This window comes from Gopherus flavomarginatus, chromosome 3, assembly GCF_025201925.1.
Source record: "Gopherus flavomarginatus isolate rGopFla2 chromosome 3, rGopFla2.mat.asm, whole genome shotgun sequence".
Lineage (NCBI taxonomy): Eukaryota > Metazoa > Chordata > Testudines > Testudinidae > Gopherus > Gopherus flavomarginatus.
The window spans coordinates 232,476,706-232,537,735 of NC_066619.1; the positions used below are offsets into that span (position 1 = coordinate 232,476,706).

At 41.1% G+C, this 61,030-nt stretch overlaps 2 protein-coding genes across 3 annotated transcripts; one reads left to right on the plus strand and one right to left on the minus strand.

Annotated features, from left to right (window-relative positions):
* Nucleotides 1–13,386: 13,386 nt before the first annotated feature.
* LOC127048350 (eukaryotic translation initiation factor 3 subunit A-like) lies at nt 13,387–15,062 on the minus strand. Its single transcript, XM_050948106.1, has 2 exons — nt 14,974–15,062; nt 13,387–13,983 (listed from the first exon to the last, which is right to left on the minus strand). The coding sequence occupies exons 1-2, from the start codon at nt 14,987–14,989 to the stop codon at nt 13,469–13,471; spliced, it is 531 nt and encodes a 176-aa protein (XP_050804063.1). The 5' UTR covers nt 14,990–15,062; the 3' UTR covers nt 13,387–13,468.
* Nucleotides 15,063–26,799: 11,737 nt separating this feature from the next.
* On the plus strand, nt 26,800–60,745 carry NMU (neuromedin U). Of its 2 annotated transcripts, XM_050948091.1 has the most exons (10): nt 26,800–27,030; nt 37,382–37,440; nt 41,772–41,822; nt 41,926–41,985; nt 42,843–42,872; nt 42,978–43,028; nt 45,008–45,082; nt 57,327–57,380; nt 59,581–59,620; nt 60,475–60,745. In XM_050948091.1, exons 1-9 carry the CDS (start codon nt 26,859–26,861, stop codon nt 59,614–59,616), a joined length of 588 nt encoding a protein of 195 aa, XP_050804048.1. In that variant the 5' UTR covers nt 26,800–26,858; the 3' UTR covers nt 59,617–59,620; nt 60,475–60,745. The 2 variants fall into 2 exon arrangements, with proteins under 2 accessions (XP_050804048.1, XP_050804049.1); XM_050948092.1 differs by lacking the exon at nt 57,327–57,380.
* Nucleotides 60,746–61,030: the final 285 nt, after the last annotated feature.

Genomic DNA, 61,030 nt, shown 5'->3' on the forward strand with positions numbered 1-61,030 from the left:
TTCATGGGAAAATACCCTCCTGCGGATTTTCAAGCATAAGAGAAACAATTTGACCCCATAATATATTCTATCCCTTATGTAATACATCCAATAATTCTATTTGCTTTTTAATTGCTGCTATGCTTTGTGCAGACATTATCATTATTGTATGATAAACAATGCCATCTAGATCTTTTATTTGGGAGATCAGTTCTGACCCCATTTAAAAAGTAATTTAACCTGTATTTCATCTATTCTACTGCCTAATATGAATATCTCATTCATTCAGCCTTTCTTTTTTTGCAGTCCTCCTTAGTTGTTGTTTGTCACTAAGAAACAAACTCTAGCAACTTTAATATTAACTGAAATTATAAGTAAATCTGTTTTCTTAAACAGATTATTTAACTTTCTGTATGGTCATCTTGTGTGAGACGAAAACAAAGTTAATCAAAAAGACATTGCAAATGGAAAATAACTTAGGCAGGATATTTATACTGGTGAAGGTCAGAGTGATTTTTTCCCCATAAGATGTGATATTATTATGCTGTACCTGACAGAAAAAATGAAATTTTGTTGACATATCTTAAATTTTTAATTGCATTTTGAGAAACAGAGAAAAGAATCTGTCATGATTTCCATGGCTGTCCTGTTCTTGAATCTTTTATCCACATACAAAATATTTCTCTTCCTCTTTACTGGTTATTTATTTCTCAGTTTTATCTGACTGCAGCAACTCAGCGATGTCACCTTTACTGTTCTTCAGCAAGAAAATGGCTGCTCATTGGGTTTACAGCAAATAATCAGTTGGTAACCTCTCACTCTAGTGAAAGAGACAAGATTTATAAAAGTCCAATTATACCACCACTGGTTTTTAGCCACTGATATATGGTTCATAGTACCATTTGGGACTGCTACTCTCAGTTTCTCCCTAACCTTGAACTTGATATCTTTACTCAAGCATGGCTTCCATGGAAAGTCCAATGGTAGCTACCTGAGTAAAGCCTGCAGCTTTGTGCTCCTAATTCTGAGTCTCTGAATACTGCTTCTTCCCACCTAGTATTCAGTTTTCCATATTCTAACCAGCAGTGCAGCTTAAGCCACTCCAAACTTGTCTGTTATGATACCAATGATCTATTGTGATTAGGAGCACAGTAAAACCCTGATCTTTCTCCCACTGACGTTTAAGAAAAACACCTGTTGACTTAAATGGTGCAGGATCTGGTCTAATTGAATGGGAGGTGGCAACCACTAGCTAGTATAGTAGGGGTAGTAGGGCTTGATCCTATAGGGGTGTTGGGGACTCTGAATGGCAATCAGCATTTTGGAAAATTAGGCCCATAGCCTGGCAAACTGGTACAGCTGACTGAAAAGGTTGGGAGCCATGACACTACAATACTGTGGACTGACTGAGAGTGTGCATTCTAATGTAAATTCTTTTGCTGCAGCTCATGTGTGTAGCAAATTTAAGGTAAAAAAGTACACCTCTGAATGATGCATTATTAAGATTGTTTCTCTTTTATAATGTAGCTCCTGTGCAGTATCTGATGTGTAGACAGTTCTCAGTTTCTGTAAGATATTTATGCACTACTGTCATTAACTATGCTTGCTTTCATGAAAAGAAAGTGAAAACATTTGCAATTTATTTAAAAAATACATTAAAACTACCTAGGTAATATCAACATTTATGCTATTTACTGGATAGAAAAGAATATAGCACTAAGACATTGAAAAGTACTATTTCTGCCATGGAGTTTTTTCTTTATTTAAAAAATAAGCTGTTAAGTAAGTATTTTATATTTTTCATTTCTCCCCTACTCTCAGTTGTTTTTTGTAAAACTTCCCTAGAAGTCTGAAAATAAAATTTTCTTTCCCACTGATTTTGTCTTTTTCCATTTGGCAACTATTGATTTTTGCTTCACGGAGTTTTAGCAGGCGTTGACATTAAACAATAGCAGCTTTCCTTTAACAACACTAAAATAATCAATTACATCACACCTCTAGGAATAGTGGCAAACACAGTTTTAACAAATACTGCAATCCCAGCCAAGTGTGTATAACACATTGTTTTTTGTGATCCACAAAAGCATTGGTCATTTAGACACATGAAGAAGATTCAGAACACTTATTATTTATGTGCAATATTGTCATAGTTTCCTGATTAAATATTATTTATTTATTTGTATTGTGGTAGTGCCTTTGTAACCCACACACCTCCTGGGTGTGATGTTCTGTCCCACCTAATGGCACCATGTCATAAACAGATAGTTAAGGATTAATAGAATAGGAGTACTTCATGTCTCTTTTGCCTGTAAAGGGTTAACAAGTTCGGTGAGCCTGGCTGTCGCCTGACCAGAGGACCAATCAGGGGACAGGATACTTTCAAATCTTGAGGGAGGGAAGTTTTTGTGTGTGCTGTTAGTTTTTGGTTGTTGTTCTCTCTGGGTTCTGAGAGTGACCAGACGTGCAACCAGGTTTCTCTCCAATCTCTCTGATACAGGCTCTTATGTACTCAGAATAGTAAGTACTAGGTAGATAAGGCAAGTTAGGCTTATGTTTGTTATCTTTATTTGGGAGGAGTTCAAATTTGTATTTTGCTGAAAGGATTTTAATTTGTACTTGTATACTTAGGCTGGGAGGGTATTCCCAGTGTCTATAGCTGAAAGACCCTGTAACATATTCCATCTTAAATTTACAAAGATAATTTTTACTGTTTTTTCTTTCTTTTATTAAAAGCTTTTTCTTGTTTAAGAACCTGATTGTTTTTTTATTCTGGTGAGACCCCAGGGGACTGGGTCTGGATCCACCAGGGAATTGGTGGGGAGAAAGGAGGGATTACTTTCTCTCTCAGGGAGAGTCTGGGAGGGGGAGAGAGAAGGAGGGAGGAAGGTGAATTTTCCTCTGTTTTAAGATTCAAGGAGTTTGAATCACAGTGATCTTCCAGGGTAACCCAGGGAGGGGAAGTCTGGGAGAGGCAATGGTGAGGGAAAGGGTTTACTTTCCTTGTGTTAAGATCCAGAGGGTCTGGGTCTTGGGGTCCCTGGGCAAGGTTTTGGGGGGACCAGAGGGTACCAGGCACTGGAATTCCTGGTTGGTGGCAGGGCTACAAGTACTAAACTGGTAATTGAGCTTAGAGGAATTCATGCCGGTACCCCATCTTTTGGACGCTAAGGTTCAGAGTGGGGGTTTATACCATGACACACCAAGACCACTTAGAGAGAGTTAAATAAGGCTGCTCTACAGCCTTAACTAACAGCCAGTTGACTTTTAGCGCACTCGGTAGAGGCTCACGCACTAAGCTCCAGAGGCCCCAGGTTCAATCCTGCCCGCTGACATCCGGAGTCTGTCGGTGTTATACATTGAATCCAACAAGGATCAAGATTCCATTGTGCTAGACACTCTAATGGAAAGATGGTCTATACCCCCAAAAACTTACACTCTAAGCAAGATAATAATATATTGTAATGAACCAACATCTGTTGGTGAAAGAGACAAGTTTTCAAGCTTTCACAGCACTCTTCTTCAAGTCTGGGAAAGATACACAGAGGGTACATCTACACTACAACAAAAGTCCCACGGCATGGTGATGGCTGGCCCACGTCAGCTGACTTGGGCTCATGGGGTTCAGGCTTCGGGGCTAAAAACTGTAGTGTAGACATTTGGGCTTGGGCTGGAGCCCAGTGTCTGAAACATCATGAGGGGGCTGGATGTCAAAGTCCAGACTCCAGCCCAAGCCCCACGAGCCTAAATCAATTGACTTGGGCTCTGAGACATGGGGCTGCAGGTTCTTTTATCACAGTAGATATAACCTGCATGTTACAGCTAAATACAAGGTGGGACAGATCAGTGGCTTTCAACCTTTCCAGACAACTGTACCCATTCAGGAGTCTGATTTGTCTTGCGTATCCCCAAGTTTCACCTCACTTACAATCTACTTGCTTACAAAATCAGACATAAAAATACAAAAGTGTCTCAGCACACTATTACTGAAACATTGCTTACTTTCTCATTTTTACCATATAATTATGAAATGAATTAATTGGAATATAAATATTGTACTTACATTTAAGTGTGCAGTGTATTGAGCAGTATAAACAAGTCATTGTCTGTATGAAATTTTAGTTTGTATTGACTTTGTTAGTGCTTTTTATGTAGCCTGTTGTACAGCTTGACAAATATCTAGGTGAGTTGATGTACCCCCTGGAAGACCTCTATTGAAAACTACTTGAACAGATTGATTAGCATAAGTAGTCAACACATATTGTAAGACACCTTTCAAGGTGAAGTGGCAGATTAACACCTCTGCAGTCGTAGGACAAAAAAGGTGGCATAGTAGGTTACAGATTGTTGTAATAAACTATAGATCCAGTATCTTTATTAAGTCCATGATTTTTAGTGTCTAGCAAAGTTATAAAGCTCCCACGCTAGTCTTTTGAAGGCGTTGTACAGGTTCCCTAAGAGGATGAAGAGGTCAGATATGGAGTGACCGTTTTGAGAAAAGTGTTCGCCCAGGGGTGATGTGATGCGTTTTCCTTTTATCATTTTTCTGGATGAGTTCATTCAAGAGTGTAGTGATTTGTCTTGTTTAACCCCCATAGTTGTTACTGGATGTGTTAACTACTTATGCTAAACAATCCGTTCCACCTTGTATTCAGCTGTGATACTCTCAGGATATGTCTACACTACGGGATTATTCCAATTTTACATAAACCGGTTTTATAAAACAGATTGTATAAAGTCGAGTGCATGTGGCCACACTAAGCACATTAATTCAACGGTGTGCATCCATGGTCCGAGGCTAGCGTCGATTTCTGGAGTGTTGCACTGTGGGTAGCTATGCCGTAGCTATCCCATAGTTCCCGCAGTCTCCCCACCCCTTGGAATTCTGGGTTGAGAGCCCAGTGCCTGATGGGGCAAAAATCATTGTCGCGGGTGGTTCTGGGTACAGCCTCACCCCTCCCTTCGTGAAAGCAGCAGACAACCATTTCGCACCTTTTTTCCTGGGTGAACTGTGCAAACGCCATAGCACAGCAAGCATGAACCCTGCTCAGATCAATACCGCTATTGTGGATGTTGTAAACACCTCGCGCATTCTCGTGCAGTCTATGCTGAACCGGGACCTGCAAAGCCAGGCGAGGAGGAGGCGGCGGCTATGGCAGCGCGGCGACGAGAGTGATGAGGACATGGAAACTGAATTATCTCAAACCACGGGCCCCTGCACTTTGGAGATCCTGCTGGTAATGGGGCAGGTTCTAGCCATTGAACGCCAATTTTGGGCCTGGGAAACAAGCACAGACTGGTGGGACTGCATAGTTTTGCAGGTGTGGGACGATTCCCAGTGGCTGCAAAACTTTTGCATGCGTAAGGGCACTTTCATGGAACTTTGTGACTTGCTTTCCCCTACCCTGAAATGCCATAATACCAAGATGAGAGCAGCCCTCACAGTGGAGAAGCGAGTGGCAATAGACCTGTGGAAGCTTGCAACGCCAGACAGCTACCGATCAGTCGGGAATCAATTTGGAGTGGGAAAATCTACTGTGGGGGCTGCTGTGATGCAAGTAGCCAAAGCAATCATTAAGCTGCTGCTATGAAAGGTTGTGACTCTGGGAAATGTGCAGGTCATAGTGGATGGCTTTGCTGCAATGGGATTCCCTAACTGTGGGGGGGGGGGCGATAGATGGAACCCATATCCCTATCTTGGCACCGGAGCACCAGGGCACCCAGTACATAAACCGCAAGGGGTACTCTTCAATGGAGCTGCAAGCACTGTTGGATCACAAGGTGTCATAAACAGATAGCTAAGGGTTAATGTCTCTTTCACCTGAAGCACCTGACCAGAGGACCAATCAGGAAACCGGATTTTTTCAACTCTGGGTGGAGGGAAGTTTGTGTCTGAGTCTTTTGTCTGTCTTCCTGCTTTCTCTGAGCTTTGGAGAAGTAGTTTCTACTTTCTAGTCTTCTGTTTCTAAGTGTAAGGACAAAGAGATCAGATAGTAAGTTCTATGGTTTCTTTTCTTTGGTATTTGCAGGAATATAAGTGCTGGAGTGCTTTGATTTGTATTCTTTTTGAATAAGGCTGTTTATTCAATATTCTTTTAAGCAATTGACCCTGTATTGTATCATCTTAATACAGAGAGACCATTTGTATGTATTTTTCTTTCTTTTTATATAAAGCTTTCTTTTAAGACCTGTTGGAGTTTTTCTTTACTTCAGGAAAATTGAGTCTGTACTCACCAGGGAATTGGTGGGAGGAAGAAATCGGGGAGATCTGTGTGTTGGATTTGCTAGCCTGATTTTGCATTCCCTCTGGGGGAATAGGAAAGTACTATTTGTTTCCAGGATTGGAAACAGAGAGGGGGAGTCCCTCTGTGTAGTTTCACAGAGCTTGTGTCTGTGTATCTCTTCAGGAGCACCTGGAGGGGGGAAGGGAAAAAGGATTATTTCCCTTTGTTGTGAGACTCAAGGGATTTGGGTCTTGGGGTCCCAGGGAAGGTTTTTCAGGGGGACCAGAGTGCCCCAAAACACTCTAATTTTTTGGGTGGTGGCAGCAGGTACCAGGTCCAAGCTGGTAACTAAGCTTGGAGGTTTTCATGCTAACCCCCATATTTTGGACGCTAAGGTCCAAATCTGGGACTAAGGTTATGATATGGTGTGCAGCGGTTAAGGGATAGACAGAATCCAGAAGCCAGTAGGAATATTATATTTTTCTCTTCTCTGCTAAGGGCTTTTTAGCAGAGAGAAACAGTTGGTTTTAAAAGGGAACCAGAGAGAATTTTTTTTTCTGCTCTCTCTGGCAGTTTGTGGCTTGCATGTTAAGCAAGAAGCCATTACCAGACTGTTAAGGGTCTTTTGTCATGCAATAGCCCTCCCATTAGGAGGCAAGTTCCAGCACTATATGCATGCAAATAAAGTGTTTTTTCAGGTTTACTTAACATTGAAGATTAGCTAAAGGCACTGTTGCTAGGCAGACTTCAGGAGGCAAGAGAACCTGCAGTTCAGAAGATAAACACCGGAGGGCACCCCAACACAAGAAAACAGGAATCATGACTTCTAAGGCAAAAATTGAGGCCGAAGAGCAATTCAAAGAAGCTGAACACAGGCGACAGATAGAGATGAAAGAAAAGGAAGAAAGCATCAAACTGGCAGCCTTCCAAAGAGAACAGGCAGCCCAAGAGGCAGCACACAAAAGAAAACTAGAAGAAGAAGAGGTGGCCTACCGAAGGAAACAAGCAGAAGAAGAGTTGGCCCACCGCCGAGAAATGGAAAAACAACAAAAAGAAATGGAAAAACAACAAAAAGAGAAGGAAGAGAAGGAAAAACAGAGAAAACATGAACTGGAGTTGGCAAAAGCTGGGCTGCATGTGCCAGCCAACCCTAACAACCCGGCGCCCATTATTGCTCCACAGCACAGGAAATTTCCCACCTACAAGGCAGGTGATGACACCGAGGCCTTCTTGGAAAATTTTGAAAGAGCCTGTCTTGGGTACAGCATTCCCGAAGACCAGTACATGGTAGAATTGAGGTCACAGCTCAGTGGACCTTTAGCAGAGGTGGCAGCTGAAATGCCTAAGCAGCAAATGAATGACTATAAACTTTTTCAAACCAAGGCCAGATACAGAATGGGGATAACCCCAGATCATGCCCGTCGGCGTTTCAGAACCCAAAAGTGGAAACCAGAGGTGTCATTTCCCAAACATGCCTACTACATTGCAAAAAACTATGAGGCCTGGATAACAGGAAACAACATTCAAACCTTGGAAGAACTGCACCTCCTCATACAAATGGAGCAGTTCTTGGATGGTGTTCCTGAAGACATCACACGGTACATACAAGATGGAAATCCCAAAGATATCGCTGAGGCGGGGGAAATTGGAGCCAAATGGATGGAACTGGCAGAAAGCAAGAAAGCTACTGTCAAGGGGAACGATTACCCCAGGGGGCACACAGACCATAAACCCTACAACCGAGGACAGCCAAAGACCCCACATACCACCCAAGTAAAGCCACAGATACCCTACCCTTCAACCTCACCAGTCTCCAGTAACTCACCTCGGCCCAGTGACCCATCAGATGGAAGATGCTTTAAGTGTAATGAACTGGGACATATCAAGGCCAACTGTCCCAAGAACACCATGCGAGTGCAATTCATTACACCACCATCACCCCAAAGATCCCCAGGCCCGGATGCCTCTCAAATACCCTTGGAGCGAAGGGAAAATTTGAGAGTGGGCGGAAAGAAGGTTACTGCGTGGAGAGACACGGGGGCACAAGTGTCAGCTATCCACCAATCCTTCGTTGACCCCAAATTCATCAACCCAAAGGCCAAAGTTACAATTTACCCCTTCATGTCACAAGCTGTAGACTTGCCTACAGCTCAACTGCCTGTCCAGTACAAAGGCTGGTCAGGAATGTGGACTTTTGCAGTCTATGACAATTATCCTATCCCCATGCTACTGGGGGAAGACTTGGCCAACCAGGTGAGGCGGGCCAAGAGAGTGGGAATGGTTACACGTAGCCAAACCAGGCAAGCTTCCAGACCCATTCCTGTTCCTGAGCCGTCCACAGAGGCCCCGTCTGTGTTACCAGAGACCCAGGCAGAGGTAGTGGACCCAGATTCCATGCCTACCACTGAAGCAGCCACAGCATCTCCAGTCCCAGGCCCGGAACTGGAACAGCAACCAGCACCAGCAAGTGCAACCACATTTTCAAACTCAACGCCAGAGGGCGCCAGCGAGCCAGAACTGGCAGAAGCAACAGACAGCCATACCCAAAAGGCTCAGCCAGAGCCTGAAATACCCTCAGGTGCACCAGCGGAGAGCGATTCACCAGCAACGGAAACAACCCCATCACCTACATCGCTTCCAGAGGGACCAAGCCCAAGTCCACAGTCTGAGGAAGAACTGGTGACCCCAGCCTCAAGGGAACAGTTCCAGGCTGAGCAGGAAGCGGATGACAGCCTTCAGAAAGCTTGGGCGGCGGCACGGAGCACCCCACCGCCTCTCAGCTCTTCTAATCGATCCCGGTTTGTTATAGACCAAGGACTTTTATACAAGGAAATTCTTTCTGGTGGACACCGGGAAGAATGGCAGCCGCAAAAACAGTTGGTGGTTCCAACTAAGTACCAGGGGAAGCTCTTAAGCTTAGCCCATGATCATCCCAGTGGCCATGCTGGGGTGAACAGAACCAAGGACCGGTTGGGGAAGTCCTTCCACTGGGAGGGGATGGGCAAGGACGTTGCCAAGTATGTCCGGTCTTGTGAGGTATGCCAAAGAGTGGGAAAGCCTCAAGACCAGGTCAAGGCCCCTCTCCAGCCACTCCCCATACTTGAGGTCCCATTTCAGCGAGTAGCTGTGCATATTCTGGGCCCTTTCCCAAAAAAGACGCCCAGAGGAAAGCAGTACGTACTGACTTTAGTGGACTTTGCTACCCGATGGCCAGAAGCAGTCGCTCTAGGCAACACCAGGGCTAACACTGTGTGCCTGGCCCTAACAGACATCTTTGCCAGGGTAGGTTGGCCCTCCGACATCCTTACAGATTCAGGGTCTAATTTCCTGGCAGGGACCATGGAAAAACTGTGGGAAACTCATGGGGTGAATCACTTGGTTGCCACCCCGTACCACCATCAAACCAATGGCCTGGTGGAAAGGTTCAATGGAACTTTGGGGGCCATGATACGAAAGTTCATCAACGAATTCTCCAATAATTGGGACCTAGTGTTGCAGCAGTTGCTGTTTGCCTACAGGGCTGTACCACATCCCAGTTTAGGGTTTTCACCATTTGAACTTGTGTATGGTCACGAGGTTAAGGGGCCATTACAGTTGGTGAAGCAGCAATGGGAGGGGTTTACGCCTTCTCCAGGAACTAACATTCTGGACTTTGTAAGCAACCTACAAAGCACCCTCCGACACTCTTTAGCCCTTGCTAGAGAGAACCTAAAGGATGCTCAAGAAGAGCAAAAGGCCTGGTATGACAGACATGCCAGAGAACGTTCCTTCAAGGTAGGAGACCAGGTTATGGTCTTGAAGGCGCAACAGGCCCATAAGATGGAAGCATCATGGGAAGGGCCCTTCACGGTCCAAGAGCGCCTGGGAGCTGTAAACTACCTCATAGCATTTCCCAATTCCTCACTAAAGCCTAAAGTGTACCATGTTAATTCTCTCAAGCCTTTCTATTCCAGAGACTTACAGGTTTGTCAGTTTACAGTCCAGGGAGATGATGCTGAGTGGCCTGACGGTGTCTACTACGACGGGAAAAAAGACGGTGGCGTGGAAGAGGTGAACCTCTCAACCACCCTGGAACGTCTGCAGCGGCGACAAATCAAGGAGCTGTGCACTAGCTTCGCCCCATTGTTCTCAGCCACCCCAGGACGGACTGAACGGGCATACCACTCCATTGATACAGGTAATGCTCACCCAATCAGAACCCCACCCTACCGAGTGTCTCCTCATGCCCAAGCTGCTATAGAACGGGAGATCCAGAACATGCTACAGATGGGTATAATCCGCTCATCTACCAGTGCATGGGCATCTCCAGTGGTTCTGGTACCCAAACCAGATGGGGAAATACGCTTTTGCGTGAACTACCGTAAGCTAAATGCGGTAACTCGTCCGGACAACTATCCAATGCCACGCACTGATGAGCTATTGGAAAAGTTGGGACGTGCCCAGTTCATCTCTACAATAGACTTAACCAAGGGGTACTGGCAAGTACCGCTAGATGAACCTGCCAAGGAGAGGTCAGCATTCGTCACCCATGCGGGGGTGTATGAATTCAATGTCCTTCCTTTCGGCCTTCGAAATGCACCCGCCACCTTCCAGAGGCTGGTAGATGGTCTACTAGCTGGACTGGGAGAATTTGCAGTTGCCTACCTCGATGATGTGGCCATTTTTTCAGACTCCTGGCCCGAACACCTACTACACCTGGAAAAGGTCTTTGAGCGCATCAGGCAGGCCGGACTAACTGTTAAGGCCAAAAAGTGTCAAATAGGCCAAAACAGAGTGACTTACCTGGGGCACCAGGTGGGTCGAGGAACCATAAACCCCCTACAGGCCAAGGTGGATGCTATCCAAAAGTGGCCTGTCCCAAAGTCAAAGAAGCAGGTCCAATCCTTCTTAGGCTTGGCCGGATACTACAGGCGATTTGTACCACACTACAGCCAAATCGCTGCCCCATTGACCGACCTGACCAAAAAGACCCAGCCAAATGCCGTTAAGTGGACTGATGAGTGTCAAAAGGCCTTTACCCAGCTTAAGGCGACGCTCATGTCTGACCCTGTGCTCAGGGCCCCGGACTTTGACAAGCCATTCCTAGTAACCACAGATGCATCTGAGCATGGTATAGGAGCAGTGCTCATGCAGGAAGCAACAGATCACAACTTCCATCCTGTCGTGTTTCTCAGCAAGAAACTGTCTGAGAGGGAAAGTCACTGGTCAGTCAGTGAAAAGGAATGCTATGCCATTGTGTACGCCCTGGAAAAGCTACGCCCATATGTTTGGGGACGGCGGTTCCAACTACAAACTGACCATGCTGCACTAAAGTGGCTTCATACTGCCAAGGGGAACAACAAGAAACTTCTTCGTTGGAGTTTAGCTCTCCAAGATTTTGATTTTGAAATTCAACACATCACAGGAGCTTCTAACAAAGTTGCTGATGCACTCTCCCGAGGGAGTTTCCCAGAATTCAGTAGTTAAAAAGTGTTCTTAAAATGTAGAAGTCTGTTAGTTATATACTTAGTGGTATATGTAAAGGTGCATGTGTTGTATTAATCTGTTTATTTTCAAGTTCTAGAAGGAAATCGCCGCCAGTGAGCTTCCCCACTGTCTGCAATTTGGGGGGCGTGTCATAAACAGATAGCTAAGGGTTAATGTCTCTTTCACCTGAAGCACCTGACCAGAGGACCAATCAGGAAACCGGATTTTTTCAACTCTGGGTGGAGGGAAGTTTGTGTCTGAGTCTTTTGTCTGTCTTCCTGCTTTCTCTGAGCTTTGGAGAAGTAGTTTCTACTTTCTAGTCTTCTGTTTCTAAGTGTAAGGACAAAGAGATCAGATAGTAAGTTCTATGGTTTCTTTTCTTTGGTATTTGCAGGAATATAAGTGCTGGAGTGCTTTGATTTGTATTCTTTTTGAATAAGGCTGTTTATTCAATATTCTTTTAAGCAATTGACCCTGTATTGTATCATCTTAATACAGAGAGACCATTTGTATGTATTTTTCTTTCTTTTTATATAAAGCTTTCTTTTAAGACCTGTTGGAGTTTTTCTTTACTTCAGGAAAATTGAGTCTGTACTCACCAGGGAATTGGTGGGAGGAAGAAATCGGGGAGATCTGTGTGTTGGATTTGCTAGCCTGATTTTGCATTCCCTCTGGGGGAATAGGAAAGTACTATTTGTTTCCAGGATTGGAAACAGAGAGGGGGAGTCCCTCTGTGTAGTTTCACAGAGCTTGTGTCTGTGTATCTCTTCAGGAGCACCTGGAGGGGGGAAGGGAAAAAGGATTATTTCCCTTTGTTGTGAGACTCAAGGGATTTGGGTCTTGGGGTCCCAGGGAAGGTTTTTCAGGGGGACCAGAGTGCCCCAAAACACTCTAATTTTTTGGGTGGTGGCAGCAGGTACCAGGTCCAAGCTGGTAACTAAGCTTGGAGGTTTTCATGCTAACCCCCATATTTTGGACGCTAAGGTCCAAATCTGGGACTAAGGTTATGATACAAGGGACATTTCACCAACATCCACGTGGGATGGCCAGGAAGGGTTCATGATGCTCGCGTCTTCAGAAGCACTGCTCTGTTTAAACTGCTGCAGCAAGGGAATTACTTCCCAGACCAGAAAATAACAGTTGGGGATGTTGAAATGCCTGTCGTTATCCTGGGGGACCCAGCCTACCCCTTGATGCCATGGCTCATGAAGCCATACACAGGCAGCCTGGACAGTGGTCAGGAGCTGTTCAACTACAGGCTGAGCAAGTGCAGGATGGTGGAAGAATGTGCATTTGGCCGTTTAAAGGCGCGCTGGTGCACATTACTGACTCGCTCAGACCTCAGCCAAACCAATGTCCCCTTTGTTATTGCTGCTTGCTGTGTGTTCCACAATCTCTGTGAGAGTAAGGGGGAGACCTTTATGGCGGGGTGGGAGGCTGAGGCAAATCACCTGGCTGCTGATTACGCGCAGCCAGACACCAGGGCGATTAGAAGAGCACACCAGGAAGCGGTGCGCATCAGAGAAGCTTTAAAAACGAGTTTCATCATGGGCCAGGGTACGGTGTGACTGCTGTGTTTGTTTCCCCTTCATGAACGCCCCCCTTTTATTGACTTCTTCCTTGTAAGCAACTCCCCCTCCCCCTTCGATTACAGCTTGCTTAAGGAAATAAAGTCACTATCGTTTAAAAATCATGTATTCATTATTAAAAGTAATTATAAAAAGAGGCAGAGAACTGACAAGGTATCCCGGGTGTGGTTTGGGAGGAGCATAGGAGGGAAGGAAAAGGCCTTTAAATACATTTCAATGTAATGACAGCCTTTTGATTGGACTGGCCACGGGGGTGGAGTGGGCGGGTGCACGAAGCCTTCCCCCACGCGTTCTTACACGTCTGGGTGAGGAAGATATGGAACATGGTGAGTGGTGAGGGTGGTTACACAGGGGCTGCAGCGGCACTCTGTGACCCTGCTGCTCTTCCTGAAGATCCACCAGACGTCGGAGGATATCAGTTTGATCACGCAGCAGCTCCAGCGTTGCATCCCGCCACCACTGATCTTCCTGCCTACACCTCTGATCTTCCTGCCGCCACCTCTCATCTCGAGCGTCTCTCCTATCCTCACGTTGGTCCCTCCTGTCCTCACGTTCACTAGCATCTTTCCTGTACTTTGCTACCATGTCCTTCCAGTCATTCAGATGAGCTCTTTCATTGCGGGTTACTTCCATGATTTCCGAGAACATTTCGTCTCGCGTCTTCTTTTTCCTCCGCCTTATCTGAGAGAGCCTCTGGGATAGAGTAGGGAGGCTTGAAAAATGTGCAGCTGCATGAGGGAGGGAAAAAAGGGAGAGAAGTATTTAAAAAGATACATTTTTCAGAACAATGGTTAAACTCTTTCACAGTGAACAACACTATTCACCTTACATAGCACATGTGATTTCACTACAAGGTCGCATTTTGCATCTTAATATTGAGTGCCTGTGGCTCTGGTGTTACAGATCTCACAGACGCAGGTCTGGGCATCAGAATTCAGCTTGCATGCGGCCATGGTAAGCCATTGTCTTTCGGCTTCTCCAGCCTTCATATACACAGTGCCCTCTGATGCTTCTTTCCTGTTAACATGCAGCAGCAGAAGCCAACCCCCCCATCCAATTCTCTAGGATGATTGCTTTACCCCTCCCCCCACCGCATGGCTGGTATCATGGAAGATCACTGCTAATCACCCCCCTTCCCGCCCCCCACCACGTGACTGGTAGCTGGGAGGATTCTTGCTAGCCAAACGCAAGAAAGCTTAGCGCTATCCTTCCTCCCCTCCTTCCGCTTGGCTACGTGCAAGGAAGGATTTCTTTTAAGCAACAGCCCAGTAGGAAAATGGCCATCTCTGTCCCCTTTATTAAATTCCTGAATTTCAACCAGGTTACCATGAAAGATATCACTCTGCTGAGGATAACAGATCGAGATAAAGAACAGATGTTTCTTGAATGCCAGCAATCACCAGGACCATACGCAGCTATGCTTTGTCATGCAATGATACCCGATTACTTGCTACATGCATGGCGTGGTAAAGTGTCCTACCATGGTGGACGGAACAAGGCTGCCTTGCCCAGAAACCTTCTGCAAAGGCTTTTGGAGTACCGCCAGGAGCGCTTCATGGAGATGTCCCTGGAGGATTTCTGCTCCATCCCCAGACATGTTAACAAACTTTTCCAGTAACTTTACTGGCCGCGAATGCATCCCAAGCCCTCATGGCAAATCAATCATTAAAAAATGCTTGCTTTTAAGCCATGTTTTATATTTACAAAGGTACACTCACCAGAGGTCGCTTCCATAGCTTCACTGTCTGGGCTAGTGGCTTGGGAGGGCTGGGAGGGTAATTCTGTCTGAGTCACAAAAAGCTCCTGGCTGTTGGGGCTAATGGAGTGCTGTGTGCCCGCTGCAAGGTCGTCCTTCTCTTCCTCCTTCTCCTCCTCATCTTCCCCCTCCGCAGAATCCTCAGCCATGATTGAGATTACAACCCCCACCTCGGAATCCACGGACAGGGGCGGGGTAGTGGTGGCGCAGCCCCCTAAAATTGCATGCAGCTCAGCGCAGAAGCAGCATGTTTTCGGCCCTGACTCGGACCTTCCGTTTGCTGCTTTGGTTTTCTGGTAGGCTTGTCTGAGCTCCTTAACTTTCACTCTGTACTGCACTGAGTCCCTGGTGTGGCCTTTGGCCATCATAGCCTTGGAAATTTTTTCAAATATTTTTTCATTTCGTCTTTTGGAACGGAGTTCTGTTAGCACTGAATCCTCTCCCCATATAGCGATCAGATCCAGTACCTCCCGTGCGGTCCATGCTGGAGCTCTTTTTCGATTCTCAGGAGACTGCATTGCTACCTGTGCTGATGAGCTCTGTGTGGTCACCTGTGCTGATCACAGCTCCACGCTGGCCAAACAGGAAATGAAATTCAAAAGTTCGCGGGGCTTTTCTTGTATACCTGGCCAGTGCATCCGAGTTCAGACTGCTGTCCAGAGCGGTTACAGTGGTGCACTGTGGGATACCCCCCCGGAGGCCAATACCGTCGATTTGCGGCCACACTAACTCTAATCCGATATGGTAATATCGATTTTAGCGCTACTCCTCTCATCGGGGAAGAGTACAGAAACCGATGTGAAGAGCCCTTTATATCGATAGAAAGGGCCTCGTAGTGTGGACGGATGCGGCGTTAAATCGGTTTAACGCTGCTAAAATCGGTTTAAACGCGTAGTGTAGACTAGGCCTCAGTACCTTTCCCAGATAGAAGAGCTCTGAGTCTTTCACCAACAGAAGTTAGTCCAATAAAATATATTACCTGACTCACTTTGTCTCTCTAATATCCTGGGACCAACATGGCTACAACACTGCAAACTACAATCTAAGCAATAAGAGCTTGTCTACATTTAAAGTGCTGCAGCGGTGCAACTGCATCACTGTAGCACTTCAGTGAAGACACTACTTATGCCAACGGACGGAGTTCTTTCATCAGCATAGATAATCCACTTCCCTGAGAGGTGGTAGCTATGTTAACAGAATTTTCCCATCGATCTAGCACTGTCTACTTAATCCTCCCATTGACTTAACGTGGGGTTTGGTTGGTTTAACTGTGTCACTTGGGGTGTAGATTTTTCACACCCCTGAGCGACATAGTTGTACCAACCTAATTTCATAGTGTAGATCTGGCCTAATTCAAATACTTTTGCACACAAGTGGTTATTAAGAAGCAAATCCAGCACAGCCTATGTTTATTTACAAATCTGCAGTAGCAATTTTGTAACACCAACTGTTAGCTCATTCAAAATTCACAGACTCCAAAAATCGGTTGTCTTCAACTCCAGTGACATCTTAATTGTTTCTGTCCAAATACTCCTTGTTTGTCCTATCCTTGTCATGTGCTCCAGTTGTAGTTTTGGGAACTGCAGGTGAGTCATTCCCCCTGCTGGGTGTGGAGCCTCTCTATGGATTCAATCCTGCAAGGTTCTGAGTTCTATAAAAAACATTTAAACCTGCGAGTAGTTCCATTGAAGTTAGTAGGAGTACTCATGTTTAAAGTTAAGCATATGTAACCTTTCTGCCCCTCTGAGTTGGCAGCAACAAGGGCCGGGTTCAGTATCCAGGGGTTCCGTTTCAGTAACACAATGCATAACCGGCTCGAGCCCCCACCCAGTGACCTAGGACACTCACATACCACACCCCCCTGAGCGCCTCTAGGAGGCAATACTTCCCCTCTCGTAAGCACGGAGTCTGAGTATAGCAAAATCTTTTTAATAAAGGAAGGAATCAATGTGGCATCCCATTGGAGAAACACCACAAACAGGGTTATAACACAAACCATAAACAAAAACCCACCTCCAAGTACATTTGGCACTGTCCTTTTTCCCCTTAGGGTTTTAAGTCCAATCACCCCAAAGTCCAACAACCCAAAAGTCTCTGGTCAATGCCACCCCAGAGTTCGAGAGTTTATCTGTAGAGGTCCCTCCCCCCAGCCTGGGTATAAAGGGGCACCTTACGTGGTCCGGGGCCAACTGCCCTGCCTCTCCATGGGTTCTGCTTTCGCCTTCTCCACGAACTGCTCCGCTTTTACCAGCCGCTCCACTCTGCTCCTCCAGCCGTCCTCAGAAACTGCTCCGCTCCACCAGCTGCTCTGCTCCATGAGCTGCTCCAGTTCTCCCTGCAAACTGCTCAGCTCCGCTCGCTCTGTGGGCCACTCCACCCGTCCCACAGCTACTCCGCTCTGCCAGCCGCTCCGCTGCCACCAGCTGTCCTGTGATCCGCTCCAGCCATCCCCACAACTGCTCCGCTCCACCAGCTGCTCTGTTCCACAGTATATCTTCAGGCTCCCCAACTAGTTAGCACAGTACTCAGTGCTCTCAGCTCAGTAATTTCAGCTCTTTAGTGATTTCAACTCTTAGTGATCTCAGCTCTTAGTAGGGGAGCCCCAGTGCTAGTGCACCATTAGCCCAAAGTGAGTTCAGCTCAGTAACCTGTATTTAGATTCTTGAGGAAATAAAAAAATCAACTCTGACATTCCACAGTGGAGAGAGGAGGGGGTGGAATTGGTGCTTCTGGCTCCACAAGGAGCCTGCACCACCAGGCATAGATACCTGTCCCCAGCCTCTCTCAATTCACTGGGTTTTGGAACCCATGTCCCTTGTCTAGCAAGTACCACCCAACTGAGGGTGAGTCATTTGTCACTAAGCAGTCCCACAGCTCGGCAGTCTGGGACAGGGTAGGCGTGCCTATGCAAATACACTCTCTGAAATTCTTTCCACCAGATGTCAGGGTAGAGCTTATCCTGACTCTGCTTACACATGTGTTTAAGTGCTTTGCTGAATGGAGGCCAGAGTGCTCAGCATCTTTCAGGATTGAACAGTATCTGAATAGAGGTTAAAAACCAAGGGACAGGATTGCATTTTACCTTACTACCTTCCAATTTCAGTAAGATCTCTGCTTTTAGACAGTGCACCAAATTCAGCTACAGTTGTAGCTTTCAATGAAGCCAATGGGAGTGGCAGACTTTTGCCTTTTGCCAAAAATGTTCTAGAGTTCTGAAAATAGAATTTCTTGTGTGCCAGGTTTGTTCCTGGTGAAAAAGATTTGTGCATGTATTGTGAGTAAAATAGACAAGAATTCTCAGTATCATTTATTTCTTTTCCAAAGGGAAACAGTAGTTCTAAAGCAGCAAAGAATTCTGTGGCACCTTATAGACTAACAAACGTATTGGAGCATGAGCTTTCGTGGGTGGATACCCACTTCGCTGGATGCATGTAGTTCTAAAGTTCTCTTTAGTTCCAGCTCTGAAGTTCCAAACTCATGATCATCTGGAAGACAGGACAGTTCTTTATAGACTGAATGGTCACACTTCTGAATTTCATTTCTTTTCCTGCTTAACATCTTCTTAGTTATAAAGTCTGAAAACTACAGATCAATGTGAAATTGTTATTATTTTATTAATTATGCATTAGTCACTGACAGAGTGCTTAACCACTTGTTTCTCCAGGGTAAAGCTAGTCACTAATCTTTTTAAAGGCTTACTGCTGCTAATGTGCCTTGGGTTGTGTTAGACCACAGTGTGTTTCTTTCTTCTTCAGGCTGTGTCTGTGAGAGATTTCAGTATTTTGAAATGCTAGCCATTTTTCATACATCTCATCAGACCACACCTGATTCATAAATGACAATGACTGTAGATGTTCATTATCTTTCTCTGGCTGAATAAATTTACAACTTTTTGTTTTTATCATCAGAACTTAATAAAACAAATAAATCATTCTGTTCCATGTCCTGTTTGGTATGTGGAATTAATGAGGAATGTTGGGGGGAAATTGAAGCATTGCATGGTATAAATGGGGTGAGAAAAGTTTATGGTCCATGACCAATTCTACTTTTAAACTGAATGCCAGGCTATGAAAATTATATATTTTTATTGAGTATATTTCTCATGAAGTCTGCCTGCTCTAAAGATGGTGATTGCTTTTGATGGACAGGATGGTTCAAGAGATTATTAATGGGATGCAAAGCTTTTCACTTATAACTGATTGATTTTAAATCCATCCCAGGAAATAAGTGACTGAAACTGCTTAGTGGCCTCTATAAGGTCATTTTAGTGGTTTTCAGTTTAGTCCTATTGCACAGGTATCTTCTTCATAAAATCTGCCACTAGGAAATGGCACTCTTTTTGTAGTCTCAGCAAAGAGGTCAGTGAGTAATTTCCTAAGGCTCAAAATGAGATCAAACTAGCTAGAGACATAAAGGTTAACAAGAAAACATTCTACAAATACATTGGAAGCAAGAGGAAGACCAAGGACCAGGTGGGCCCATTACTCAATGGCCGGGAGGCGGGGGAGGAATAATAACAGAAAATGTGGAAATGGCAGAGGGTGCTTAATGACTTCTTTGTTTTGGTTTTCACCAAGAAGGCTGGTGGTGATTGAACATCTAACATAGTGAATGCCAGTGAAAATGAGGTAGGATCAGAAGAGGGTAAAATAGGGAAAGAACAAGGTAAAAATTACTTAGACAAATTAGATGTCTTCAAGTCACCAGGACCTGATGAAATGTATCCTAGAATACTCAAGGAGCTGACTGAGGAGATATCTGAGCCATTAGCAATTATCTTTCAAAAATCATAGGAGATGGAGATTCAAGGAGCTTCATCAATGATTTAGATACTGGCATAGAGAGTACACTTATAAAGGTTGCAGATGATACCAAGATGGGAGGATTAGATTAAAATTCAAAATTATCTGGACAAACTGGAGAAATGGTCTGAAGTAAATAGGATGAAATTCAGTAAGGACAAATGCGAAGTACTCCATTTAGGAAGGAACAATCAGTTGCACACATACAAGATAGGAAATGACTGCCAAGGAAGAAGCACTGTGGAAAGGGATCTGGGGGTCATAGTGGACCACAAGCTAAATATGAGTCAACAGTGTAACGCTGTTGCAAAAAAAGCAAACATCATTCTGGGGTGTAGTAGCAGGAGTGTTGTAAGCAAGACATGAGAAGTAATTCTTCTGCTCTACTCCATACTGATTAGGACTCAACTGCAGTATTGTGTCCAGTTCTGGGCACCACATTTCAGGAAGGGTGTGGACAAATTGGAGAGAGTCCAGAGAAGAGCGACAAAAATGATTAAAGACCTAGAAAACATAATCTATGAGGGAAGATAGAAAAAACTGGGTTTGTTTAGTCTGGAAAAGAGAGAGGACATGATAATTTTTCAAGTACATAAAAGGTTATTACAAAGAAGAGGGAGAAAAATTGTTTTTCTTAACCTCTGAGGATAGTACAAGAAGCAATGGGCTTAAATTGCAGTAAGGGTGTTTAGGTTGGACATTAGGAAAAACTTCCTAACTGTCAAGGTGGTTAAGCAGTGGAATAAATTGCCGAGGGAGGTTGTGGAATCGCCGTCATTGGAGATTTTTAATAACAGATTAGACAAACACCTGTCAAGGATGGTCTAGGTAATATTTAGTCCTGCCATGAGTGCAGGGGACTGGACTAGATGACTTCTCAAGGTCCCTTCCAGTTCTATGATTCTATGACCTCCTTCAATCTAAAGGGTCCCCTCAAGACTTGATTGAGGGATACAGGTGGACAGATTAGAGAAATATGCACTGCCAGTGCCCATGCTGTACATGTTCTGTGTATAGAGGATTTCAGACTCAGATGTGCACAATGGGTCAAATACAGCTTTTTAGTGCTTATAAATCCACTGACTATAGAAGAGTTGTACCCATTTATAAACTGGCTGAATTTGGCCCATCACATATATTGTTACACAGCTTTCTTTCACCTACCTGTGGGTTTAACCATATCTTTCTTATGGAAGTACTTGGAAACATCCCTGAATGTCTGGTGCACCCCATGCCTGTGTTCCCAGAAATAGACCTCATTGGGTCAGACAATAACTGTCAGAAGGTTAATTTCCAGCCAGGATTCCAAGTCATCTCAGGGAGGCACTCCTAGTTAGGAGCTAATTAGAAGCTGCAGGGTCTATCCAAGCTCCACACATTTAAGGATACTACTCTCAGAAGGGAGAGTTGAGGAGTTCTGTTGATCAGATCAAGGGTAGGATGTTTTAGGACAGGTGTTCTCAAACTGGGGGTCAGAACCTCTCAGGGGGTCACAAGGTTATTACATTGGGGGTTGCGAGCTGTCAGCCTCCATCCCAAATCTCGCTTTGCCTCCAGCATTTATAATGGTGTTAAATATGTAAAAAAGTGGTTTCAATTTATAAGAGGTGGGGGGTCAAACTCAGAGGCTTGCTGTGTGAAAGGGGTCACCAGTACAAAAGTATGAGAACCACTGTTTTAGGAAACTTAGGAAGTATTGCACCCTGCATTGTCTGTACTTTGTTTTTGAATGTATTGCTTGTAAGGAGATGTAACTAAAGGCTTTTGTCAAACTGGTGTCAGTTTGGGTTGCAACGAAAGGTCAATCAGAGATGCTGATTGTTCACATCCAGCCTTCTGGTGAACTTCATGGTTCTGCCTCTGGCCCCTTCATACTCATACTATGAGTATGCTGTCAGTAAGATATTAAGAAAGTACAACAGACCCAAGTGATTCTGAGTAGGGATTGACTGACCATCATGGCCTTGCCTACCCTAAACTTATTTCCCAAAAATTGTATAGGAATTCTAGTGTAAACAGGATGTCAGTGTTTTAAGCATCATGGAGTGTAGACCTGCTCTTGGAAGGATTAGGCATGGAGCTAATGTAACTGGAGGCTGGTCTCCACCATTGCCCCCTGCTATTGTTACTATTGCTGTAGCTGGACTGGTGGTAGCAATGATGGGAATTTTGGGGTAAAGTAAACCCAAGTGTAGATACCACTTTTTTGTGTTTATGTTCCAATATGGGCGTAATAATTCCCTACTATATGAGTACAAATGAAGTGACAGAACCACTAGCATGGACTGAATTCTTATAGGCTCTCTATATGTACACTAAAGCTGGACAGATTCAGAGATGGAGCTCTTGACCTTGACTCTTCTGGTGACAGAAACAATGGTGCCTTTACGTCCTCAGCTGTTTGATTTCCTCTCCATTAGCCATAATTAGTGTTTACTCAATCAACAGTAGGAAGAATGCAAACATTCCAGTGAAACTAATTTCAGTCATCAGAGCACAGAAAGAAATGAACTCCAAAACATCCTAAACTGGAAATATCCTTTTAATAAGGATATGCCTTATTCCTGCAAGCTGGATAACATTAATTATATCAAGCAATTAACCCAAACAAGAACAGATACAGCATGCCATATTTTCTCCTCCTCCTATTAAGGATGTTGTACTACTTGCAATTATGCAAATTACTGTTACAGTTTTTCAGGACAAAGTTAATCATTATCAGCTATGAAAGCTTTATGAAAACAAAGGGGGAATTTCTAAATACTTGGGGCTTTTTATATGGCAAGTTACTGCTTTTCAAGTCAACATGTGAATTTACAGCACACAAACTTGATATGCAGTAATATCCCTTGTGAACTCTGCTACAGCACACTGAAAAACCCAGAGTGGAGCTTGGCTTACTATGCTTATTCTGTAAGACTCCCATTGACTTCTGTAGAAATTTCGTCTCAGTGCAAACTTCAGATTTGGCCTAATGGTAACATGCCTTTTCATTATTAATTGTATTTGCTTTCTGGTGACATGACCAGAATGATTATCCTTTCCCCACAAACTTGTTCACATTACACCTTTAGCTCTATATAACGCTGTCCTCAGGAGCCAAAATATCTTACCGTGCTATAGGTGAAACCGCATTATATCGAACTTGCTTTGATCCACCGGAGTGCACAGCCCCCAGGCCCCCCGCCGAGCACTGCTTTACCACATTATATCTGAATTTGTGTTATATCGGCTCGCGTTATATCGGGATAGAGGTGTACTTTGCCATCAGGAAAGAACAATAATGCATTGATGCTCTTTACATTTAGTAAGAATATATAGGCTAAAATTTGTCAATGGTGCTTCTTCTGAGTAATCTACTTTTGACATTTTCTGTCTCCAGAAATATTGGAAGAATTCAGCTCATTCAGAAAATGGGGAGGAGGGGAGAGGACCATTGTTTGGACAGCAGCATTACTTCAGGGTACAAACCAGATTTCACATTTAATTATTATTGATCTTTCTCATGCATAGAATTCAACTGTTAACCAAACTTGGGTCTGGGATTGAAGATTTGGGAGGCAACACACATAATCAAGTGTTAGGCACAGGAAGATTCATAAAGGTTTTATTGCAGATCCATAGGAAATGGAGAGATGAGTGGGTGAATCATCCTACTGCAGAATTTTATGTCCTCATTGTACAAATCTCATTTAATATGCTCTTAAACTTTTGGATTATAATGTTAAAATAGATATCAGATGAAACTCAGTTACCAAATAATATCTTTTTACAAACAAAAGATTGAGTTTAATTCAAGCTTTAGGTCAAGAAAAAGCTTTCTTAAAACATTTTGTAGCATTGTTTAATATGTCTGCAAGGGTCATAGCTATGTCAACATCAGATTTGTTTATATTTTAATATATTGCTGTATGGTGCATTCAATATTATTTAACATGTGTATTAATTAACAACATACATAGTAAATTAAATCCTTCCTTTGACCAAATCACAGGACACTGATTCATTACTTTGGACCAAAACTAAAGATTAAGGACATATTTTGCAGAGATGATGCCTATTAATTTGGGCTAATCTCTTTGAAATGGCATGTCTGACTTCTTAACAGAAACCAGGACAGAAACACAGTCATGATCTATATTGATTTAAAACAAACACTTATTATTAAGCAGAGATAAATACAGTAATATGATATTTAAAATACAGATTCACTTAATTTAATGCTCTGATGACTGGTATTCTATTGATACTGGGCCCAATTCTGTTTCCAATGAAGTGAGCAAGAGCTTTGTCATTGGCTCCAGTGGGAACAGGAAAATGACTGCTAGGATAGAGAATTTTGTATTGTTTTAGTACAATGGTTGGTAGACTGATCAAAGAATACAGGTTTTACGGCTTGTGAGGCTGTTCCAGGTGGTAGAGTACAATTAGTGACATACCTGATCTGCCACAAGTAGGGCACAGTGACTGGTAGTAAGGGCGAAGATTGGACACTGGATGTAATTGTTGTTGCAGATATAACCAGCTCTTTGTTTCACAGTATAACCAACTCTTCTTATCAAGCAGCCTTACTCCATCATCTACTGTTCCTCATCTGTCAAATAATCAGCAATTAGAATTTCTCAATAAAACATAACAGTATGATCTATTTGAGGGTACCTGGATCATGTATATTATCCATAATTCTGTCATTGCTTAAGCATTATGCAATGTTACAATAGAAACAAACAAGATTTCACAAATAAAGTATTGAGGACTGATAGAAAATTCCAGAAATTTAGGGCAAGATTGTGGATTTGAAGACACTGCCCTGAGTAGGGAACAGTGTGAAGCTGTGCCATCCCAGGAGGTGCGACTCACTGGAACACAATCTTTCCACAGCTGCTCTTTGCATGCAGGTGGTGAGGTGAGTAATTTGTTTCATCCTTTAGATTGTGGCCCCAGATGCATCAGCCTTGCTGTGTGCTGTAGTCTTGCCATCTCTTCTCCCCTTCCCAGCATCATGTTCCCTTAAAGCAGTGTTTCCCAAACATGGGACGCCGCTTGTTTAGGGAAAGCCCCTGGTGGGCTGGGCCAGTTTGTTTACCCACTGTGTCCGCAGCTTTGGCCGACTGCGGCTCCCACTGGCCACGGTTCTCTGCTCCAGGCCAATGGGGGCTGTGGGAAGCGGCGTGGGCTGAGGGACGTACTGGCCGCTTCCTGCAGCTCTGGCCTGCCAGGGGCTTTCCCTACACAAGTGGCATCCCAAGTTTGGGAGACATTGCCTTAGGTTAAAACTCCCATTTACTTTGATGGGAACAGAGTTAGGTTAACAGTGAGTGCTTTTGAAACTCTCACCCTGAAGTTCTATTGGAAGTCTGTAGTATGGATGAGCATCACAGATAATAAATAAGAGTATATACAGATAAGAGATGAAGTTTCAGGGAAAACTTTGCAGACCAGAATCAATGTGATTTTAATCCACAAACACTGCAATTTGCATGTGTTATATTTAATAATCTATCATTTTAATTGTATTTATTTTTCTAGCAACACTAGAAGTGATTGCTTTCATTTAAGTTGTTAAAATGGTTTCCATTTTGAAAATCTATTTTTAGTTGCTTAAAACTAGAGTTGGTCAGAGAAACTGTGACAGAACCATATTCCACTGAAGTCAAAATGCTTCACAAAATCAGTCCGATTTCACTGAAATTTTTATTTGTAAGGAAAAAATGTTGTATGATAACATATAAAGTATATTTTTAAAAAGTCAACATTTAAATGAAACATTCTAATCAATTTGAAATATTTTGTATCCTGGACTTTTTCTTCACAGAGAATTTCAAAATTGTGTTTTCCCTCCAGTTTGGAATGAAGCCACACTTTAAAATCGTGAACTTTTTCATGGAACAGAACTTCCGTCCTCCTAATTGCTCTAATTAATACGTTTCTGCGCCATAAACTTTAGAAATGAAATTGACCACGGGACTGCTCTGGTCTCAAAGATGCTTCTTGAGATAAACCTCTTTAGTCGTTTTAGAAGAACACAAGTGTGGAAAAAAAACATGTTTGAGCAGGTGCCTTTCCCACAAATTTTGGAAGGTCACAAGACAATACTTAAAGTTAGGCACATGCTTAAGCAGCTTCCTGAACTGGGGGGCTAAAGATCGTAACTCCGCCGTGCTGCTTTCCCCTTAGGGGAGAATGGCAGGCAAGTGTCAGCGTAGATGCTGCAGGGGTCAGTGCTTTAGAAATAACATAAATGCATGGCTCTGACAGAATTTTGCCTTATTTTCCATACCTCTCCCGCACTTGTTTTACGGCTTGGTTGCCCAAAAACCGGAATCCGCATAACTACAATGATTTTCATTCACACCGTTAGTTACTTGGGTGCAAGTAACTCTTATTTTGGGCTATTCTTAAAAAATTGTCATTTGAACCAAAATATTCCAACTGCAACACCCTCCAATGCAAAATACAATATTTTAACCAAATACAAACAACTCTGGACAACACAGGCAGAGCTCGCACAGTGGAGCACGCGAAGGGCGTTGTGTGCCACTCTGCACAAATACATCTTGGGGTTGTTTTTCATGGAAAAATTCCGTTAAAGAGAGGGCCCAAATGTGAGTGTGTGTGTTGGGGGGGGGGGGTATGCCTTGATCCCGCTATGCCTGTAGCCCCTCAGGCAGCTTTGGCTTTTCTTCTCCACTTCCCAGCCGCGGGCCGAGCTACAAGGGGCCCCGCGCTCCCGCCCTGCGGTGGGTGGGGAGGGGCTCTTCGCCCGGGCTGAGTCACGAGCTGCCCGGCCAAGCTGTGGGACTCCGCGGGCCTGGGACCCGCGCGGATGCGGGGGAGCGAGGATGACGCGCTCGCCATGAGGACGCAGTCCACGTGTCCGGGAGATTTAAAAGTTTGGGAAGGGACCGCGGGCTCTGCAGCGTGGCGACTCCGGAGCGGGAGGGAAGCGAGAGGCGCAGCCGCGGCGGCAGCGGCAGCGGGCGCGGTAGGGAAGAGCTCCGCGGCGCAGACTCGGGGCCAGCCGGGCCCCCCTTCGGCAGACACCATGCTCAGGAGAGGCTCTTGCCAGCAGCAGCCCCTGGTTCAGCACCACGCTGCCTCCTCCCGCGGCAGCCAGCCCAGCCTCGGGAACCAGCGGGGGCGCCACAGCAACGTGCCCCAAGCGTCCCTGTTATTGCTCTTCCTGCTCCTAGCCTCCTGGACGTGCGCCTGCCAAGGTGAGACGCAGCCCCGTCCCCAGACCCAGTCCCTGCTCCTCTGGGGGTGCCTCTAGCTGCTGCTGGGTCCTGCCGCTTCCTAGCCCCATCCCCGCCCCGCTCTGCTGCCCTTGGCGGGGTGCTGGTTTACAGGGTGTTCCCGCGAGTCCCTCTCTTTCTCGGGGTGCTTAGGCTGAGCGAGAACAGGTGGGTGAGGTAATATCTTTTATTGCACCAACTTTTGTTGGTGAGAGACACAAGCTTTCCAGCCCCCCGGGGCTACAACTGCCCTGCAAACAAGGCTTGGGCTAGTGTAAGCGCTCGGGGAGATGGCTCTCCAGCCCTCCGCCCCCCGTACCTGGGACAGTTTTTTCAGGGATGCGGCTACCTGAAAAGGTTCCTGGTGTCCAGGAGAAAAACTTCAGGAATGGGAATCTCCTAATCTGGTGTCGCCACCAAACCTGTGTGCTTCATCTGTGTTTGTAGCTCACAGGAGAGGTGCTGGGACGGAAGGGGGACTTGGGACAGAACCTTGCACTGAACCTCGGAGAGGAACAAGACGTTTGAACTAATCATCCCATTCTGAACATGCGGATGGAGAGTGCAGTGGTACTGCCCTGCAGTAATACTGACTGCAGAAAACCTTCTCTTGAATTTAAGAGCAAGGAAATTGGGAGTCCAGGCAGCTACCTTAAGCACTTACTGGAGCACATACAGAAGTACCGCCAGAAATGTACACACTTATGGGGAAGTCCCTGGGAAATATTTTGGTAGGGATAAAGGCAATAGGATCCTATAAAATTCTAAACCGTGATAGAAGTTAGTAGATAATGATGTCCTTTCTGTGGATTAATTGAATCATGCCTCAAAATTTTATATACTTCCATTTTAAATTGTATAGGATGGTTTAAAACAACTCTAGACATGAGAACAGATTGTTAGATTCTATGGGACATTACAGACATTTCATTTGCCTTTGAAAATAATGTGGAAATCACAGAGAAGAGCTCTGTAGTGGCACAAAGTCCTGTAAGTATTGCTAGCCACTGTTTTGTTTGAGTCTCTATCATTACTTTCAGAATGGTACTTCAAACCATCTTGCATACCAAGATACATCCTGCAGTACCTCAGCACATCAGGGCTGGTTATAGACACCACTGTGGGCAATCTTAAGTTAATTTATTATTCATATTACTGCTTATATAGTTTTTATTCATGTTACACAAGAAAAGTGCAATAAACCTGATTATATCATATTGAAAAGTTACAAAAACAAGTACGGCACATGATGATTATTAATTAATTGTCACACACATAAGTCTGCAATTTTATATATTTTGATTGCAAAGGCATGAAGTTCAAATTTAGAAAGAACTATGGAAAAGTTAATCTGTGAAAGCTAATATTATTTTAAACCAAAAACTTGGCATAAAACTTGGCATAAAAGAAAATGACAAGACGTGAAATATGTATTTCTTTATTGCTGCTCTGAGTCAAAAAGGGCTCAGTGTTCTCAAACAATTTATTTTACAGGGAAAAAAAATAATCAACTATTTTGCAGCCTGATTTCATGTCATAAGACATTAAACCTGAAAATTAAGCATTTATAAAGGTGTTGTAATATAATATAATGTAATTTGTATTTTTATAGTATTGTTCTATTCTGCATATTTTCAGATGCTTTACAAAGTAGTTAGTTTTGTGTTCATCAAGGAGGAATGTCACATAATAAGTCATCACACAATGAGTATTTTTGTTTTGTTTGTGTTGCTTTTCATTTGTGAGTCTATGATATTTAAAAGCACCAGGAAGGAGGGAGGTTTAAATATTGCATCATACTAAGTACTTTGGTGTGGCCATTTTTTTTTTAAAAGTTGCCTCTTAGAAATTGCCCAGCTACACAGATATTGAGTATAACTCTGAATTTCTTGAGTGCCCAAACTCTTTCTGCAGTTTTTGATGCTACTGTTTCCTTTCAAATGATATTTACTTGCCCTCTAAAGGATTATGGGCCCATCTTGGTGTGTGCCCACTGATTTCAGCTCAACAGGGAGTTGCATGCATTCAAAACCTCACAGGATCAGGCCCATGTTGTTTACAGAGAGAGGTAAAGTGTTACTAATAACCTTTGCTTAAAGAAGACTGTGTGGGAGATTTAAAACTATAGTACCTACTGCGTATACTTTTAATTTAGGAGAACATACTTGTTAAAATAAATATGTTCATACTGATTACTACACATCATCAGATACCTGTATTGGAATATTGAATAAAGATCACACTCGGCTCCTATTAAAATCAGTGGAAACGGCATTAATGGGAGTTGGTTCATGTTCTAAATCTAAAAAAGATACAGTCATGCGTTCTTTGTGCAGCCAAAATTCCCCTTGACCTTAAATGAATATAAATCATATTACCAAAGTATAAAATGCAGTGGCCATTAGACATTGATTAGGCATAAACTTGTTAAAGTTGTGTAGAGAGATGTTTAAATTTATGTGACTCGTGTGTGAAGTAAAATGAAATTCGACAATAGTCTTAAATAGTCATGTAGAGAATGTGGAGTCATTTTAAATATATCAATATAAAAATAAGCAAGGCTTTAAGTACCGTTCCTTGTCAATATTGTTAGTGTTTCATCTTTTTTGTCTCCATATTGCTCTGTTAGAAGTGATACTTCTAACATGTGATCTATGTTATAACAGTATCTATGTGATACTTATACAAAGACATTCTCAAAAACCTCATCAGTCAAATTGTAGAATACCACTGATATCTTTTGTGCACCCTAAATCTACGTGCTAAGTTTTCTAATTCCTTTAATTATTCAATACAATATAAAATTGTGTTGTATTTTGTCATGGATTAAGAACTGGTTAAAAGACAGGGAAAAAGGATAGGAATAAATGGTAAATTTTCAGAATAGAGAGCGGTAACTAGTGGTATGCCCCAAGGATTTGTCCTAGGACCAATCCTATTCAACTTATTTATAAATGATCTGGAGAAAGGGGTAAACGGTGAGGTGGCAAAGTCTGCAGATGATACTAAACTACTCATGATAGTTAAGACCAAAGCAGACTGTGAAGAACTTCAAAAAGATCTCACAAAATTAAGTGATTGGGCAACAAAATGGCAAATGAAATTTAATGTGGATAAATGTAAAGTAATGCACACTGGAAAAAATAACCCCAGCTATACATGCAATATGATGAGGGCTAATTTAGCTACAACTAATCCGAAAAGAGATCTTAGAGAGTTCTCTGAAGACATACACGCAGTGTGCAGCGGCAGTCAAAAAAGCAAACAGAATGTTAGGAATCATTTAAAAAGGGATAGAGAATAACACGGAGAATATCTTATTGCCCTTATATAAATCCATGGTATGCCCACATCTTGAATACTGCGTACAGATGTGGTTTCCTCATCTCAAAAAAGATATACTGGCACTAGAAAAGGTTCAGAGAAGGGCAACTAAAATGATTATGGGTTTGGAACAGGTCCCATATGAGGAGAGATTAAAGAGGCTAGGATTTTCAGCTTGGAAAAGAGGAGCCTAAGGGAGGTTATGATAGAGGTATATAAAATTGTGAATGGTGTGGACAAAGTGAATAAGGAAAAGTTATTTACTTGTTCCCATAATATAAGAACTAGGGGCCACCAAATATAAGAACTAGGGGCCACCAAATGAAATTAATTGGCAGCAGGTTTAAAACAAATAAAAGGATGTTATTCTTCACACAGTGCACAGTCAAGCTGTGGAACTCCTTGCCTGAGGAGGTTGTGAAGGCTAGGACTATAAGAGGGTTTAAAAGAGAACTAGATAAATTCACTGAGGTTAAGTCCATTAATGGCATTAAAGTCTATTAATTAGCCAGGATGGGTAAGGAATGGTGTCCCTAGCCTGTTTGTCAGAGAGTGGAGATGGATGGCAGGAGAAAGATCACTTGATCATTACCTGTTAGGTTCACTCTCTGGGGCACCTGGCATTGGCCACTGTCGGCAGACAAGATATTGGGCTGGATGGACCTTTGATCTGACCCAGTATGGCCATTCTTATGTTTGTATCTACAGTAGTTATATTCACTAGACACTCAAGAAGGCAACATTTCATTTTCTCTTAACGAAAGATTCTATAGCATTTTAATTCTGGAGTTTTAGTAACTTTAAATCATAAAGTTAATCTTGATAGACTTGATCTGATATTACTAAGCTAGTGAAATAGTAGAAAGAGCTAATCCTTTTTACACTATATAAAGTTTATTTATGTTAACTTGGAGTATTTAACACACTGAAATGTGAATCCTTTTAGTTAATAAACTGAGATGATTTTGAATAACATATATTAAATATATTTATTATTATTTTGGAAACTGCAGGCCCACCCTGTACAGTGCCAAGTAGCCTAAAAACCCACTGATTTTAGATTGGAGTGGAATAGAGTTAGGTTTTTTGAGTGTTTCTGTACTCCTCAATGGAGAGGCTTAGAACTTTGTATGTTTTGGACTTTATACTAGTAAGCCACAAATTATTTACTTAAAAAACAAACAAACAACCCACAGACTTAATTCCTGAATCCAGGATTGTTAATTGTAGGGGCCAATGTTGTAATCCTATCAGTGTTGTTCATGTGAACAGTCCCAGGATATGTCTATATTGCAGCTAACCTAGGCTCATGAGGGGCTGTTTATCTGCAGTGTTCAGGTTTGGGCTACCCAGAATTACGAGATCCAGGGTTAGGATAATTGTAGACAAGTATCAAATAAAAGTCTCAAGAGACTGGTAAATACACTATATACAGAGCAGAGGAAAATTATTTAGAGCTGGTCGTTTTTAACTACTTGTTTTACATTTATGGATGTAAAATCTGACTTTATGCAGGTATCAGTGATGCCTACTATTGCTAAGGCTTTGTTGTATTTTCAGTTAAAGCAAGATTTAAATCCTTAGGTGTTGTTTTTTTTTCTGTGAAAATTAATCATCTCCAGGCTTACAGTATCTGCTCAGCAGATCCTAATTACATTTACTATACAATTATTATGTTAAATTAGGTATTCTGAACCTTTACAAATCTCTCCTTTTTAAAATTTAGCATAGTTCTAATCTTTATAATCTGAAGATGCTTACAACACTCAGATTTCAAACTTCATAGTCATCACTCATCATTAGATCTCCCAAATAGACTTATTTTAAAAATCAGTCATCTGAAAACCAAAAGTGTTAGCTATATTGTTTGACATTACTCTGTAAAGAGCTGTAGCTAATGGAGAAAGCATTCCTTACAGGATAAGGGTTTTCCCACAGTTCAGCCAGTTAAATAATTCACTGTTTCACTGGCTAAGCTAGTCTTCTCGATTTCCTGTACTTTGGGCCGTCTGCAGGATGATGTTGCTCTTCTGCCAACTTCCTAATGGCTGCAGAAGATATTTCCCTGTCCCGCTGTCTGTGCACCACCAGGTTCTCTCCTGGACTTTCTGCACGCTTTGGGAAACCCTCTTGCCAGCTGCTCCTTCTTCCAGTGCCCTCTAATCCCAAGCACTCCCACCGCTTCAGTATCCTCCACTTTATCTACATATTTATGGTTGTAAACTAAGGCCCCAGTTCAGGAAAGCATTTAAGCATGTGCTTAACTCAGTATTTCAAATCCCAAGCTTTTAAAAATTGTGCATCAGGACTCCCAGAATCAGTAGATTAGTTTAAAAATAATGTGATTTTTTAAAAAACAACAACATAGAATTGGGGTTTTCTGGTTTTTAAGTCTTTAGTGTGCATGTGGGTCATTTTTTTCAAGCTTTTCTCAGCAAGTATGAGGGCTAGAAATTTAATTTTAGCTTTCATTTAACAAAAAAATTAAAGTTCCAACTAATCACATGCTTCCAGAAGCTGAGCCCTTATGAAAAACTCCAAATATCAGGAGACCCACAATAAAATCATGAGAGCTGGCAATGCTGTTAATTTTAACTATGAGTTTAAAGTACGTTATTATTATTTATTTGTTTGTATTACCATAGTGCCCAGGAGCCCAGTCATGGACCAGGAGCCCAGTTCTAGGCACTGTACAAACAGAGAACAAAAAGGGCTTACAGTCTAAGTATAGAATAAGAGACAACAGATGGATGCAGACCAGCAGGGGAATACAAGGAAACAATGAGACCATATTGCTCAGCATGACAGGCAGTTGTCTCAGCGTATCAGTGGCCTGTTCTCAAGTTTTCATAGGCATCATGGCAAAGGAGAGTTTTAAAAAGGATTATAAAGGAGAATAATGTTTGTTGTGTAGATGTTTATGTGGAGCACCTTCCAAGCATGAGGGGCAGCATCAGAGAAAGTTCAAAGCTACATGTTTGAAAATGTAACAAGTGGTTGATGGAGGCTGGTATCATGGGCCAATTTCAGTTTAGGAATCAATATCTCAGTAGTGAATGAGATATGATGGGTAGAGTGGGGATAGGCCATGAAGGGCCTTTAAAGTGAAGATGAGTAGCTTATGTTTGTGATAATGAAGGGGAGCTAGTGGAGGAATGCAAAGAAAGGGGTGAGATGGTCAAAGTGACACAGACTAGGAAAATGATCTTTGCAGCAGCTTTCTCAACAGATATGAGTAGGACAAGACTGACAAGGCCAGACAGAAGTAATTGAAACTAGAGACTGAGAACCTGGATGAGAGTTTTAGCTATGTGGATGGTTAGGAAAGAGATGTTATGCAGAAAGTTTTGTAAACTTTCTGCATGTTCTCTTGTTACGCCTTTAATCACTCCTTCAGCATGTCCTACAGAGGATCCTCCTCATCTTTCCTCAAACTTTCTGTGGGAGTTCCACAGGGCTCAGTTCTTGCCACCTTTTGCAAGAATGGTTTCAGGGTCTAGGATGGAATTGGAGGAGAGGAACTTGAGAGCAGTTGTATACAATTCCATCAATGAGCTTGGATATGAATGGATGATGGAGTGGTAGTTGAAATGGGGTCAAGGGTGAGTTTTTTTTAGGATGGGGGACATTAAAGCATGTATATATTTTTGTGGGGAGCAAGCCAGAGGAGAGAGATAAGTTAAGCAGAAGAGTGAGGGAGAATATGAGAGAAGGCACAAGGAAGATCAGGAGATGGGGTAGGATGGAAGCACTGGGACAAACAGATGGGTTACTGGAAGACAGCAGATGAGAAACTTCTACACTTGTGACATGGGGAAAGAAGACGAGCTGTAGGAGTGGAAGGGGAAATCGTGTTATTTTGTCAAATTACTCTTGAGAGAAATCAGTGAGATCTTGTGAAGAGAGAAAAGTGGAGTCAGGAAGAGGAGAGGGTTTGAGGAGTGAGTCAAAAATGGCAAAAAGGTAGGTGAGATTGTGGGTGTGAGATTGAATTAAGCTGGAGAAGTAAAGTTTAGCAAGGAAAATGGCAGAACTGAAAGATGAGAGAATGAATTTATAGTGGATGAAGTTAGCTTAGTCATTGTTTTTCCTCATAAGTGGCCTTCCTGAATAGGGATGCCTTCCTGAATCAGGGTTTAAGTGCTTAATTTTTCTACATGTAAATTCTATACATGGATATTTCGTCCATATATGACAACATTTTATACAATTTATATCAATGAAGTCCATCTGGGTTACAAGATGAACATTGGATGAGGCAGTGTAGGGGGCAGTGATGGTGGCTGTAGGACAGATAGTGCCTATCTAGGGCTTAAAGCATGGGATAGAGACTGAGGAAGGCATGGCCTACACCTGAAAATTTAGGTCGGCTTAGCTATGTCATTCAGGGGAGTGAAAAAATGCACACTCTGAGAGATCTAATTAAGTCAACCTAAGCCCTGGTTGTAGAAACTGCTAGGTTAATGGAAGGATACTTCTGTTGACATAGCTACTGCCTCTTGAGGGGATGGATTTACTACAGCAATTGGGAAAAATCTTTCTGTCGCCATAGTAAGTATCTATGCTACAGTGGAGTAACTGCAGCTGAGTCACTGTAGCACAGCAGTTCTCAAACTTTTGTGCTGGTGACCTCTTTCACATAGCAAGCCTCTGAGTATGACCCCCCCCCTTATCAATTAAAAACACGTTTTTATATATTTAACACCATTATAAATGCTGGAGGCAAAGCAGGGTTTGAGATGGAGGCTGATGGCTCGTGACCCCACATGTAATAACCTTGCAACCCTCTTAGGGTTTCCGACCCCCAGTTTGAGAACCCTTGCTGTAGCGCTTATAGTGTAGATATATCCTAAAGTCTTGGGAATAGAGCTGGCCAGGGGGAGGAGGAGGAAACTGCAGAGCTGGTGAAGCAACTGTATTTGCTCTGTTCAAAAGTTTATACTGCTGGCAGAGAAAATTCTAACCAATACTCAAACTTTCCTGCCTGGTGCTCAAAGCTTTTCATTCTATCAGAGAATGAAAAGCTTTGAGAGCTAGATAGAAGCAGCTGGAGCATCAATGAAAGTTTTCTCTTCCCGATCGGAAACGATTTAAATGGAGAAGATAAGATTATTATCTGCTCCCCAGCTTTACTTCCCAAATAGGTCCTTTCTCCAGCCCCAGTCTGAATACATTAATTAAAAACATAAAAGAAAACCAGGGAATTTTAACACAAAAAAATTCATTAATTTGTAGCTAAGGTTGCTACAGTGTATTTCCTGCCACTAACATAAACACTGAGAGGCAAGGAAGGTGTAAATAGGGCTGGCGGGACATGGCTTCCTATCCCGCCAAAATGTTTGAGATTTCAAAAATTTTCCTGTTCCATATTGGGATGAAACTGAGACCTTCTGAAATTTTTATGAGAAGTGCATGTGTGAGAGAAGAATAACCAATAGCCTAATGATTAGAACACACACCTGGGATGTGGGGTACGCACATTAAGATCTCTGCTCTGCTTAATTTGGAGGGAGTCAGTCATGCTGAATTAATATTTAACTAGTTGTACAAAATGGAACAGCTTCAACAGGAGAGACAAAAAGACCCACCCCAGACTAGCCAGGTAATGGAGGCACTTGCCTGGGAAGTCAAGGTTCAATTAAGTTCTGTCCAATTTGGTGCAGGGAGTTGAACTTACGTATCTCATGTCCCAGGTCAGTGCCACAGCCGCTCGGCTGTTGCTCATTCACCCCTCCTCTTCCAGTTAAGATCCGAAATTCCATCCTGGACCTGAGACACTTTCCCAACAAAAGTTTCAGCTGAACTGACCCTTTCCCATGAGATGTTTTTCTTTTGACAAATTTTCTTTTTCCAATGAAAAACCATTTTGACAGAAATTTCCAACTAGCTCTAGTCATAAATTAAGGCAACATTCACACCCAACTCAGCACTAAATTCCAGGCATTTGCCCATTACCATCACAATACTTCTTCATCCCAACACACGAATATGCTCCCTGAGAAACTCATTTTCAATTCAACAATATTATTACCCTCAATGCACACAGCAACAAACTGTAAATTGTAAGGCAAAATACAAACTTGGCTCCAGCTTTCTAGTGTCACATAAATTAATAATTAACAGACATTTATTATCTTACAACAATCTTAGCATTTCCACATAGCATATACCCAAAAGAGAAAGAATGCAAAGCTGATACGAACATTTTTTTATCTTGTCAAAAATGCCACCTTCAAAAAGTCAAAAAATCAAATGCTATCCATACCACTAAACAAAATACACTTTAAAATGTTTCATGTGTGAACCTATACAATATTACATATGTTTAGTGCAATATACAATAAATTAACAAGTCAGAGCTATAGTTGCTATTTTCAGTTCTTTGAATGCACTGAGAGTGAGATGAGCTCTTGGAGAGCTGTGGGACTTGAGAGATTTGGAGGAATTGGAATGGTTTTTTAGACTGGGATTTTAGTTGTCTGGGACTGCTAGACAATGTTTCCAGCCGGCTACTTACAGCTTACCACAGCATGAATGTTGATGGAAATAGAATGATTTGCACAACTTTTACATACAGAGGGTCAAAATCTGCTGTCAGTTACATCAGCAGTGTAAATTACATGAAATCTGAGCTAAAATAGCTAAAATGTATTGGGCCACCTTCCACCTTTGTGTAACTCCATTTTCTTCAAGGAAACCATTCTGCAACTGTATTGTAAATGGCAAAAGGAACTCTTTGCTCCAATGAAGAAAATAACTTCATCAGACAGAAACAATTGGAGCAAATATAATAATGTTTGAGGCCACAGGCTCCTGTATACTATAACTCCCTGTATCTTTCACTTTTGTACATTCTAATAGTGTATTCTGGGCATCAAATCCTTAGCAATATAACTATGTGACATACTATATGAGACTATGCATATGAGATACTATATATATGAGAAAAATCATTATAAATAGATTAATTATAGCCTTTGTTCTATGGTATCACTCTCTGTGTTTTCAGGTGTACCAGTGCCATCTCAAGAACTACAGGCAGAACAGGATTTGCAGCTGTGGAATGAAGTAAGCAGCAATATCTTCCAGTGTTGGATCAACCATATGTTTTCATAATATTCTGCTGCAGTTTGACAGTTGTGGATGATTTTTGCTTATTTATTGTATAAAGGCAGGTATAAAAGATCAGAACACCACTGATGCACTATCATAGAGCCCCTCCTCACGCAGGGCCATGTACTCCATATGATCCCTGCTATATGACTGGAGTTTGACAGCTGCCATAGTTTCCTGATATCCTCAGTCAGAGACTTATTTTTTTGGCATTCCACATCCTTTGCACAGGTTTTCCCCCAGAGAAGGAAACACTGAACTACACGAACTAGTCAAGTCATCTCTGATCATAAGCAGAGTAGATTCAGACTGGAGTGCACTGAAAAGTGTTCTTCCTGCTGCTCACACATGTGCCCATCTTGCACTGTAAATATTTCTGACATACTGATGGAGCTCTTCCTCTGTCCCTTTCTACCTCTCCTACATAGACTGTACCCTTCTATATTGATTTTGGGGATGGGATGCAACCACCTTTTTCAGATTGCTGAATACTAAATATTTTGTCTTAACCCAAATACGAAAATGATCATTAGGCTGGGAGTTAGGAGATCATTAGAGTAAGGCAGAAATTGTGTTGGCTCATGCAGAGCTAGACTTGGTAGTGGGAGGCAAGCTTTCATGTAACTGGCAATGACTAGGCATATTTATGGGCCACAGAGAAAATACGTATAATCATAATGTAGAATAAATACAATGTAGTGATTGTTACAGCAAAAGATATTACTCCAAAGATACTGTATGTGGTACTAAAACACTTACTGAATCACATTCTGTCATTTTGATTCACTTGATATTGGATTATGTACTGCTTCAATTATATATTTTAACATTGTGGGTGCTGACTGATGTTATAGCATTTTGTATTCTCAGTTCTGGGTTTTTGATTTGTGTACAAGTATTTTGATTTATGTACAAGTATGTTATATGTGTGTTAGGTGGCCAGAGCACATTGTTCTGTGCCTTGTGATACAGACAAAGCATTGACATATAACATTTAGAAGGGCTTTACCTCAGGATATGCATACACTCACATCTGCCATATCCTTGGGGTGCTATATGCTATTAGAAAACAGGAGACTGATCATAGGAAGAGGATGCATTTTTATATATATATATATATATATATATATATATATATATATATATATATATATATATATATATATATATATATATGCATGAAGTAAACTTACTATTAAAAGTTCAAGATGTTTCTTCTAAAAGGATGTGCATATAGAACTAATAAAACAGCAGCCTTATACTTTCTTGTAAGCTTAAACCTAAAGATTAATGCAAGATTTTTCTTAGAAAGTTAACAAATCTGGGCTCTGGTGGACCAAGGAGGTAGGGACGGAGGAAGTTCCAGAGTCAAAGACCCCTCCCAGGGAATGCCTTGCTGCCAGCCTCTGCTCCCTTTTAAACTCAGGAATATTAATGCAAAAACCATTTGTGCTATTGATCCTATGAGTTGATGGACTATCTCTCAGGAAAATGAGTCCCAAACCACTTAGGGATTTAGATGAAAAATCAGAAACGTAGAAGACATTTGTTTTATACATCCCTTGAATTAGACATGTAACAAGGCTTGCTTCTGCTCTCACTGAAGACAAAGGCAAAATTATCATTGATCTCAGTGGATGCAGGATCAATCCATAATATGATGAATTCTGTATAGAATGATATAACAAAATCAAACAGTTACAAAGTGTGTGTTTTACAGCAAAATTAATGTGAGATTGGATTATATATGGCAAGACTGCAAACTAATAAAAGAGATACAGCCATCTCCAGGTAGTAGGATCCTCCAAATCACAGTAGTTTTTTAGGTTATGAGAATGAGCAGTCCCATTTGATTCCTTTTGATTCTTACTAGCAGATCACTCAAGAGACAGCATCCCTAGAATAACCGAATACTTGTCAGGTCTTACTCTTAGACTATGTCTTAACTGCAATAATGGGGTGTGAGTGCAGCTCGTAGAGACGTATCCCAAATCAGCCTTACTCTAGCTAGCTTTAGTACCCAAGCAGTGAAGCTGGGGCAGCACATACTTCAGCATGGTCTATATACACCCACCCTGGACCCTAGGTAATTATTTGCATGGTTAGCCTATGATGAAGCATGTGCTGCCGCAGCTTTGCTCCTCTGGGACCCAAGCTAGCTAGATTAAAGTTAGCTCAGTATGTCTACATGAGCCAGAATCTCACACCCTAGTTGCTGAGGAATTTAATGCACTTGTATGCTGTCCTTACATTATTATAGTATCTAAGCACTTCACAATTTTTAATCATCATAACACCCCTGTGATGTAGAAAAGAGAAGGCAGGTATTGAGGAGATACATCTGTAAAGACAAAAATTATGGGTTTTTTTTAATGCGAGTTCTTGATTTTTAGCATTCTCTGAGTCTAGATATTGTAGATTCTTCTCAACTCAACCATTTAAAAGTAGATTTTGGATGATAGATTCTCAGTCTTGCTCTCCATTGAGACCAAGATGGCCTACAGCTTATCTTACTTAGTGTTCATGAATTACAGTAACCCTCTAACAGAGACCTCCAGCAGCAGGAAGGGATTGTCCTGGGTGGGAATCAGGCTTAAAACCTGGGATCCCAAAATATGATTTTTGAATTGGTCAATTTAATCACTTTTGCTTTACACCTATACATTTTCAACACTAAACCCACAATAGCAAAGTTTAATAATCTGGTATTCCCAGAGACACAGAGATTCAGCAAAAGGGGGAGTGGCAGGAGACATTTTAACATAAAAGGCTATTTGGAGAGGGAGCCTGGTGAGCTACTCGCCTCCTCTCAATGTCTCCTAATGTGTTTTTCATATGATTAATTTCTGAGCAGAAAAGCTTCTCCTAAAGCACCTGAACCAACATTATTTGTATCTTCTTTTGTAATTTGTGCTTGCCAAGGTGTAGCGTTTGGAGTTCTTTATCTCTGATATTTATTATAGAACTTATTATATTGTCCAGTCTTTTTTGAAAACCACTTCCCTGGAACATAATGCATGATTGAGAGTGTGATTGCAAAAAGGTATTTGTCATCTGAACTAAAAATATAGGATATTTTATGGAAAATGTGTCACATGCAATGTACAGTAGCATATGACACAAATTTTAAACTGTCATGAAAAGTTAAACCTCTTTTTAAAAAAAATTTCCGTATAGTATTATATCCTAGTCCTGCATTCTGGGCTTTGGTAACTCTTCCTTTTTCGTTATAAAATATGGTATAATTATAGTTATCTGAATTCCTTTTATCTGAAAATCCTAGTTATCTGAAGCCACATTGTGTCCCCCATGTAGCCCTATATTCAATCACTCGCTAATAAGGTCTCACTTAGTGCTAATCAACAGCTTTATATTTGTATAGTGGCTCTGAACAGTTACCTGCAGTTACTGAGATGTAATTCTATTTCACCAGCAACAGCATATTGACAGGATCATGTCAAAAAGAAAAAGGTCTGTGCTGGATCTAAAGCAAAAGTATTAAGCAAACAGCAGCATTACTCCCTTCATTCCCTGCATGTCTATATCAGCAAAACTGCAGCTTAAAATAGTACTTCCATAATTTATCCAAGCACCTGGTTATCTGAAGGTTTTGGATGTGCCCCAGGCCATTTGAATAAATGAGAGTATACTGTACTCTTGAACTTTCTTCACTGAAAATATTAATTACTTGAATTCATATGCCTTTATGAGTCCCCTATTTCTCTTTCCTCCCTCTCTCCTGGAGTGCTTGAGAACTGATCAATAAGTGTCTATTCCTGTCACTGGTGTTGTATGTTATGTAGTGGTCCACAGTCAATCAGTCACACCTCCAGCAGTGCCCTTTTGTCTGAGTTTAACGTCCCTGGAATATCTCTCTCATTGGCACTGTGAGTTTTATATATAGCATCCCCTTTAAACCAACCATATGAGGTGTTAAGTCTCTTCAGTGACAACTGAGATCAGTGGAGTCATTGAGAGTTGAGGGTGTTTAGGGTACGTCCAGGCTACCTGCTACCCAGTAGCGATTGATCTATCAGGGATCGATGTATATACAAACCACCTATTTTGATAATCCTGTCATACCTTTTGCTACACTGAACACTATTTGAAAATGTATGCATTTTGTCTGTTCACTGTTCAGTCAACTCCAAAACGCTCCAAAATGTCTGTTAGTCTATAAGGTGCCACAGGATTCTTTGCTGCTTTTACAGATCCAGACTAACACGGCTACCCCTCTGATACTGTTCAGTCTGGCTTTCTAAGATGTAACATCTCAATTTTTACAGATAGATGATGCATGTTCTGCTTACCTGTCCATCATAGAGCCTCACCCTGAGGTGAGTCTAGTTAGAGCAATATTATTTTAATTATTTATAATTGTTTTTCAAGTGCCATTAAATAAGTAATCCGGTGTCTGAATTCACGTTTCCTTTTCAACAGACATCCAGTGCACTGGAAGAACTTTGCTTTATGGTCATGGGATTTCTACAGAAACCTCAGGTAGTACAAATTCAAAATTATTTTACATTTTTGAAGATGATTTTCAGTATACTAACTGCCTGAAACTTTAGAATAAATTGAGGATCCAGGCAAATAGTAATTATCTCCAGCTTTCTGAGCTAGGCCGTCCTTGGATAACCATGGATACTAGCTTGCAACAGCCTCCAGCTCCATGTTGTGTAGGTATGGTGCTGCTCAGGTCCTGGAGGAATAGTATAGATCCATATCTCCCTCCCTCTGCAGTGCCTAATGGACCTCATCCAAAGCCCACTGAACTCATCTGAAAGACTGATTCTGATTAGCTTCAGACCAAGCCCTATATTTGGGAAATGGGAAACACTCTCTCTCTCCCTCTGGAATATACAGTCTATGGCGCTTTCGTAGCTGATGTGTTAGAGTAACACACAGCCTCCAGTGTAGGAATGAACTAGTTTCCTTCAGTTACCTGGGAGGGGAGTCTCCTGTCTCTCTGTATTGGTAGTTTACTTTTACTGGAGAATGGGGCCTCACACTTTGCTGAATCATTAAAACATGAACTCCTTTAAGTCTATTAGTGTCAAAGCAATAAAGTTCTCCTATTCTGAATATTGGAAAGAAGAAAGTGGCCCAGTAGTAGCATGTTAATAATTGTAAAGTAATGTATTTAATGACTGAAGGTCAAGTTTTCTGGGGGAAAGCAATCAGCACATAATACAGTTTTTGAAAGCAGCAGTTAATTTGATAACCCAAGAAATATAATGTGGTTATCAAAAGAGTAAAATGTTCCAAGAAAGTACCAAGATGTTTATAATGTTACTAAAACTGACCTTGGCTTGTTTTAGAAATTAAAGCATCTATACCAATTATTGTTCCCACAGAGTTTAGAGGAAAAAGACAACACCAAAAGGGTAAGGTTGTCATACATATTTTTGGTCACACTTATATTGTCAAGAAAACCATAACCCATTAACATGTCTTGTAGTAAAATCCCACTTTTAATTTTTTCTGAACAGTTCTTATTTCATTATTCTAAGACTCATGACTCAGACAATTCAGACATCATGGTAAGTTTCAGCACCCCTCTTTGTGAATAAATGTGTGCTTGTACTTAAAAACAAGACAGTATTCTTCTTAGAAGTAGTCTTGATAGTCTCTCCAGCTGCAGATCAAGTTAGTAAGTTGTGGAGTTTGACACAGTATCCTTAATACTGTACATTTAAACAAAATAATGGAATGTCCAAGGAACGCTGCCTGTGTCTGAACATTGTAACTTCACAATCTAGGAAGGGTGCCACAAGAAACAAGTTTATCCTAGAAAAAATAAAACCATGTTCATTTCTGCATATCTAATATAATTACATGTTGAAATTAAGATCTCATGTTCCTGATCCTCAGTGTTGACTGGTGTTGTTCCAATGTCAATGGAGCTATGCTGATTTATCGTAGTTGAGAGGCTGGCCTTAAATGTTGAGAACTATTAAATATATCTAATACAGCATTTTAGGCAAAATATAAGAGGCTAATTAAGATTTTGGATTTCACCGTAAACAAAAAATAGAATAAATCAAATATCCTAATGTTCTGATATTTTAAAAAACTCACTCAACAAATAAACTACATTTTGATCAGCTCTTGCTTTTAAAGTGCAGACATAACAGATATTTGTTTTCTATGTGCAGTCATGCTCTTTCATTGTGTATCACTGCGTTTTGAGAGTGCAACATTCAGACTTTTCCCTTTTTGGTTATCATTCTGTCATGTTTATGTTCACTGTTGTCTTGCGCTATATGTTTCCATTGGGAATATACTGCATCATTGCTAGAACACAGTAAAAGTTATTTTCTAAACCTCCAGTTAAAGCTATAGTCAATATGTTTCCTGGTTGATCATCAAGCATAGACCCAAGGCAGCTGAATTTGATGATAGCACTTTGCTAGCTGCTTTAGGACTTCAGCCGCTCATGTTTATGTTTGACGTTTTTTCTACTGCATGAAATGCTATTTTTTTTAAGCACCTGCTCTGTTTCTGTACCCTACAAATGACAGAAAATGACAGCGTCGTTTTTCCTATTAAATATGCTGTAACTTGTGTTACAATAGTAATTCAACCTTTGTTGCACTTTGTATAAAAGTAATCATATCAGATATTCACTGTTTTTCATGTTGTGAACCATGTTCTCTTGTTTAAACAAGGGGATCAATTTGGGCTTAAAAATTAGTTGAATGAATACAGGTAATTATAGTTTGATTTATTTCTCGGAACATTTTACTCCTTATGTAATAAATAATCCATGCTGAGGCCTTGATCCCTAAAGCCTTGATCCTTTGATTCATTGCATAGCGGCACATTGCTGCACCTGCATGGAGCCCCACTGAACTCAACAGCAATCAGTGCAAGCACATCAGTGTGCCTGAGCATGTGAATTGCAGACTCTGGGCCTTAATTTGTTTTTCCTGAAGCTAATAGGGTGACCTGCATGAGACTGGCTGATTTTACTTCAAATATATATCTATCCTGGCAGGAACACTACTAGAAATTACTTTTTAATTGAACATCACTTTTATTCCTGTGATTCAAACTATTGTAAAGCAAAATTAACTTTGAGTGCCAGGAAATTTGAAGCTGTATTACAATAGCAGATAATCTTAGAAACAGTAGTAATCAGAAACAGAGAATGAAAGCTTCCCAAAAAGGTTCTGTGCACAGTTCACTATATTCAAATCAGAGCTAGCTGTGCACTCACACAAGCTGATCGAAGTCAGAATTAGCACTTGCCCCTGACAAAACAATATGCAAACAATAACCTATAATGAACACAGTAGAGGAGATTCACTTTACCACTCTAGATGTATTCATAGAGTGAATAAACATGCTGTATCTTTCAGGTATAAATTCAGAGTACCCAAAAAGTTATCAGTTAACATCTTCAGTCCTTTGTTTTGCATGTTTTGTCCATAAACCAGTAGTATAATAAGAGACATTCTTTGCATCACAAGACCAGGATTTCATTGTTACTCATGTGTCTGTGTTCATGTCCTCTCAGTCGTCTGTCCTGCATCCTTTGCTGCAACTTGTTCCCCAACTTCATGAGAGAAGACTGAAGAGATACAAAGCAGACGTATGTAACTTTAAACTATGTATGCTTGCTGTGACCGTTGGTGCCTGGGTGGGGGGCACACTGAAATGCTCAGTCAAGGCAAACTGCAAAGAATAGGGCAGACGATCCCCAAAACTGGTGGTTATTCTATTAGATTCATTAAGGCAGCAACAAAACAGCTTCTACAATACCTCTCTGGTTACCCCAAAGCCAGAAATACAGTTCCCTTAAAGCAGTCCAGCCTTGCACTCCCACCCACGCAGCCAAGTCAAATATGATGAGGATTACTGAAAATCTTGTCTATCATATATAAAGTTCTACCAGTCCCAAGAAATCAGACACATTACCCACTAGGTCAATGAATATTTCAGATCTTATCCATATAATCGCTTACAGCCAATTCTTATTAACTAAACTAAGATTTAAAAGAAAAGAGTATTGTGATTAAAAGATTATACATACAGATATGAATAAAGTTCTTAGGTCAGTTTCATAGTAAAGATGGTGAGCTGCTGAGTTGCAAAAGGTTCTTTCCAGAATCAGTTCATCGGGTTATAGTCCAAGTAAGCAGTCCATATATAGAGTATGTTCAGAATTCTTCCATGAGAATTAGCAGGGTAATCTAGACTGGAGTGGAGACCTCAGTCTTGTGACTCAAGCTTATCCTGACCAAGCTTAAGCAGATCTGAGATACAGGATTGAGGCCTCAGTTCTTTTATAGATCTCTGACAGCAGGCATTCCTTGGGTGAAGCATTGTGGCTTTGAAGTAAAACCTCCTATTTCTTATAAGTAATTGGTTACATTCATAAGCAGTTCACTACAAACTTCAAATTGAAATATAGACAATTTTATTATTACACCCAAGTTTCATCTAAATGTTAATATTCCCTTTTAATCTCTGAATCAATAGAATATAGTAACAAAGAGGAACCATCTGTTACAACCTTAACTTCTAACAAGATATAGGTAACCACAGACAAATAAGATCACTATCTTCTACTAATTTTCTAACAATACAAGTCTGCATTTCAAAGCTCTAGTCTATCTAACATGACTTTGTTAGCTATTTATAAGGAATGGCCCTAATTACCATTTATTATAATATGTCTTTAAAGGCAGCATTTGGGTCATTTAGCCTGCTTTCTTGCTCAGTGTCACACTTGCACTCCTATATTGTGTGGTTTCTTTACGTCTTTCTGAAAATATCCTATTTAAGTGTTTCTGATCATAGCATTTTTTTCAAGGTGCATCATCACATCAGAATGCTATTTAAGTGAGGTTTTGTATGTCCTATTTACTGGAAAATACTCATGCACCTTTGATGCCTTTTTAACATTTTAAAAAGAGAACTAAAATAACATACATTTAATAATTAATGCCTGAAAAAAGAACAACAGATGCCATATCCTGTATAACGAATCTAGATTTTATACAGTTTTTAAAATCTCAGCCAAGTGTTGTGCTATCATATAGCTTAATTTTGTCTAAGGGCCCTCTTTTTTTCTTTTAGAAGACTGAACAGTGCCTACTTATTAAAATGTATTTATGACTTAAATTCTTGTAACATCAAGAATTTTCCTAGTAATTACAGACAGAAATATGGCTTAATTTAAGGCACAGGTCAGAAAATTCCCTCTTTTAAATTTTTGCCCAGAGCCTCAAAAGTCTTATTTTTCCAAGTTGTAGAAACATGGCCTTTGAGAATATATGTACAGATCCAGACTAACACGGCTACCCCTCTGATATTTGAGAATATAGATTCTTCTCTTGCTTTGTGCCTCTATTTTTAATAAGCTTGTTAAAAAAATTTAGCTAGTGTAAACTGATCCAAGATAAATAGATCAGAGAAAAATATTACTTAGTCTGTAGAGTGTGAGTCTCCTCTTGCTTACATTAGTGTAAATTGGGAATAATACCTTTGAACTCAAAGGTGTATACACTAGAGTAAAACAGATAAGCAGGGCCACCCGGGGGGGGGCGCAAGTGGGGCAATTTGCCCCAGGCCTCAAACCCTGCAGGTGCCTCGCGAGCCACTCCGGGTTTTCAGCGACACTTCAGTGGCAGGCCTTCACTCACTCCGGGTCTTCAGCGGTGGGTCCTTCAGTGCAGCGCAAGACTCGGAGCGAGTGAAGGACCCGCTGCTGAAGTGCTGCTGAAGCCTCGGAGCGTCGCCTAGTGAGTACAAGTGCCGCAAGCGGCGGGAAAAAACAAAAACAGCCTCCCCCCCGACCGGTGGCAGTTAGGCTGATCTACCGCTGCCAAAGACCCAGCCCTGCCCCAGGCCCCCTGAATCCTCTGGGCAGCCCTGGGTATAAGTGAGAGGAGAATCAAGCTATGGACATTTTCCCCAAAACACTCTTAATTCCATGTCTTAGTTTTAGACTCGAAGTACAATTAATCCATTAGATGTTTTGCAGACTAAAAAGTTTTATAGGACTCTAATAGAAATAACAGAATCATTAAAAAAAATCTTCCTGATATTAATATTGCTATGGCATACTCACTGTCAGAGCATGCACACATTTTCACCCTGCCCCATCTCAAGGCGCTATATTGAAGGGTTTCTTTCATTCAGTCTAGGGTTTATCTGTCCTGGTTCCACAATTTTCTGTTGCTTCCAAGGTTTAGCCTCCAGCCAGGTCACCTGCCCATCTATTCCCCTTCCAGGTTTAACAGAAACATCCAAATATAAGAAAACTCAGTCTAGTGGCCTCAAAGCTCAGTCCTTGGCCTCTGCCTGGGACTCATAGTTCTTAGCCTCTTTCACTCCTAATGCCTGTACTTCCCCTCTTAGTCTAGAGAAGAGGTAGGGGAACCCAGGCCCACCCTCTCCTCTGGGATCCAGCCCATGGATCTTGTTTTACAGCTATACACTTTCCTTTGCTGCTCCTACCTGTGCCCTTTACCAGGTCTTTACAAGGTCCCCATCTTGGGCTTGTGGCTCCTTATGCCTTCTTCTTAGCCAGATACAGAGGTGCTTTCTCTGCCAGCAGCTGGGATGTACTGTATTTCAAACAGTTTCTCTGTCTCTTACTTTAAAGCAATTGGTATCTCCCTCCTTCAGGATCTGGAGTTGTGTTTCAGGCAGTTTCTTTGACTCTTGCCTTGTGGCTGTCAAGATCTCCCTCCTCTAGACGAGAGTTCCTACAACTCTTTTTCCAAGCTGGGGTTTATGCCAGCAGTAAAGCCTAGTCAGCTTCTCCTTCAGCTGGATCCTTTTCCCTAATTAGCCCTCCACTTTGGAGGGTTCATCAGCTCAGCCTTCTCCTGCCAGTCCTTGTCTTGCTATGAGGTAGGATGCAGTATATATATGCTGGTCCCTTTCCTAGAGCTCATCCCAATTGGCTGGGAGAGCGAAGCACTTTGCCCTACCCACTCTGCAAGGCTCTTGGGACCTTAAAGAGACAGTAATAGGATTCTTTCTAAACACTACTTATTCCAGGCACCATTTCCTCTACCCCAAAACCTCCTTGGTCTTTGCCTATCAGACATCTCAACATCTTAAAGGGGTGGTGGCTCTTAAAGGGGCCACTATCCTTAAGGGGGCAGCTCAGCCAGTCACAAATGTGTAGATGGGTTCTATCATAAAAGTTACTGGGAATTCTCAAATCCTAATGAAGCCAACTGAGCACATCTGCAGTCAGCACCTTGCTGAATCAGGCCCTTTAATTCTTGCAGTCTCTGAACTCTGTATATATCCTCTGGGAATGTTGTAAAATTGTTTCTGTTGGGCACATTGTCATATTATTTTTGTTACCAATTTATATCCCAAACCTGCAAACACATACTCATGTACTTAGCTTTAGAGATTTTGACAGGTTCCAGTGTGGTAGCCGTGTTAGCCATGTTATCAGGAAAAACAACAAGAAGTCCTTGTGGCACCTTAGAGACTAACAAATTTATTTGGGCATAAGTTTTCATGGGCTAAAACCCACTTCATCAGATGCATGGAGTGAAAAATACAGTAAGCAATAGCTATATCACAGCACATGAAAAGATGGGAGTTGCCTTACCAAGTTAGGGGGTCTGTCACGGTTTCTTTCCCCACTCTGAACTTATGGGTACAAATGTGGGGACCTGCAAGGACACTTCTAAGCCTAATTACTAGCTTAGATCTGGTATACACTGCCACCACCCAGAATTCCAATGTCTGGGGCACTCTCTGTTCCCCCAAAACTTGGTCCCCTCCCTGGGTTGCCTTGAGGGACTTCACCAATTCCCTGGTGAGTCCAGATCCAATCCCCTTGGATCGTAAAACAAGGAAAAATCAAAGAAAGAAAAGGTAAAAATTATCTCTGTAAAATCAGGATGGAAAATGCTTTACAGGGTAATCAGATTCCTATAGACCAGAGGGCCCCCCCTCAGCCTTAGGTTCAAAGTTACAGCAAACAGAGGTAAAATCCTTCCAGCAAAAAGAAACATTTACAAGTTGAGAAAACAAACATAAGATTAACACGCCTTGCCTGACTAATTACTTACAAGTTTGAAACATGAGAGACTGATTCAGAAAGATTTGGAGAGCCTGGATTGATGTCCCGTCCCTCTCAGTCCTGAGAGCGAACAACAACAAAACAAAGAGCACAAACAAAGACTTCCCTCCACCAAGATTTGAAAGTATCTTGTCCCCCTATTGGTCCTCTGGTCAGGTGTCAGCCAGGTTTACTGAGCTTCTTAACCCTTTACAGGTAAAAGAGACATTAACCCTTAACTATCTGTTTATGACAGGGTCAGTGCTAATGAGGCCAATTCAATTAAGGTAGAAGTGGTCTATTCTCAACAGTTGATAAGAAGGTGTGAGTATCAGCAGAGGGAAAATTACGTTTTGTAGTGACCCATCCACTCCCAGTCTTTATTCAGGCTTAATTTCATGGTGTCTAGTTTGCAAATTAATTCCAGTTCTGCAGTTTCTTGTTGAAGTCTGTTTCTGAAGTTTTTTTTGTTGAAGAAGATTGAAGTGCTCTCCTACTGGTTTTTGAGTGTTACAATTCTTGATGTGTGATTTGTGTCCATTTATTCTTTTGCATAGAGACTGTCCAGTGTGGCCAATGTACATGGCAGAGGGGCTTTGCTGGCACATGATGCCATATATCACATCGGTAGATGTGCAGGTGAACGAGCCCCTGATGGTGTGGCTGATGTGGTTAGGTCCATCATAGGAAGAGCATATATTAACACAAGTTCCCCATCTTCACGACTGTCTTGGATGGAGTTTTTTCTTTATGGCCTTATGAAGCAAGCTGGCCTTTTCCCAGGATGTCTCTCTGATGCACAGACAGCATTTGTGGCATTTTCAGAGTTTTTGAGACCCAGAAGGCCATGCATAACTTAGGGTATGTCTATACATGGGAGTGTGCTTCCCATGGGAGGGGGCTAGCTGCCTGAGTACATATCCATCCAAGGCACTAGGGAGGAGGGCTAGCCCCTCCTGCCATTCACACCTCTATGGCTACACTCTGTATTTAGACATACACACTTTAGAAAACACCATTGTAATTAAAAATGCAGTTCAGACAGAAAATAAAATCTCAAACATTTTTGTCAGCATATTTCCTTTTTCTGTGGACTAATTGGAACACTGTACTGTAACTATGCATAGTTATCATTTTCCCTTGAAGTTTAATACAAATTCGAAAATTGGAGGCCTTATCAAAGTTGTAGACTCCACTGGGAACAGTAAATTGCATTCTGGAGGGCACATTCCTCCTCAGAGTTTTTAGGTCTTTGGAGAGACAATATATTTCATCTGGGGGAGCTTCAAAAATGCCTGTGATAAACTTGTTCCTGGCTAGCTTTCCAACTTACTAATGTTCTCAGCATCTGAGGTAGATTCTGCATGAGAGGCTTGAAAATGAGGAGGAAGTGACTGGGAAAGAATAAGCTTAAAAACAGATTTTTGTTCTTCCTTTTCTTAAAGAAGCATCTCAAAATATCTTAATGCATCAAAACGCTCATAGCAGTATTTAAGCATGAGTGCCTTATATCTGGGGTGAAATATGCTATTCATTTATATTCATTCTTTATACAGAATTATCTATGAACATTTCTGTTTCTCTTCTTTATAAAGCTGTCGCTTTGTGGATCATACATTTCAGTTTTTGCGTAGTTTTGCTACTCACAGATATGTCACAACAAAGAATTCAGACAACAGGGAAGCACACTCTACCACCGATTATGAAAAGACTGCTCTCTTAATAAAATGTTTGTATTTATATCCTTGCCCATTTGATATTTTGGCTCTAAGAACATCAGCTCCATTTGCTTTTTTCCCAAGAGATCTAGAGAGGATACACTGAAGATGTACAAAAACTACTTCAATAGTCAGTTGCCTTCTAGCGAGAAAAAGATAAATAACAATTTGTATGATATCATTCTAATGCAGTGAACTTTTAAAGTATATGGAAGACTCTCATCAGAGTGAACAATTTTTAAGAAGCAGGGAAGAGAAAACTATTAATATGTAATAAATCACCTAATCTAAGAGAATTCTGATTATTTTAAATGTCTTTTCATCAGTTGTTTGGAAACGTGAACTACAAATGAAAATTTTTGGAAATGTGTCACAACAGAAAACAAACATCAGATTGATGGAGGAAGCAGAAAAATGGAGTAAAGAGATGTATTATGTCTGACTCAGGGGGCATGATGGAATTCAAATGGAATCTGGACTAACAACTAGAACCAAAACAAGAATTAATATTAGGCAATAAAGTTAGATTTTAAAAATGTAACAAGAAATAACTTAGTTTGTACTTCCTAGAAAACTGCAGAAGATTTCATGTTTTGTAAAATTCCATAACTTTTTCAACATGCTATAAAAGTATCTTAAAATGCTAACTCTGCTATACAAAACCCCATACCTTTCCTAATAGATCTTCATGAACTGGAAAAAGATATGCATTTCTCTTCTTAGCAGGACTATAATATTAACATTTTAAAGCAGTGAACTATGTTGTATATATCACTTTCAAGAGTGCTGTACTTGATCTTCCACAGTAACTATTTCCTGGGAATTACAGATACAGGTCTGTAAATCTCAGGTTGCGTCTACTCTGAGTTTCCTGTAGCAGGGGATTTTAACATTTTAAAGCTCTGTCTATAGTAATTGTCTAAATACCATGTTCAGAGAAAGGATGGTGTGTCAATCTTGGGGCTTGATTCTCCTCTTACTTAAGCCAATGTTAAGTAGTGTAAGTGTGATCATTAACAGGCCATTGCTCCTCCAATTCAGATGTCCTTTTCTAACTTGGTGTTCATTGTGTTACTCCTCCTTAGAAAGGGGGACATTGCCATGCATTTTTCTGAAACATTATTCATAAGGCAAAAAAATGCAAAGTGATACCATATTTAATGACTTTTGATTTAATTATTTATTGGTAATGTGATAGGGCCAGGATTACCAGTGGCATTCCCTAGTGGGCATTTGTCCGTTTTCTTTTGGCGACTGATCAAGTCAGCAAGGGCAAATGAGACAAACGCAGACTTTTTGGGGTGGGGGGAGTCAGGACGGCTGGGACAGGGCTTTAAAAAGGGACTGTCCCCGCCAAAATGGGACTTATGGTCACCCTACTAATGGCAGGGAAGTACCCTCAGTCTATCTCTTAGTCCCTGTAGATAGCTTAACCTTGCCATGAGGATTTCAGTATCTCTATCTTCTCTTTAGTCCTGGGAGAGGAAATAAGGTTTATGTCCCTTTATGGCAAGGACGTTTGGTAGGGCCAGGCCCTCCCACTCCACTAGGCTCTGACCCAGAGCCCTATGAGAGGCAAACAATGTCAGAAACCAGGAAATGCCTGGGCCACTTCCTACTATCCCCAGCCTCCCAGTCCATTTTAAAATATCAAAGGAAAAAAACAGGGTAACTGCACCTTCAGCGCAGCGGGTCTCAAGTGGTAGTCTCTTCCTCCCAAGCGGTAGTCTCTTCCTCCCAAGCAGAGACTTCTGTGGCAGCATGGATCAGGAGCTTTCAGGGCAGATCTGTCCTATTCCCCCATCTCAGTTGTTTGGCTTCATTTTTAAGCTCCTTTCTCCAGCTGGAGTGTTCAGGAGGACAGAGTCACCTGGGCCCAGAACTGCTCCTTACGCCTTCAATTCTATGAGTCTGAGACTCTTTCCTTATGTATGATCTGCTTTGCAGTAATTATTTTAACTTCTCAGTGTTCATTGGAAAAGGTCCTGCAACCAATGGGCATTTTAGGATATGGAGCAATTTCAATTCTGCCAATTTCAGTTCAGAAACCAGAACAAGAGTGGAATTGGAAACCTCGTGTAGCAAAGGGCTTGTACTTACAGTAGAGTCCATTTTCTTAAATGGAAATGCTGCAGAAAGGAGGTGTTGGAGAGATTTTATCCAACTCATTTTCCTGTCTGGAACACTACATAAGCTCTCAGTTCACTGGGAGCTTCTGATCAGATCTCCGCTTATTACAACCTATGTTGCCACCATTTCTAAGAAAAAATCAGAGGACTATCGACACTAGATATTTCTAGGAAAGAAGACTAAGAATGTGGTCATAGCGGAATCAAAAATCAGAAGGTGCCACCATCAAAATAAGCTTCAGAAAAGGATGTCTAATACTTGGGTTATATTAAATATCAGCACAGCTTTTTTGTTGAGGAAAGATGGGGTAGGGGGTGAACTGTAGCATTTAATGTTATATTAATTATATTATATATTTATATTTATTTTACATTATACTGGTCTTTTGAGACCTTTGCAAGAGTACTATTTTAAAGTGCAATAAGGAACTTTTAGTGCACACCAGCATGGTCTACATGGACTAATTAATGCACAACACGTTACTGCACTTTTAAAATTGCAACCACACAGTGCGTATTGCTGCTCTATACGGACAAGCCCCTAAAGTGTGATTTTTTTTTAAAACAAATTTAGCTAAACTGGTGTGAAACCCTGTTTGCGCACATGTAGTTTGGTTTAAGGGGGCATTATTTTACTTTAGCTTAAGTCAATTTGAAACAGGTTTAAGCTACACTGAAATAAGCCACCCATAAACTGAAAAAGTGTCCACACAAGAATTTGTACCAGTTACATGAAATTGGGTTAAAATCTATTGAAGTTTAATTAGTGCAATTTCAGTTTGTAAACAAGACCTCTGTGTATGAATCTGTACTTGTAGGTACAATTATTTTGGATTTCTCTAATAGGCATAGTATGACATTTGTTATATAAACTATAGCCCTGAGGTGTAGTAGAATGGTATGCTATTAAGGAAGATGATCTAGCAACAGCATTGTCTAATGGAAGCTTTATGAAAAGCTCAGGAAAATCATGACATTATGCATACCATCTTGGGGAAGCATAGCTGAGGTATACTGCTGAGTCCTCTTTTGGCCTTGTCCCTCAATATTTACTTTGGCACAACTGTTCTGTTCAGGGACACTCATTAATATGCAAGAACAAAAGATTTCCCATGGAGGATACTACGTTTTAAGAAGTTATCCTCTCTTAGACTGGCAGGGAGCACAGACATTTGAAAGGACCTTTTCTGCAGAATACACCGGAAGAACACTGGATAACCCAGTCAACTTCTAAATAAGGACCCTATATCAAAGAGATGTATTCTACAGCAGGATCCAGGTGTTAAGTGACAATGAAGTGTTGCTTGGAATTATTGTATTTATGATCAGGAGTCAGAGTTGTTGGAGAACATCATGTAGGATGGGCCTGTTTGCTGCATTCCTCTGTTGTGCACTGATGCCTTGGGATACCTATTTTGAGTGGATGTATCTGATTAACTACAACCAGTTGATGAGAAAAACAGCCATGCTGCTGAATGTCCATGCATCTGCAACCCAGTGAACATTGATTTTAAATGGGAGCTGTCAAGCAGAAACTCCTGAAAAATCCTATAGAGAACCACTCTGTATACTCAAGCTGAGAGCTGATGCACTCATGCAGGCTGCACTAAGTGGTAAAGTACACATCACTTTAACAACTATTTGATCTTTTTTGTTAATTATTTTATCGTTGTTTTTTATCTATTCTCTGCAAGTTATGATTTTAATTATTGCTGTTTGATAGTATGTACATACTTTTTATTACTCTGTATCACCTCCTCCTGAAAACTTAGTACTCTTGCTGGACCTATTAATAGTGCAAGCTTATTTACACTGTTAAGTTCTGTGACAACACTTTCATTCATTGGCTCTCTACTGTATTTACCCCATTGCATCTTTCTTCTCCTTCCCCATTTGCTAGCAACTTATAGACTGCTTCTCCCTTTAAAGAATGTACCTCTCAAACAAGCTGGAGGGAAATAGAGGTGACTTGATACTGGTATCTATTGTATTTCTATGTATTTAATTATTTTACAACTTTCCATCTTTCAGTATTTCTTTGCTTTTTCTTTCCTCTAAATCTAGTGTAACATGCATTCCGATAGCACACATTACATAATATATATATATATATATATATATATATAAGCAAACCAGAGAAACCACTTTAAACACTATTCTTTTAGTCTTTTCAAATAAAAACTAGTATAGTTGATATAAATATATATAATTGTAGAAAGAAGCATATGATGTAAAGAAAATCATACAGGCAATCCCTACAAGTCAAAGCATGACTGGTCCATGGTGATAACGGTGTACCCTGTGACAAGTAAAACAGGGTCCTATCATGCTTTACAAGACTTGAAAATTATGTACAATTTTCTTTCTTGGAGAAGTTCCTGGGATTTGGGGAGTCCTGTGGTTGGAGATGCATGAGGCCATCCTGATCAAAGGGATCCTCTAAGTGCTGTTATAGACTTCTACTGACATTAGGAGCTATCAAAACATGGTTTTCTATTGGAGAATTCTGACTGATTGTAATCTGTGATACCCTGATGAAGAGACAGTTGTTAATGAGGAGATACCAGTGGTGGTTGAGAGAGTTCATGATAAATGGATGAATCTAGATATAAGGGTGTTGTGATAAGCATAAAGTTTGAACCATTTTGTCTCAAACTTTGATTGGATTAATGTTAACAACAAACATCTTCGTGAAATATTGGCTTTCAAAATGGACTCTACAAATATTGAGCTTAGTTCTCCTGTCACGGCCAGGTAGTAGTTAGCCAGATCTAGTGGTGAGCATAGGATTCCACAGTCACAAGACAAAAGTCAAGAGTCAGCTAGGTCAGGAGATCAGAAGCAGGAGTCAAACTGGAGATACAACTGGGAGTCAGAGTCAGGTTGGGTCAGGATGCCAAGGAGTCAGAGGCAGGAGACAACTGGAGGTCAGGAACCACAGGTCAGATGCCAGGAGTCAAGCCAAGTTGGAATGCCAGGAAGTCAAGCCAGGGGAGCTGGAGCCCCATTGTTCAGACAACTTTTTGTTCCTGCTGCTGACTTAAAAAGAGCCAGTGGGCCAATCAGCTGTTCTAAGGCTCCGCCAATAGGACCTCAGGCAGAGCCTCAAACTGGGGCTGGGCTTTGTGGTCCTAGGTAAGCAGATGTCAGTAGGCTACCAGGTGGAGGGTTGGAGCAGGGTCACTCTCATAAATCAGACCTGATTTTCAGACCCATGGGTCATGAAACCTACAAATTCTCTATACATGGAACTTTCAGTGAAGCCAAAGGGAATTCCATGTCTGGAGGGTTTTCAGGACTGGGCTTAATATGACAAAATGGAATTTGTTTGTTCATCAATCTTCCTTACTATATAGTTGATTAGATCATTGGTTCTCAACTTGTGGGTCATGAACAGGTTCAGAGGTCAAAACTCCCCTTCTCTTTGCAGCTAGATGTGGGAAGGAGGGGAGTCCTTAAGCCCATGAATTCTGAGAATTCTCAAGCTGTCCCCAAGCACAGTCACAAATATGAGTGCTGCAACTTGGAAAGTCAAAGCCGAATTCTGCTCAGCTATGTTGTTGTATTTCTAAAACAATTCTGACTCAACTGAGTCAAAACTGGAAACAGAATTTGGCCCTCAAGGTTAAAAGGTTATTCCTTGTCAAAATTATTTCTGAAAATGCGTTCTCTTGTATTATTTAAGAAGGAGAGAATTATACATAAAGTATGCCTATTAGGGGATCAGAGGACACAGTGGTACTGTATAATGGTTGTATTATGTATACAGGCAGCCTCATGTGTATTAAAGAGAAACTGCTAGAAACCTTCTCTTTCCATCTCAATGTTGAAATGAAATTAATACAAATAGCGTAGAATTTTATTTTTTCCTTGGTGAGTTCTGGGTATTGTTGTATTTGGACAATTTTATTCAAGTTTGTGTGTTTTTGAAATGCATTGTTGTTTCAGGAGGAACTTCAAGGAACTGGAGGGATTCAAAGCAGGGGCTACTTTTTGTTCAGGGTATGGTGGTTATTTCTTTTTCAAACTGATTGTTAGGTTGCAAAAGGTACAGTATTCAACATCTGTGAGAGCCAGGGGAGCTTGTTTCCTTTGCAGCACTCATTATAGTAAAGGATCTGCCTGCATTCCCATTATAAACACCTAGCATATTTAGAGGTGCTTAGCACTTGCTACTTCTATTGAGCTCTATAGGTAAACTCTACAGGGCAGGGAATGTGTTTGTACAGTGACTAGCAAAACAGGGCTTGGCTAGAGCCTTTGGGTGCTACTACAAAAGAAATATTAAATAAAAATCAATAGGTGTTGTCAGAGCTAGGCACTTTTCAGGATTAGATAGTAATTGGATTGTAAATATTTACCCTTGACAGAAGTGTGTGTCAGTGTCTTGACATGAGAACATTTTCTCCTACACACCAATTGAAAAATGTTTTTAATCTACTAAAATGGATATTCTGAGATTGTGTCTAAAACTGATTTTCTAAAACTTTTCTATCAAAAATACAGTAAGAAGTTTTGGAATGCTATCTTAATGTGTGCTGAATGGATATGTTCCCATGCTGTTTCTTAATAAACTGTCAATTATCATGTGTATAATCCTTGAATTAATAAGGATTGAGAGCTCATGCATACAGACATAAGTCATCCTTGTCTACCTGGTAAATAAAAGCTTTATTCAAAATAGTATTTCTACATATTACATATAATTGATGCAGTGCCAGGAGAGAGAGATACACCAGTAGTTTGTATTGCAACAAGATACACAATAGTCCTGATTTTCCACTTTGCTTGTATTTTGTCTTGTCATTTGCACTTCAGCAAAGTGGGTGTAAAAAATACCTCATCAAAATACACTTAGTCCATTCTAAAATTAAGCTGTTAAACATTTTTTTGGTTTCTTAACAAAATGGATTAAGTTATGGATGACAAGTCTTCCTTAATATTGAGTTTCCTGGCTTTTGTTGGGTAAAATCTTCATTTTTTTTTTCGTATTTAAATATGAAGCTGGCTGGCAAATGGTACACATTTTGTATATTACATTTCTCTAGTATGAAACCTGGAGTTAGAGAGTTATGATTAACTGAAAGGGCCAAGTAAAATTCAAGGGTAACATAAACAGTGGTGTACTTTACATGTCAGATAAAAGGTGGTCATTCTGAGTCTGAACCAGCTCCTGTTACAGTCAATGGCCGTTGTTCCATTGACTTTAATGGAAGCTGAATCAGCCCCTCATTGAGTATGCAAAATTAGTGAAATGTACACCACTGGAAGGGTGAAAAGGATTTAGCAAGAAAGCAATTAACAGGGCAGTGTAAAGTAAATGAGACCCTGCCAACTCTGATATACTACACATGACTTTGGCCCGTGTATTCACAAGTGTGGTACCACTAGGACTTAAATTGTAATCTCTTAGGGTATGTTGTCACTAGCAATGTTAAACACTGCTGCGGCAGCGCTTTAACGTGGCTGTGTAGTCGCGGCACCACCAAATTCAAATTCTAGAGGACTAAGTAGGGAAGCGAATTCCAAAGCCAATGATGCCTCATTGATAATTCCCTGCTGCAAACCCCTTTCCATTTATAGGGGACTTTCAACTCAAGTGTCTCATAAGACCTCTCCAATAGATAAAACCCAAACCATTCAAGGTTTTAAAGGTCAAAAACAACACCTTACAGTTAACCCAGATCAATCACTGATCAGAGAACACAGGTGTAAAGTACTATATGTTGTGGGTCTGTGTATTCTGCACTTCCAATACTAGACAGATAGCAAAGGTTTAGTCCCATTTGCAGTTCATTGCAATAATCTAGCCATGAGGTAACAAAGGTCTGGATAACCATGATGAGAGCTGTATGAAAATGGAAAGGGGAGGAAAGAATGGAAAGGAGTTCCTTGTTCCCTCTTCTCCTCCCCCTTTACAAACTCAAACAGAACTGGGCACAGTCTGGCCCTCTGTTTTTAGCAGTTGTAAATTTGCTGTACAAACAGTTTCCAGAAGTTGAAAAGCATTGATAAGTGTTCATTTCAATCTGCCTTTAATGATCATTATCCTAATTTTAACTGAGAAATAATCTTGTAAAAGATATGGTATAACTCAAGGGATTTGCAAAATGCAGTTGATACAGGATTACTCTGGGACCTTCTTTAAACCCTGGATGGTTTTACAGTGTTAATTTCTTAAGAAATATTTCTTGTTTTCTAGCCACGCAATGGAAGGAGATCAGCAGGTTTCCGCTGAAAAGGTATTTATTTCATATGTCATCAGGCTAGCACACTAAAAATAGGGTAGCTGTGGTAGCATGGGCAGTGACTAGCACAAGCTGGCTGCCCCAAGTATGAACCCACGTGAACATGATGGATACATACTCGAGGTGAGTAGCCCATGCTACCACAGCTACACTACTATTTTTAGTACACTAGTAAATTTAGTACACTAGCTAATGAGAGATAGTGCTGAGTATGTCAACTTGATCTGGGAATCAGATCCCCTGCTCCAAGTGTACGGTAGCCTAAGAATCAGGCCATAGGTGTCTCAGTTAAAAATTTGAGGAACCCAAAATATACGAACAGTTTGGAAAGTTACTATTTACCAGTGACAATATATGAACCAAACCAAATCCAACTTAACCTGGAACCTGAAAGTCAAGTTTGTAGAGATAGTGCCAGTGACATTTCAGAGAGGGGAGATTTACAGAATTGTAATCTGTGAAAATTTAATCCAGAAATCGTTAAAGAAGAATGAACAGGAAAGCCCACAATGTCATTTTTATAATTATTTTTCTGAGTAGAACTCCACTACAAATCCAATTATCATCAAGGAAAGTTGCATGTGTATACTGAGAAGAGAACAGTCCTTTGCCTAAATCCAGAGGTCCTTACAAAGACAGAACTCATATTGAAACGAAGTAAGGACTTCAGGATTGGACCTCAAACATGTTAGCTAGTTGAAAAAGTTTGGAAAGGTACATGAAAGATTTCCTTTACCAATCCTATGATTCAGTATTTGAGTATCTTTTTATTCCCTTTATTGTATTTTAGATATGTAGAATCACATCATATAACTGTATTAACAACTACTGTTTTTTTTTTTTTTCAGGATTTTTATTCCTTACCAGAACTAATGCTGTGGGAATGCAGAATACATGGACATAGTGTTTTGCTCACAAAAAATATTTCCTGCCACTTGTACAATTCTTAAAAAATCACTAGAATGTAAATGTTCCTAAATCAGATTTTGTTACAATTGCCAATGTTTCTTTAATTTCTTGAGTATATTAAAAGCATCTTAAAATTATTCAATTGATTTACAGTGTCATATATACAACTGTGTGTAATGAAAATCTAAACAAAAAAATTAGTGTAAGATCCTTGCATGCAAAAAACATTGTCCCTACCAGTATTGCTATACACATTTATTTTTTGTTGTAAATAAAGGCACTCAGTAGAGAGTTGTTTTAAATGTGAATTTTTTATTAAGGAATTTTCTATTTTTACATAATGCATTTTGAGAGTAGGCATTTTTAAGTTAAACTAACAGCATATTATATTATATGTATAAATATATACACATACGTGTGTGCATGTGTGTGTATATATATAAAATTTCTGTGCAGATTCACAGTCAGATAGTGCTCTAGTGTACAAAGATAAGC

Bases quoted from the DNA above. Each gene is read 5' to 3' on its own strand.
- NMU (XM_050948091.1), top strand. From the start codon at position 26,859: ATGCTCAGGAGAGGCTCTTGCCAGCAGCAGCCCCTGGTTCAGCACCAC. The intron at 41,823-41,925 runs GTGAGTCTAGTT...CCTTTTCAACAG, and splicing joins TCATAGAGCCTCACCCTGAG to ACATCCAGTGCACTGGAAGA. The intron at 43,029-45,007 runs GTAAGTTTCAGC...ATGTCCTCTCAG, and splicing joins CAGACAATTCAGACATCATG to TCGTCTGTCCTGCATCCTTT.